The following is a 70,833-nucleotide window of genomic DNA, read 5'->3' on the forward strand; positions in this document are numbered from 1 at the left end:
CCCAAGGGTACGGTGGGAGGATGGTGGGCCAAGGCCTTCTCCCCCTCTTCCCCTCAGAAATGACACCTACCCCCAAAAAATTAGTCCCTGTCCCCTCCCCGGCATCACCCGGCTCCTCCTTCCTGACCATGATGATGATGATGAAATCAGAAATTGGAAATGGTGCTGGTGTTGGGGAGGACACGATGGGGCTGCGAGAGGGGCAGAATGTCCACCCCTCAGACATTTTGGGAAGAGGCCTGAGCACCCCCTGCGTCACAGCGATGCTCTTCTGAGGAGGTGTCTCCTTTCTGGTTCCAGTGGGGTTTCCTGGTTTTCCCTTTCCTGCTGGTTCCGAGCCTGACTCAAACCGAAACATCACAGTTCAGGGAAATCTCAGGGCCACAGAAGAGGAAGAGGACAAGGTCTCTGGCCAGGTGAGGCTGAAGGCTCAGGGCGGGCGGCCGCACGGGGCCATTTTACCCAGAGAGGTGGGAGATGCCCCATCCCCGGAGATGTTCCAGGCCAGGTTGGATGGGGCTTTGAGCAACCTGATCTGGCTGAAGACCTCCCTGCTCATGGCATGGGTGTTGGACTACATGGACCTTCAAAGGTCCCTTCCCACCCAAACCGTTCCATCAGCCTGACTGGAGGTGTTCAAGGTCAGGTTGGATGGGGCTGGAACCAACCTGGTCTACTGGAAGGTGGCCCTGCCGATGACGGCGGGGGACGTTGGACTACATGGACCTCTAAATGTCCCTTCCAACCCAAACCATTCCATGATTTTCTGACCCAGCAAGAGCCCATTCCCCAGCCCTGAACACTCCTTGGCCATCACCACCCAACAGTGGTGAAGGCAGCACCTGGAGGGGTGGGATGGGGCTGCTGGGAACACCCCCGTTTCACAGGGCTGGTTGTTCTCCAGCTCTTCAGGAGAGCCCCAGCGTGGTCTGGGGACATGGGGACAGCTGTGTGTCAGATGAGGGTCCCGGCACAGGGGGTTTCCTCAGCCGACCTGCTGGTGGCTATGTGAGGAGGCACATGGCTCATGGGGAGGGGCAGAAAGCGGCCCCAAACCCATTGCATCCTCAGGTAGACCTCTCCCTTTGTGTCCTTCCAGGTGGCGGTTGATGGTCCCAAGGGTCTCCTCCGCCATAAACCAGCCTGTGACCAGCCAACCCAAGGGCAAAGCCATGCCCAAAGGACAAGCACAGAAGCAGAGCCAAGAGCGGGCAGCAAAAACTCAGCACTACGGAGGAGGAAGAACAAGAGAAAGAGGAGGAGAAGGAGGAAGAGAAGGAGAAGGAGGAAGAGAAGGAGGAGAAAGAGGAGGACAAGGAAGAGGAGGAGGAGAAGGAGGAAGAGAAGGAGGAAGAGAAAGAGGAGAAAGAGGAGGAGAAGGAGAAGGAAGAGGAGAAGAAGGAAGAGAAGGAGAAAGAGGAAGAGAAGGAGAAGGAATAGTGGAGAAAAACCTCACCGAACGCGCAGCGCTGAAGGCGGTGAAGGCCAAGTCCTCCCATCCTCAGGAAGCCTCGGCCTTCATAACGCCTGTAATAGCTGTATTATCAGCAACGAGCTCCGAGTCAGCCTGCTCGAGGAGCCCACCTACGGGGCCCTCCAACAGCCACCACCGAGCCTGAGGCAGCAAAACCAGCAAAGCTGTCCCTCCATGGACACCCCTGGTTTGGTCCAGCCGGTGGGCGAGGGGACCACCTCCAGGCCATTGTCTGGCGCTGAAGACCACTTTGGTGCTCCCTTGGCCGTAGAGGCCACAGTTGGTCATCATGAAGGAGATGAATAAAGAGATGTTGTGAAAGAACATTGACCACCTCCCTCAACAAGCCTCCCCAACTCTTGGAGCACAGGGCAGAGGGCGGCTGCAACAAGGAGCTAGTGGTGGCGGTGATGCTGGCAGTTGGCAAAAACACCTTCCCTGATGACCCCGACAGCTTTGCCTGCTCCACCTCCTTTAACAAAGTCCAGGACTTCTTGGAGCCTAGGGTGGAGGGTGACTGCTCCAAGGACTGCCTGGTGCAAGCAATGCTTGGAGATAATGACCCTTTCTGGGGAGTGCCAGACACCCCCTTGCAGGACCCCAAGGGGAAGCAGGGTGGGGTGGCGGCAGACCTTCCCACCTGGCCGACACCGAGTCCTTTGGAGACTTCCAAGAGGAGCTCTGCGGAGAGTTCAGAGAAGACTTTAAAGGACAGTCCTGTGAAGAGTCCCTGGAAGGATCCCCTGAAGGGTCCTCCAGAGAGTCCCCTGCTGAGAACCCTCCGTCACCTGCTGCCAAGAACCCTGGCCAGACCCCCGGCTGTCCCCCAGCACTGGCCACCCCGCATGGCCCAACTGTTGAAGGAGCCGCTGAGGAGGCAGCCCCGTGAGGTTTTGACCTGCTCGCTGCTGCCACCAGCCATTGTCTCCTGCCAGGCTGTGCCTAGATCGGGAGAGGTGGGTGGCAAGCAGGCCAAGCGCCCCACGCCACACGGCACCCCCAGGACTCAAGAGACCTCCCCATGGGACAACATCCCACCCAAGAAGAGGAAGAAGATGGTGGTGTGCCAGGTAGAAAAACACTCCAAACCCCTGTGGGAGGGGACACCGGAGCAGGACGGTGCCGCAGTGGGCAGCAGCAGGCAGCACATGGGCAGCAACAAGCAGAGGGCATCTGATGGCAACACCATGGCCACCAAGCGACCCAGAACCCTGGGGGATGCAGGGGGGCAAAGTGCCCCACCCCCCCCCAGCCGCTCTTCATGGGCTGATAGAGAAGGCATGGAGCACGGATCCCCACCGCGTGTGACCCGCACCCACCCACTCCAGCCCCAGACCTCTCCCACATCTCTCTCTCTTTCTTAATTCATTAAAGGTTTGATGTTTGGTTCACAGTGTGTCTGCCTGCGGTCATTCCTGCAGTGGGAGGCGTGGGGGTGAACGCAGCCCATGCCACATGTGTTCATCTGACACTCCACTTCTTCGTCCTAGTATATGAGGAATCCCCCGAGATTGTGGGTGGAGCCTTTTAATCAGAAGCTTAATTCCCGGACTCAGGGCAAACAAGCTAGAAAGAGCTCTCAGAAATCTCTCCGCTACCATGGAAGGCACAGACAATGGCACAGCAGACGCCACTGTAGCCTTGCAACAGGAACACTCTTCTTTAGCTTTGAGAGCAGGAGAACATCATCTAGTACTCGATATGCTTACCCTGCAACAAGGAGGCAGATTTTCACTTTCTGAGCAGTTTCGTGCAAAAAATGTCAATGAGCATTTGCAAAAAATGTCAATGGAAACTCTTATTATTGTAATATTCTTGATCCTGTTACTAAGTTTTGTTTGGATTGTGATTAAGTGTTGCTTTGCCTTATGCCATAGAACCAAACGATCGAACACAGACAGTGATTAATCTCACGTTTGCCCCTCGCTTGGGAAAGTCCTCCTCCTCCTCCACCATCTCTCCCTTCACACCCAGCCATTTCGCATTTGTAGATGCCAGAGAGGCTCACAGCCTCTCCCTGCAGGGCTGTCACCCAACCACTGGATCACGCCATTACCCATGCCATCAGGCAGGGAGTGTGGCGACACGCACTTGGTACGACCTTGGGTATGGCATGGGACAGTGGAAAGCGCTTACATACCGTGCTTGCGCTGCTCACTGTAGCTGCACGGACCCACTCGCACACAGAAACTGGTGACCATCCCCGTAGAACTACTTGTGGATCACCAACCCTTTTGAGACACATCCAGCTGTGTACGTAAAGGACATGTCTTGGTCAACCAGTTGACCATAATAAGACTGAACAGAGAAGGGGCAATCCCATAAGAAAGGCACCCCAACGCTGACTCCGGGCAGCTCTTGTTGCCTGGTCCACAGCTACTGCCCAGCGAAGGAGATACCCTTACATTATGATGGAGAATATGAATAATCAACAGTTTCCCCGACTGTTGCTCAAAAGTGGGTAAGTTTAATTGTTAACACCGTTGTATGTTGCCTACATGGCAAGTGAGGTTCCCCCTTCTCACTTTCACTCATGCCTAGATTGTTTGAGCTCCGCTCAGTCTTAATTATATTGATTGTGAACTTATATTACTATAATAAGGTTATCAGACTTGGTCCGTAGACCATTGCTGTTTTATCGCCCGATACCCAAAGAACCCTTGCTGTGTGACAGGCATCCACCTCTCTTGGAAGTTGCAAGCAGTAGCTCCCAGTGTTTGGCAAAGAAAGCTGGCAATGCCAGGGCAATCCCAGAGCACAGTGACACCTGGTCATTCAGGTTAAGCTGATGGGGAGAAGGACCAGAAAGCAGACTTTGGCCTCTTCAGGGATCTGCTTGATGCAGCACAGTGGGATAAAGCCCTGGAAGGAAGAGGGACCCAAGACAGCTGGCTTATATGCAAGGACGACCTCCACCAAGCTCAGGAGCGATGCATCCTGACAAAGAGGGTGTCAGGCAAAAAACACCTGGAGGCCTGCGTGGATGAACAAGGAGCTCCTGGACAATCTCAAACAGGAAAAGGGAGCCTGCAGAGGGTGGAAACAAGGCCAGGTAGCCTGGGAGGTATACAGAGAAATTGTCTGAGCAGCCAGGGATCAGGTTAGGCAAGCTAAAGCCCAGATAGAGGTAAATCTGGCCCAGGGTGTCAGGGGCAACAAGAAAGCCTTCTATAGGTATATATGGGAGGCGAAAGGAAGACTGGGGAAAATGTGGGCCCACTCCAGAAGGGAACGGGAGACCTGGCCACCCGGGACATGGAGAAGGCTGAGATACTCAACAACTTTCTTGCCTCAGTCTTCACTGAGAGGGGCTCTGATCACACTGCCCAAGTTGCAGAAGGCAAAGGCAGGGACTGGGAGAATGAGGAACCACCCACTGCAGGAGAAGACCAGGTTCGAGACCAGCTGAGGAACCTGAAGGTGCACAAGTCCATGGGACCTGATGAAATTCATCCATGGATCCTGAGGAATTGGCAGATGGAGTTGCTAAGCCACTATCCATCATATTGGAGAAGTCGTGGCAGTGTGGTGAAGTTTCCATTGACTGGAAAAGGGGAAACATAACCCCTGTTTTTAAAAAGGGTAGAAAAGAAGACCCGGGGAACTACAGGCTGGTCAGTCTCACCTCTGTGCCTGGCAAGATCATGGAGCAGATCCTCCTGGAAACTCTGCTAAGGCACATGGAAAATAAGGAGGTGATTGGTGACAGCCAACACGGCTCCACTAAGGGAAAATCCTGCCTGACAAATTTGGTGGCTTTCTATGACAGCGTTACAGCATTGGTGGATCAGGGGAGAGCAATACGTCATCTACCTGGACTTGTGCAAAGCATTTGACACTGTCCCACATGACATCCTTGTTTCAAAACGGGACAGACATGGATTTGACCAATGGACAGAGGATAAGGAACTGGATGGACAGTCACAATTCAAAGAGTTGCAGTCCACAGCTCCATGTCCAAGTAGCGAGCAGTGATGAGTGCTGTTCCTCAGGGGTCAGTACTGGGACTAGTACAGTTTAACATCTTTGTCAGTGACATGGATGGTGGGATCACATGAACCTTCAGCAAGTTTTACGACCACAGCAAGTTGTGTGGAGTGGACAACACACTGGAGGGCAGAGATGCCATCCAGAGGGACCTGGACAGGCTGGAGAGGTGGGCCTGTGCAAACCTCATGAAGTTCAACAAGGCCAAGTGCAAGGACCCGCACGACGGTCAGGGCAATTCAAGCACAAAGAGACACTGGGCAGAGAACGGATTGAGAGCAGCCCTGAGGAGAAGTACTTGGGGGTGTTGGTGGATAAGAAGCTCAGCACAAGCCAGCAATGGGCACTTACAGCCCAGAAGGCCAACTGCATCCTGGGCTGCATCAAAAGAATCATGGCCAGCAGATCAAGGGAGGTGATTCTGCCCCTCTACTCTGCTCTCATGAGACCCCACATGGACTCTTTGGAGACTTCAGCTTTGGAGCCCTAAACATGGACATCGACCTCTTGGAGCAAGTCCAGAGGAGGGTGCGAAGATGATCCGAGGGCTGGAGCACCTCTCCTGTGAGGACACGCTGAGAGAGTTGGGCTTGTTCAACCTGGGGAAGAGAAGTCTCCGGGGAGACCTTATAGCAGCTTTCCAGTATCTGAAGGGCGCCTACAAGAAGGCTGGAAAAGGACTTTTGACAAGGGCATGTACTGACAGGATGAGGGGGAATGGCTTCAAACTAGAAGAGGGGAGATTTAGACTAGATATTAGGAAGAAATTTTGCACTCTGAGGGTGGTGAGGCACTGGCCCAGGTTGCCCAGAGAAGCTGTGGCTGCCCCATCCCTGGAGGTGTTCAATGCCAGGTTGGATGGGGCTTTGAGCAACCTGGTCTAGTAGAAGGTGTCCCGGCCCATGGTAGGGAGTAGGAAGTACATGATCTTTAAGGTTTCTCCAACCTAAACCGTTCTAAGATTCTCTGACGATAAGGAAGAGGCGAGACAAAAAGGAGGACGAGCCCCGGTGTGATAAACTCAGTATCGTTTGTTCACCAAACCTAAAAACTTACATTCCCACAAGAAGGCAACTGCTTAACAAGAGGTGGCAAGATGGCCAACATTTTACTGTGTAAACAGGATATGCATGATTGTGCAGGCAAGACTAAGCCGCAAGGTCAAGTTATGTAGACAAAGTATAATAAATTGTGAAAAGACTTGAAGGAAAGGAGCCTTCACCCCAAGACCACTGGCAATACTAGTGTTTAAGATATTAATTTGTGTAATTTTAAGGGTGTTTGTTTAGTACTGCCAGAGTTTTAGAGATACCTATAGCACTTGGATAAATACTTTGAGAAAATGTTAGATGAAGAATCCTTATAGAATTTACTAACTCTTTAGAAAAAGGGGGGGACTGAGTCAAAGATATAGTACTAATTAACTAGTAGTAATTCATGACCTAAAAGACAGGCCTGATAAAAAATGGACGAAGCAAGAAGTCTTGAGGCATTGCCAAGGACAGCTCCTGATAACGAATAAGAGAAGGCCTTGAAAGGCGGCTGAAACCAACCCTGCGGTCTGGACAGAGAAAAAAAAAAGGAAAAACTGAGTCTGCGTGGGGACGAAAGGTTACTTGAAGTGATGAAGAAGAATTTGCAGCCTTCATCCTCAAGACCCTCAGCGACCACCACCACAAAGCATTGCGCAAGCGCAGTTAGGAGGAGTTTATGAAAATGACTTCTTAAAGCTAATTTTAATACGAAGCGGGGATAGGTTATGCATATGTATAGCCGTATTAAGAGATCTTATGATTATGTAAAAAGTACCATATATATATTTGAGAAGGCCGCTGCATTGGGTGTGCGCCGTTGGTGGAGTGAGACTCCCGGGCCGCCCAGCGCTGTTTTGCTTGCTGCCGCTTGCTAATAAATACTCCAAATTTTAATTGACTCTGTCTCACGTCAATTTTGTGAGATCAACATATAACAACGGCCAAGCTGAGATTGGGGGGGGGGGTGGGGGGGGGAGTTTGCCCCATGGCTGTGATGAGGAGAGAAGGGGTGGGTGGGGAGTGGGGGGTGTGGTGTGGGGGTTTTTTGGGGGGTGGTGGTTTTTTGCCAGGCACAGCTTTACCCAGTGGCTCAGGGAGGCGTTGGCATCAGGAAGCCTGTGCTAAAGCGGGGTGGGGGCCTCGCCGCAGTTGGTTAGCAGAGCCAAAGTCGTTACTAATGGTTATTAACGGCACAGTAATTAGGCCCGTGTAATGGGGAAGCTCAGATGCCCCCTAAACAACCCCCTCCGGTGCTTCTCTAGCCAGGCAAGCGCTGGGCGTCCCCCCCGCAGGAGAGGAGCGCACCTCCGGGGTGGGTGGAAGGGCATCACCCAACGGGGAGAGGATCAAGATGGGGCTTGGGTGTCCCTTGGGGTGGCTGGGTGGCAGGGTAGGGCTGCTGGGGTCTGCCATGATGAGGGACACCCCCACGCCTTTCTCCATGGCTCCCACAGCTCTGCTCCCTCCCTCCCTCCCTCCCTCCCACCCATCCAGTGCCACCGGAGATGTGGTGTCCCCCCTCCCGGGGCGGGCAGGGGCTGTGCCACCCCATCTAACACCTCAACGCACCAAAGCACCTCACTGGGGGAGGGACCCTGTGCCTGGTAGCCCCGTGCGCCCCAGCACTGTAAGGATGGGGCTGAGCCCCCACCACGGCCACCCTGTGCAAACCAAAGACACCCACACAGAACCCCCCACCCCCATTCCCCACAGCGCTGTGAGGATGCACAGCCGAAGGGTATGGGGAGGGCTCTGTCCATCCCACAGCCTCCCCCTTCCTCCTCCCTCGTCTCCCGACGCTATCCCTTTTGTTGGACTAACAGAGGCAGAGAGAGAGAGAAAGAGAGGTTTTATTATTCTTTTTTTTTATTTATTTTTTATTTCCTAAAAGCCACCGGTTTTTCATCCCAGGCACGGCCAGAGGAGCTCGCCCAGCATTGAGGGGGGGAGGTTGGGCTGCGGCGCACAGCGCAGCGGCTCATCAGTTTTTAGAATTAATGTAACCCTAACGAAACTAACGGCGATTTTTAAGTTTTGTAAGGATTTTAATTCTTTCTTTATTTATTTCATTTCAGAGGGGCCCGGGGCGGGAGGGGGACATTTGTTTTTTAGCACAAGCCGGCTTTTCTAGAGGTTAAAGGAAAGGCTGTGCTCGGCTGTAAATGCTCCCCTCCAGCATCCTGGATGGGGGGGACGGATCTCCTCGGGGCCAGCTGTATCCTTGGAGGATTCCCCATTTGTCTCCCCAGACCCTGCGGTTTATATTTCCTGACTCGGTGAGGGTGCAGGATTATGCCCGAGTGGATTACACTGTCTGGGATATTTCCCTCTGGTGGTGCCATAGCGAAGTCTCTGTTGCCAATTTGTGATGTCCGGCGCTCAACATCACGGGAAGAGTGGTGGGATGGGACTCGGGGCATTTTGTTTGTTAAGGGCCATTTGATTTTGGTTGTTCTGTGCCATCTGGAGATAAGCCCGGGCTGAGCTGTTTTGCAGCTCCCCCCAAGTTCTCTCTGCACAGCCAAGGCACGGCGGAGATGGAGCTGAGTGGGATGGCAGCTCCCTGCCTCTCGCCTCTTGTGCTCTGAAACCGGCTTGGCTGGCTGCTCCCACACAGTGTGTTACTGGCTTGCCCAGCAGGTAAAGAACCCAGATTTGGGACGCCACTGGGGTGTGCGTAAGGGGTCCTGGGCGGCCCTTATGGGGTCCTGGGGGGGAGTCTTGCAGGCCAGAGGGAGTCTGGGGCAGTTTTTTAAGGAACTGGGGGTCCCCTCTGGTGCCTCTGGGGAGGCTTTTGTGGCTGGAGAGGGCCGAGCTGGTTGCAAGAGGTGCTTCCTCCCTTTCTCCAGCCCACCCAGCTCCCCCGACACCACCACCCCCCCAGGTTGGTGGGTGCCAGCAGTGCCAGCCTGTCCCACTGGGTCGGGCACTGAGGGGGGCACAGCCCCAGCCGCGGGATGGCAGGATGAACCACAGCACCAGGGATAGAGACCAACATTTTATTTCTTTAACATTTCCCACGGCGGGCACCCCAGGGTTGCGCGGCTGCACCCTGCAGCCTGTGCTCGCTGGCCAACTCGGAGGACTGCAGCAGCCTGTTGAGGAGCAGCTTCTCTTCTCAGAGCTCCCTCTACGACATCCTGGAGGCCTGGCCCAGTGCAGCAACAGAGCTAGTGGTGCTCACACACTCAGGACACCCCCGCTCTCCCATGGCTGCTGGTGGAGCAGTGGGGAAACCGGGGCCGGTCCTGGGCCAGGAGCCTCCACGGGAGCTGCCAGCAGGGACCGAGAAAGAGTGGGTTCCCAGGCAGGGGACGGGACTGAGTGTGGAAGCATACGCTGTGGGGCTCTGAGCTGCTGCGTGGTGCCAGGTCTATCCAACGTCAGGCAGTACGTTCCCAGGAGACGTCACCGCTGACAACTCTTCCGAGGAAGTCGGTCCGTTTCTGTAGTCGTAGCCTGCCTGGAGAAACAGCCCCACGGAGCTAATAGTCTGCTGAGCAGCAAGGGAGCAGAGTCGCTGACTCTCAAGCAAGGACTGAAGTACAGCAACACACTCTATTGCCTTCCCCCTTCTCCTGCTGCCTCCCACAGTTTGGAAGAAAAAAACCAGGGAGCTCCAAAGGAGGGGACCCCTCCCCCACTCCCCCAAATCTGCCCAACATCCCCAAAGCTCCCCAAAGACACGAGACTCCTCCCACACACCTCCACTCCCCGCACCGCCAACCCTTCCCCTCCCCCAACGCTCCAAAAAGCAGCAGTCCTTAGGGCAGACTCCTTAAGCTGACTCCACAGCTACGGCTCCCTGTGGGCTCTGGGGGAGACAAGGGGGCCCCGGGGGTCTCCGTGGGCTTTAAGGGGGTCCCAGGGCTGCCCACGGGCTCCCAGCAATGCCCGTGCCCACCACCCACCCCCGCTTCAGGGGGCCCAGCGCTGACACCCTCCGACCCATCTCGGGGGTACCTGGGGGGACTCGGCCGTGGGCTGGAGGCGGGCGAAGGGGGCACGGCCGGGCTGACCTGCCGGGGGGGGGCTGAGAGCGGAGCCCAGAGCGGAGCCAAGCGCCCGGCCAGGCCGGCCCCGGGCACCCTGCGCTGCGGCCGGGGCTGCCGCCACCTGCGGGGAGCGAGCGGGGGGGTGAGGGGGCGGCAGCGGGGGACGGGGGAGCCTGAATCGGCCCTGTTCTCCCCGAGGACCCCCCACTCGGCTCTGCCCCCGCCAAAAAGGCCCAGACCGCCCCCCGAGGCCCCCAGCCCGGTCCCGCCACCCTACAAACCCCCCCAACTGGCCCCGGAGACCTCCGTACCGCTGCTGCCGCTGCTGCCGCTGCTGCCGCTGCTGCCGCCGCCGCCGCCGCCACCCCACCCCGCTCCCGCTTCCGCCCCCCTCGGCCCCGGTCCCCCCATCTCTCTCGGTACCGAACGCCGCAGCTCCCGAGCACCGCCGCACACCGGAAACGTTCTCCTTCGCGTCCGCCCACCAGCGCATGCGCAGAGGGGCAGATCCGGGCCACGCCCCCCAACGTCGCCGCGGCAACGGCGGACGAGAGGGGCGGGGCCGCGCCGAGGAGGACGAGGCCCCCTCAGCTCCGCACCACCGCTTCTTTCCGCCCCGGGCACTGCGAGGCCGAAACCAGCCCAGCCCTCCCCCAAATGCGCCGGGACCCCCCTAAACCAGCCCAATCCTCCGCAAAATGAGCCGGGACTCCCTGAAATCAGCTCAGCCCTCACCAAAATGAGCCCCACATCCGCCTGCAGAGCTCCGCCAGCCCCCCCGACGGACATCACGGGGGTGGGGGGAAAGAAAACAACCAGAAAGGTACTGAAAATAACGTGGAGACGGTGCTTAGAGATCCTTCCGAGAGGCAAAACCCGGCCTTTATCCTCATTTTTGAACACGGGGTTTCGCAGTGCTTCGCGGGCAGTGGTTATCCAGGGGCATCAGCTATCCCGGGAAGCGAAAGTTCCCATCCCATGTGGCAAAAATCCACTCGCATGAATAACTTAGACAAAACCAGCCCACAAAAGGACAAGAGGCACCTTTGGTCACCTTTTCCTTGAAGTTTCGTGAAAACTGTATACTCAGATTAGCCCTGTCCTGCAGTTTCTTTCCCAGAGTTTTGCCCCAAACCCACGCTTCTAGCCCCGCTCCCCAAGCCCTCCCTCAGGGCCCACCACCTTTCCCCAGCCCAGCCTGTCCTTAAAGCTTTTCTTTCCACACACAGCCCTTTCCACTCACCTCCCTTCGGGGCCTCCTCTCTCACAGGCACCTCACAGCCCTGCAAACCTCCTCTCCTTCGCCTCTCCCGCTCACGAAAATCTATTCCCCCCTCACAAACACCCATTCCCCTCACATTAAGAGCAATTTCCCCCACTCCTTCCTCACACAAACACCCATTCCCCGCACTCCCCCCTCACACGCTCACTCCCACACCCCCAACCATTCCCCCCACCATTCTCCCCTCCCCCCTCGACCCACCTCTTCTCTTCTTCTCCTTTTTTCTTCTCCTACCCCTCTCTCTGCCCGTGGGCAGCCCTGGGACCCCCTTAAAGCCCACGGAGACCCCCGGGGCCCCCTTGTCTCCCCCAGAGCCCACGGGGAGCCGTAGCTGTGGAGTCAGCTTAAGGAGTCTGCACTAAGGAATGCTGCTTTTTGGAGCGTTGGGGGAGGGGGAGGGTTGGCGGTGTGGGGAGTGGAGGTGTGTGGGTCCCTTCTGCCAAAGTCCAGTGAGAACCACGTTCACTGAACCCCCATTCTACATGGACAGGGTCAGTTGGATGTATAGGACCAAGTTGTTGGAATAACCTCAGCTCTTTTATTAGCAATTCCAAGGCATTGGTATGTTGGTCAGTCCATTCCCAGGATTTTCCCTTCCTGAGCAAATCATCAAGGGGCGAGCAATGATGGAAAAGCCAGGGGTGTGTTTACGCCAACAGCTTAAAGTTCCTAGAACTTGCTGTAACTCCTTCACACTGGGTGGATTCTGCCCCTGTTCTGTTTTTTTTAGGGTATCTTGAGGGACCGAAGCAGCTCCTTCAATCCACCACAGCCCCAGGAATTGCACTTCCTGCGCCGGTCCTTGACACTTGGTGGGGAACGGCCCCAGTTTCAGATCTGACCTTGGGGGATGAAACCAGGCTTGGGTCTAGTGGGAGGTGTCCCTGCCCATGGCGGGGGGGTGGAACTCGATGATCTTCAAGGTCCCTTCCAACCCAAACCGTTCCGTGAGTCTATGATGGTGTCTGTCCAGCTGATGAGCTCCCACCCGAGTTTCACTCAGCGGAAAGCAGCAGCCGGTGCTTGGGTACCCAAAGGCTTCTTTTACATTTTTCCTCTTCTTTGTTTCTTAACTTTTTCAACTCAAACCAAAGGTGTTGGAAAGGGCGGCCCCGTGGGCAGAGAAATCATTCCTCCCTGCGAGATGGGCTGTGGCACCACGGGGCCATCTCACCTGAAAGGAGGAAACCCACAGGTCACTCCAAAGAGTGGAAAAAAATAGAAAAGAGGACCACCCCCCCCCTCCACACCCCACACACACCCTAAACCAGCCCCTCGCTGAAGGCGTAAGGTGGGAAATACTGCAACAACTGTATTTTTTGCAACAGCCCCACTTAAAAAACGATGTAATGATTCATAATGACCCATCTGACTAAAACCAGGAGTAGCGGTGACCTACCCGTCAGCTTTTAGCATCCTGCTAACCAGCTTAAAGGCACCGGTGAGGAGAAGAGTTTAGCCACAACCAGCTCGAAGGAGGAAAAGAGGATCTTGCTTTTAGGGGAACGGCTGTCTTTGCAGAAGGTAAGTGCCCCCACGGCTTGACCGCTCCTTCAAACCTCAATTTCTCTGGCTGTTTTCTCTGTAACTGCTCCCACAGCACCGCGGATCCTGCAGCTTTCCCTAAATCATAATAAAACCTGCCCTAAATCCGGCTGCCGGTTTCTGATGTCTCCAACGCCTCCGAGCATCGCGTGGGGATCCCGCACGCCACCAGTCCCCCGGGATTTCCAGGCTCTGACCCCTGGCTTGGCTCAGGTGCCCTCTTTTTTCATTCAATTCCTCAAGTTTTAGGTAAAAGGGCACTAGGGATGCACCTGCCTGACCCCACAGACCTGTGCCAGAGGGGGGTTTGAAAGAAATGAATAAAAAAAATACTATATGAAAGATAACTAGAATCTCTTTGGATTTAATGTAATGCTAATTAACTGTATTGCAGATGGGCAAAAATATACCCCCAAGAATGTAGGGAGGAACAAATGCTCAATTTCTGTTGTGTGCCGACCCCTCCCTCCCCCCAGTCCCCTTTCTGAGCTCCCTGAGCACCCCACGGTCTGGCAGAGGGGACACGTGTGACACTGGTGTCCCCTCCCTCCTGCAACACAGAGCTCATTGCAATTACTTGCATAGAGAAACAAACAAAATTTTAAAAAAAAATTTAAAAACCCAAATTAAAGAAAACACCAAAATTTAAAACCCCCAAATGTAATAACCCAAATTAAAAAAAAAAAACAAAACAACAAAATTTAAAAACCAAAACATAGTTAAGTCATTAAATTTTTCAAACCCCCAAACCCACTAATTTCAGCCCTTTCCCCAGTCAGCTGGTTCCCCACCCCCAGCCCCAGGCAAATGGGCTTTCCCCCAAAAATCAGTGCTGCCCACTCCCCCGTCCCCTCCAGCCCCCCCAAAAAAAGCTCCACACCCCCCTCTGCCTCCTCCCCGCCCTCCCAAAGACATGGCAGCGGCACAGTGAGATAAACGAGAGGTTTATTCCATTCTTTTTCCCATTACGTTCAATGGGCAACAAGAGAAAAAGGGCCGACAGTCTCGGCTCCGGCGGGGGAAACCCCTCAGTCCACAGTGATGCTCCACCGACGGGACCCACACGACAGTGACAGGGATTTGTGTCATTTGTGTTCCACAGAATGAACCCAAAATAAATTAAAAAATCCCAATGAAACAAAAAAACTAAAACCAAACACAAAACCACACAAAGATTCAAAGTTATAACTAACACAAATTTGCTTGAGGGATTCCCCCCCCCCCCCCGTTTTATTTACAACACGGAGCGTTTCCAAACTAGATCATCTCTTAAAATAAAATAAATATATTTCAGCATCTGCGCAAGAAAAAGAATTGCTGCATTTCTACATGTAGTGCACAGGGGGGGGTTAAAATAATTTAAAAACCCCACCCTTTTATATTACCTTTTTACATTACACCCCCCACCCCACCCCACCCCCCGCTTAAGGATCTCTATTATGCGCATCATTTTAGGAAACTTCTTTCAAGGGGCCCCCGGGGGACGTGAGGAGCTGTTTGAAGGCACCGAAGCGCACAGCAGCCCCCGTCCCGCCTCGCTGGGAAGGGGCTTTGCTGCCAACTAAAGCATTGCGGGTCACTGCAGGGATATCTCTTTTGATTCCTAAAGCGACTCCAGCAGCAGATTTGAGGGGGATTTTTCCTCCCGACTCCTCCCCATAAAATTCTCCTCTGCACGGGGAAATATTAAATCCTCCCAAAACACGGAGCCGGCCGTGGGATTACAGGGCACGAAGGGGGGGACAGGCGCAGCACTGTGTCCCACAGTCAGCCCGGGGGGTTACAGCCGCCTTTTAGGTGGCTCAGAGTCACGTTGTTAACCAAGACCTCAGCTTTCATGTAATTAAAAATAAATATGTAAATATATAAATAAATAAAAAATCTCACCCTGTAAGCAGCAAAACCCCCGAGCTTCGAATGCAGAAGAGGGCCGCGCCGGGGAAATCTGCTTTGCTTTTTAAGTAAGGAATTTTGGAGGCAGCCGCCAAGGTTTTGTGGCCCCTGGGGAGGGGGGAGATGCAGAGCTGGACTCAGCCCGCTCTGCCCCAAAACCGGTCGCGTTTTCCCTCCAGGGTGATTTTCTTCCTTTCTGTCTCTGCCGGAGTGATGCCCGGCACATGCCGAAAACAATCCCAGGCTCTGGCCCCGGTCCCGGCCAGGAGGGAGTGAAGCTCAGCCCCACTCCCTCCTTTTCCAGGGAGGAAAACAAAATGGAAAAAAAAAAACCAAATTGTCCTATATTAGAAGTGTATAATTCCATTTTAGAAGTGTATAATTCCATTTTAAGGGCAGGGCAGCAATAGGGCTGGTACCACAGCCCCACAGCCACTGTGGGTCACCAGCGTAACGATTAAGTTAAAGTTTCTTTTGGGAAGGGGGGAGAGACGGGGACTCTCCTGCTCTGGGACCTTTCCCCTCCGGGGAGGCAGAGCCGGAGCAGTGAGCAGCGAGCACGGTCCTGCCCGGAGGGCAGCGTGGAGGGGACGTGCATGGCCATCCCTGAGGAACAGCAGCAAGGAAACCCCGGTGCTGCACCTTTCCCTTCCTCCGAGCCTTTTTCTTTTCCTCTTTTTAAGGGCTCAACCAGTTTCTTCCCCCTCCGACCGTCACCGTGGGGCACTGGCACCAGCCGCTTTGCAAAACCCCATCCCGTAAAAGCCGCCTGATTTTGGCCCTGTTTGGGGATGCGCCGCTTCCATCCTTACAGAGCAAACTGATAGATGATTTGTTTTTCTCCCCCCTCCCCATTTAGCAAGAAGCACCAACGTGCCGTTGTCATTTTGGGTCGGTTTGCTGCAGAAAAAGGCTCCCACAGGGGACGGGATAAGCCGATGGCAGGAGGGTCCCTGCACCCATCCCACCGCTGCTGGTGGAGGGCAGCAAGGGGACCTTTTCTTCGGGGTTGTCCTCTCCTCCCGGGCTCCGCGGCCCCACGCCGCAGCCCAACGACCCCCCCGAGATGGGAAGAGAGCACAAGAACCATCTCTGCTCAACAGCTTCTTCCTGCAAAGGGGCAGGAAAAAGGAGGAGGAAAAGGCACCTTCCCACTTGCCTCCGGGCTCATCCCACCCTGCGAGAGGCTTTGTGAGGAGAGGGGAGGAGGAAAAAACACCACAGAGAGAGAGCCAGGGAGGGAAAAGGAAGGAAAGCGGAGGGACAGCGGAGGGGCAGCCCGGGGACACAGAGCCCCAGGTCTCGCCTGGCCGCTCCCGCCACCACCCGGCGGATTGGAGGGGTTTGATCTGAAGCGCTGCCTTATATTAATTTAACAGCCGGGGGAGGAGAAGGCGCCATTTCTGCCTTTTGCAGCTTCCAGGCTGACAGCAGAGCCGAAACAAGAAAAATAATCATCATAAAAACAAACAAACAAACCAACAAACAAAAATTCCAAAAACACTCCAGTGTAAAACTGGAGCGCAGGGAGCAAATGCTTTTCCTTCGCCTCGGCCCAACCGCTCGGGCGCTCCGCGCTGCCCCGCCACGGAGGGCATCCCTCTCCTGCCAGGGAGAGACAGAAGGGCGAACTGAAGGCAGGACCCCAAACCAGACCCGAGAACCTGGTCGTGATGAAGAAGAAAGTGGAGAATGCGTCACATACAACAGAAACATTCAGAGTTTATTTTTGGGGAACAAAAGAAAGATAAATAGAAAAGGAGTGAGATATTAAAAAAATAGCACCGAACGATGAAGCGGCAGCAGTCCCTCTACCGCTACAAAATGGCAACAACCCACACACGAACACACGGAGGCGGAACACCACCGAACTCCCACTGACTGTCATGTGCACCTCAGTTTGCTGCTCTGGAGAGAGGGAATGCCTGAAGCACACCAAGGACAGCTGAAACCATCGCCGTGGCTTAAAGGGGAATCCGCCAACTGGAAAACAAAATAAAAGCGGTTTCTGCCCATGTCTGCGTGGGCACATCCCCGAGTCACGTTCTCACGCCTCTCCTTCAAAGTCAAGATTCCTAAACATGAAAACTGGAGTTGGGGGGAGGGAGGAGAGAGAAAAGGAGGGAGGGTGTCATCAGTGGGGCTGCTGCCCCGCTCGTGGGACCGCGCCGGCAGAGAGGAGCTGGTTCGTGTGCCGCAGCCCTCGCCGCTTGCTCAGCATTGCCGGCAAAAAAAAAAAAAGCCGTAGGCACGTGCCACCGCTCACAAAGGAGCACGGCCACGTTCCCACGCGATCCTTTACCTCTTTCCTCCCCAGATTCAGACTGTTTCCGTGCTCATAGTGAGAGCCTTCCACATGGGTGTTTTCGACACCTCATCCGAGATATTAATCTCCAAAGGATCAGTCCTGCAATAAATATTTGAGACAGCAATCCGTGACTGCGGGAACTGACGCCACCCAGCGCATCAGCACCAGCAAGAGGAACAGGGGGGAGGAGAACCAAAGCTGCGCATAAGCACAGTGGGTTGGGTGGGATGAGGAGGTTTGGAAGGCGAGCCGGAGAGCCGCAGAGCTACAGCTCTGTGCAAAGGCTCTGCACAGAATCCCAGACTGGTCAGGGCTGGAAGGGCCCTCTGGAGCTCACCCAGTCCCACCCCCGCCAGAGCAGGGGCACCTACAGCAGTGGCACAGGACAGATCCAGGCGGGTTTGGAATGGCTCCCGAGTGGGAGACTCCCCCACCTCTCTGGGCAGCCTGTGCCAGCGCTCTGCCGCCCGCCCTGCCCATAAATTTGCTCTTTCCGCCGAGCTGAGTACATGGCGCTGGGATGCTCAGCAAAGATAAACGCAGTGAAAATTCTGCCAACCCCCTTCAGGCTAATCTTGCCGGGGGTCCTGCTGCTTGGTGGGGCTTTACCTGTCGCTGCTTGGCTTTGGGATATCCGCGCTGCTGGTCTTGCCCAGCTGCAGCCGAACGGAGTTTGCAGCAGCAGCTTCCATCATCTCCTGGGACTCCTGACATAAAAAGGGACAAATCAAAGTTCTCTGTCTATGATCGAAGTGGAGATAAACTAAACACCCAGCAAAACCCACGTGCTGCCCTCTCCTTCTGACCTTCTGTTAGCGCAGCCGGGGAAAGACCTTTCACTCCAAACATTTTGAGGGGGGAGGGGGTAAAAACCACCCTTATGAGCAAATCTTTCCATCATAATGTTTATTATAAATGGCACCTTTAAAAATTATACCGCTATTCAAGTGTTAAGCTCACTGCTAATTTAAAAACAAGGTTATGATGCGGGATCCAGGCTGTCAGGATCTCTTTCTATTGAGTTCGGATCTTCCCCCAACATTTCAAGAGAAGCTGTGACGGAAAGAGGCAATCTCAGAGCCCGAGGGAGACATCCAGCCCCGAGCACCCAGCAAGCATCACCTCTTCTTCTTTGGCTTCATTTTTGGCATCGGACAACTTCTTCCTGCTTTCTGGCATAAGGTCATCCAAAAAGCTGAGCTCCCGCTTTGAGAAGCAGAAGTCCATCACTTTCCGAACAAACACGAGAGCCAAAACCTTCACAAAATAAGAGGGAAGAGGGGGTTGAGGTGTGAGATGATGCTACGTCTCACTCCGACGCTGCAAACATCCCGCTGCTGAGCGGCACCGGCTCTTACCATCATGGGAAAGATGATGGCAGCACGGGACACCTTGATGGCCCAGAGCAGGACGAGGCAGATGAGCTGGATCACGGTGAAGAAATGCACCTTCCGCAAGGGAACGTGCCGCAGGTAGATGAAATCCGGCTGGTATTTTGCCGGCATCCAAAAGAGCTTCAAGCGGTCGAAGAACTGCAAAATAAAAGCGGAAAAGTTACCCCTTGGGGCTGCGGAAAGTTTCTGGCCCTGTTGGGACGTGGAAGGAGTTTTCAGGATCTCACGTGCAGTGAGAAATCCTGGATCCCACTTTGTTCCTCCCGGGAGCAGCACCCGTTTTCCCTTTGCTCCATCTATAAACCAGTGTGTCCATGAGAGCTGCCCACCAAATTGCAATTATTCCACATTCTTCTATTATAGAATCACAGAAGGGTTTCGGTTGGAAGGGACCTCGAAGATCATCCAGTCCCACCCCCTGCCCTGGGCAGGGACACCTCCCACCAGCCCAGGTTGCTCCAAGCCCCGTCCAACCAGGTCTTGAACACCTCCAGGGATGGGGCAGCCACAGATTCTCAGGGCAACCTGCACTGGTGCCTCACCACCCTCACAGGGAAAAATTTCTCCCTGATATCTCATCTCAATCTGCCCTCTGTCAGTGTCAAACCATCCACCCTCGTCCCATTGCTCCCCTCCCTCATCCAGAGTCCCTCCCCAACTCTCCTGGAGCCCCTTTAGGCACTGGAAGGGGCTCTGAGGGTTCCCTGGAGCCTTTTCTTCCCCGGGCTGAACACCCCCAACTCTCCCAGCCTGTCCTCCCAGCAGAGGGGCTCCAGCCCTCCCAGCAGCTCCGGGGCCTCCTCTGGCCCCGCTCCACCAGGTCCATGGCTCTCCTGTGCTGTGGTCCCCGAGCTGGAGGCAGCACTGCAGGGGGTCTCCCCAGAGCAGAGCACAGCAGAGGGCACAATCCCCCCTCGCCCTGCCGGCCACACTGCTGATGCAGCCCAGGATGCGGTCGGCCTTCTGGGCTGCGATCGCGCATTGCCGGCTCACGGTGAGCTTCTCATCAGTCCGCACCCCCAGGTCCTCCTCAGACCATCTCACCCCCCCTCCCTGTTCTTCTATGAAAATATATTTTTAATATATTCTATTCTTCTGTTTGTTATTTGGCATTTCTCAGCCCACTGAATCCCCCAGCGAGGATTCCCACCGGCAGTAGAAATCGCCTTTGCTTTGCACTGAATTCCCCCATTTTCACCACACCAAACACTGCCCTGTCCCAAATCGTGACGCAGAGCGTGCTGAACTTGCCTGGTCCTCCCGCCCTACGTACCTCCTGTGCCCCCACCAATCTTTTCCTTATACAAAATACTTTCACTGCCTGCTTTTGGGGAGGTTTTCTCCCACACCACTGCTTTTTTCCTGCTTCTCTGGAGATGACACAGCAGGGAGCTGCATGCTGTAAGAGTCCGTACCTGAATCCCTCTGAGCGACGACACACCCATGTAGAGAAAGACACCGTAAAGCACAGGCATGGGTATAAACTGGGAAATTAAAAAAAAAAAGAATGCAATAATTTATTTTTTTACTTGCTTTTTCAGTATTACTGCTCTCTTCTAGAGGCACTGCCTAAAATTGCCTAAAGCTTTCCAGTTTCCACAGGGTTGGAGATGTGTCACCTCTTAACCCGTAGAGGTTTTGTGCGTGCGAGTGAGTGAGTGAATGCTCTGCTTTAGGCTGAGCTTCTGAGTTACGTTTCATTAGAATAATCCTGTTTTCTGAAAGGTTGGAGGAAAATAGGTCATTTCACCCATGAAACTGTACGCCACGTTCTGTGATGGCTGAAGAACATTTCTACACATTTTTGTCGCAACATGCAAAAGCGAAGTGCCTCCTTTTAGCCTAGAGCTGCGGTGACTTTGTGGGAAGAACACACAAGGAAGCCCACGGGGATGATTTTGGTGTGTTTAGCTACTGGGAAAGGCTGTTGGGAGGCATTTGGGGGAGCAAATTGCATCCCATAAGGTGCTGCCTGCTTGAAAGAGAGCAGTGTACTGGTCTGAATCCGCTTCATCGTAACCCATAAACACAGGTGGGCCTGAGAGACACCTGGGAATTAAAGCAGTTGTCCTGCTCGCTTGCCTCGAGGACACCAAACTGGGGTGTGAAGGGCTGGAAAGCGTAACTGAGGCTGGTTCCCACCGTGGGCCAAGCCTCAAGGTTTGGGATCGCCTCCTCCTCTGCTCCACACCTACTCAGGCCTGGAGGGAGGGGATGGTTTTTGTCAAACCTCCAAAAAGCTCACGCTTGTTGGGCATTTTGCATTTTCCTCTTACCTTTAACACCGAAGTGAAGAAGACAGAGCAGCCCATGAGCACAAAGATCATCAAGCCGGTGACTCTCTGCTCTCGTATCCCCAGAAACTTGGGTTGTTCTCCTGGAGCTGAGCAGCCAGACTCCACTTTGAGGCTATTGACGTGGGTGATGGACAGGACAGTCGCAGCCACAAACCAGGGCAGCCCCATCACGGAGCACACCCCGAGCATCACGGCCACCATGAAAAGGTCCAGGTGGTACCCGCATCCTTTCTGTGGGCAGCAAAACAAGGAACAGAGCATCCCACAGCACAAGAGCGAGGACAACGTCGCGACTCAGACTCAAACCCTACTTGGGCACAAGTCACCCTCTTGAAAATTTAAGAGAAGAATTGGCAAAAATAAGGATGGATCCGGTCTTTGCGCAAACACCTTGCATGAAAATCTGGCAGGAGTTCAGACCAAGTGGATTTGGGAGGTTTGTGCAATAGCTACTTCTCAAACAAACAAACAGACTATTTTCATTCATAAAGAAATTTCTACTGCTTGTAAGCAAGATGTGACCCTGAGTTATCCCTGGCAGTGCGTCAAAACAGATCGTTCCCCCAGCTCCTGCTGGCATTCTGAAACAAAAACACGCTTCTATAGTGCTCGAAAATTAATTTGTTCCTCCAAAAGATTGCTCATCTGAACTGCCCTCGTTTGCTCCCTGTGACATCACTAATCCAGCAGAGCATCCTGCCACACAGCCTGACATTGTCCCAAACCAACACCTTCACAAAGCACTTGGCATAGGAGCTTCTCCCCACACCTGCAGCCCAGAGTGGGGTGGGGATGGGGTCAGCTCTTGCAGCCCCTTACCTTCAGCTTGTGCTCCTTCCTGTTGACAATGACAGACGTGATCTGCTGGTCCATGAATATCAAGATGGTGCAGAGCAGAGCTGGGATGGGCGCGGCCAACACTGTCCACCAAGGGTTGGGCCCTATGGGGTTGACCAACCACCCGCGGTCGTCTCTGGTAGGCTGCAACAAAGCCAAAACACACATCAGGATCAACTCCCAGCCCAGCCACTTCACTGGCTTTGATTTTCCTCTCCATCGCTGTGCCGCCTCATCTCCTGGCCCTGCCTTCCTGTCACCCTCTCCTACGGGGTTCAGCAGTGCCAGTGTCCTCGTCGCAAGCACCTATAGATACTTCTGTAGGTATCAAGTTTTGGGGCTGGCGTCTTCTTTCCAGAAGGAAACGATGCATTCGGAGGTGGAAGAGGAGATGATAACACCACCAGCATCCCCAGACTCAGCCCTGTCCTGTCCCAGCATCACCCTGTGGCATCCCCAAGGGCCGAAAGCGGCTCCACACCAAAACACCCCATTACCTTGAACATGTGGGGGACGTGGAGCTTCGGCGATGGGATCCCAACCAGGAAGTCAATGAGGACCATGATGACGATGGTGAGGAAGACACCAAAGTCACTTACTGTGGACCGTACCTGGGGCAAGAAAGCAGAGCTGAAAGGGACAGCACAAACGGGGCCATACCGTGAGATGGAAAAGTTAAAGACATCAACAGCATTAAGGCTGGTTAACAAATTCCCACCACTCTGAGAAGATGCAGCCAAATCCCTCGTTTGGATAGTGTTGCTGTGTTTGTACCTGCAAGATCTGGTGTCAGGCAATAAAAAAAGTTTAATTAGGTGGAAAAGGGTGGTTTAAATTCAAACTTAAAAAAAAAGCCAATAAATATTAAAAAATAACGAAACAGACGTCTGCCACTACAGCTGCACTCACAGCTACAATGGGAATAAGGCACTGAGGCATCATTTGCTCCTCAAAAGGAAGAAACAGTGTCTTTTGTGTCTTTTTCTATGGCAGTTCCTCATTTGAATCAACTTTCCCCTTGGGCACACAAGGTGAAAAAACCCACAAATGAAAATACAACAAACAACCAACTTTGGAAGACCGATTTCCCACTGCCTGGGGAAAAAACCACTCCGGGGCAGGTCGAGAGGCAGGTGGGAAACGCTACGATCGTTTTGCACTCCTGGAAATGAGTGAGAGACATCCAAGTTTGGCCTTCAAGGTCCAATATTTCCCAGTTTGACCAAGCGGTGGCAAACACTGCTTAGTGCTCCGGGAAAGCCATTTTGGGAAATGAGTGTGGAGACTGCTGCTGGCCACCGTCTTCTACCTACTCTGGTCGGGAAGTAGCGGCTGGTTTTAAACTTCTTCAATAAGCCCGACAGGACAAAGGTGGAGAAGAAGAGGATGCAGCACCAGAAGAGGACATCGGGCGTGTAGGGGCCATCGTGTCCACAGGCAGGTCCACGAAACTCTCCATGCAAATACCGACATTCCTGGGGAAACAGAGCATCAGGACACAAAGGTAGTGCACATGCGGCAAGGAAACCTCGGATAACTAGGGGGTTTGGAGGATCTTGCTCCAAGATCTGTGACCTCGGGACTGCTGCAGCTAGCGGAGATTTATATTTAATGATCAACAGCAGCTGAATAAGTGACACATGGAACTACACAGACAGCGGAGAGAGGAGATGTGATGGGACACTGTACCACAGACCTATGGCACATCCTCTGCTTGAACAGCAGGTAACCGTGGCTGAAGAAGACACCAGAGGGGAAGGAAACACTGGGAACTCTTGGGGAGAGTGAAAGAGGGAACGGGGAAGGAGGGCTAAGACAACAGTGACAGGAAAGGAGAAGAGACAAATTGTCCCTTCCCAGGGGCAGGCTCACAGGACACAGCCAAGGGGGGTGAAGATGTCCATAAGAGCGTCCCACCCTGTGCCTGAGCTCTGCTTCCAGCAACAACGGCCCAAGGAGCTGCTCAGACATGCAAGTTTATGCACGTACCTTCAGACAGCGCTGAGTAAGAAAGCAAGGCCTGGAGTTACTAGGAACCAATGAAGGAAGCTAATTACAGCCTTCAAGCATGAACTTAAGTCCTCCAACTTCTCCAATAACCAAAGCACCCACTGAACCTTGCTCCCAGACAGAAATGCTGTCCTGAGGATAACAGTTATTGCCCACCATGTCGGGGATGAGGTGGAGAGGTGGACTCTCCTTCCCAGGCCCAAGGAGGTTAAACACACTGAAGTAATGACTTTTCAGAGCAGCACTGGCACAAGTTGAAGCCCACCATCACCTGAAGGGCTCTGAGCTTTGCACCAGGCCAGTGCCCCTGGACCCCGCGGCCGCGGCATGAGGAAGAAGTGACTCGGGGCACTTACAGTCACCGTGAGGTTCTCCCAGGTGATGCCAGACACATTGATCTTGTTGCTCTCCCAGAACTGCAGGGTTCTGTTGCTGGGATGGGTCGGTGCCTCACACTTACAGCTGGGAGGAGAGAAGCCAAGACAGGGGTGAGGGGAAGGCGATGGAGGTGCAGCCCTGAGCTCCTGCCAAGGGGCAGCGGCACTTTAGGAGGAAGAAACCCACTAGGAGATGGTGAGGAAGTCCAGCTTGCTGTGCGTGTGCACAGGGTAGGTCTCTCGCAGGTGACTCAGCTTCTCCAGAGCCTCATAGATGAAGATGATGCAGATGAGGGAGGCGAAGGCTTCTTCGGTGAAGCGGGTGATGTAGCACACCAAAGAGCTAGCATCAGTGGCCACCAGCACTATGCAGAAGAAGGCGGTCCACAGACCAATGCATGCCCGGAGAGAGAGATAAGAGAGCGCGTAGTCCCTGGGAAAGCAAAAGAAAACGCAGGGTGGAGAGGGCAGCAAGAGGCTCCGAGCCCTGCCTTCCTTCGGGGAAAGTCGGCAGCAATTCAGGAGCGTGTCAAGGCTGCGGATGGTAAATGCAGTTTCCGGTCCTACTACAGACAGCCTCGGGGCTGCGGCACAGGGTGTGGGCCCGCAGGAGGAGAGGCTAATTAATCCTTATTTAACAATGACCTTGTGTTAATGCCTCGGAGGCTAATTGAGGTCAGGTCCCTGTTGTGGAAGGTGGTGTTCTCCCACATCACCCCAATGCCCTAACAGCGAAACCGGCTGGGTTTGCACCCAGTTACCTGCTGCCAGCAAGTTGGGGCTTCATAATAAATTTAATTGCAATAAGGGGGTTAATCTCCCATCACAGTTGCCACAACAAAAAGACTGTCATGGAAAATATCCATTTCGCCTGAAAAGCTCCTGCTTCCTCAAAAATCATCAAAACATTGGACCAGAAAACTCTTTGGATATGTGGGTAAAATATATTTCCACTTCCAGCAAAAATCATGCAAAAAAGTGCCTGAGTGTGTACTGAGAGGAAAGCAAATCTTCCCTCATTCCCAAACCAGAGTCATTTGTCTCATCTTCCCTGTGCAGCCAAGCTCAGGCATCCACATCCTTGTGGTTTCTCCTCCTGCTCTTTCACTTTAACTCTAAAAACCCCGAACCACCCATCCATCCTTCAGAGACCGAGGGCTCCTGCACCGTCACATACTAAAGCAGCAGCGCGTGATGTCTGTGACACAGAAGACAACTTAAATCTACCAACTACCACTAAGAAAAACATCTTTTCTCCATCCCTGCCTTCTTCTGAAGGCGCTCGCAGCACCTGGCCGCAGCAGCCAGCCTTACTTGCAGAATTTGTAGAGGATCTTCTCGAACACGAGGACGGGGCCGGTGCTGCCGAGGATGGTGAGAGGTTGGCCAGCAAAGAGGGAATACACCACGCCGGTCATGGATGCACCCAGCAGCGACTCCATGGCACTCTGTCCGGGGAAGAGAGGCAGCAGCGAGTAATTAAATCATTAGGGGGAAAAAAACAAGTGCAAATTCACTGCAGCAAGGACTTTTGCATGAGTTTTGTCCTCCCCCGTGCCACCCAGAGAGAGGTGCTCACTATGTGGCCGTTGGTCGCCTCCCCCAGCAGTCCCCCGAAGGTGATGATGGGGGACATGCAGGCACAGTAGAGGAAGAGGAAGGACGCCAGACACTGCAGGCTCAGACCATCCCGAAAGTCACTCCAGAACCAGGGGGCTTTTCGCTTCACATCCCGGATCAAACCGCCAAAGAGCCTGGAGGAAGGAAAAAAAAAAAAAAAAACCAACATTTTCGTGGAAGACAGCGTTAAATTTTCTTGGCTGAGGAAGGACAATCACAAGCACAGAGTAACTTCCATTGCTAAAAAGAAGTCTCCTTCTCCCATTTTAGCCCCAGTAGAAACTGAGGCATACAAAAAACCCCTCCAACAAAAAGAAAAGGAGACCAAACCTGAGAGCCCACCCCCTCTTATTGCAACAGTCCCTCACTTTGAGAAGCAGCAGAGCTCTACCTGGAGGTACTTACACATCTGCTTCCACCCCAAAGCAAGAAAACCTCTGTGCAACCACACTGCAGCTGAGCCCAGCTGCCCAAATCTCCCACCCACCCAGCCCAGGGGACCAAGCTGGGAACCTGGAGCCCCTTCACTGACCCAGTTAACCCCAAAACTCTGCTAGAAGGGAGGTGCGCACTCAGATTTTAGGGGCAAACAGAAAAACACCCCACCAAACTATTTCAGTTCACACCTTCCTGTCCGCTCCAGTTCAGGACCGCTGTGTTTCTCCGGCTTGCTGTGAGAAGCGCTGTCATCAAGAGCTTCTGGCACCTTCCTTTTTTCCTGTTAAAATGGAAATAAGATAAAGATATGTCTTTGCAGCCACTGGCTTGTTTTGCTTTTTGGGCTGGGTACGTGACCTGTGAATTTGGGCCCCTGAGCAGCACCCCCAGCCGTGCTGCCCTCCTGCCCGTCCCCATTGTGCCTCCTTCTGCCGCAGCACCCACCTGCGAAGGGACGTTTTTCGGGGGCTCAATTCGGATGGAGGGATCCCACTCTCCTGGTGGCAAAACCATGACCTGATCCAGAAACTCATCGATGCCAGCCACCAGGTCAGCCCGGTTCTTGGCTTTATAGGCAACGTCGTGGAAAACCTGCCGTAGGAGAGAGCCTGGTGAGAGGATGACCCATCTCGGATGTCCTAACCAGTGCAATAAGCTCTTGGCTAAATGCAAGGTCATTTCCCCCAAATCGCCTGTTGGAAGTGGCAGGAAATATTCCCCCAAAGGAAAAATCTGTGCATCACAGTATTTGTAACCATCTCCACCAGGCTCCCGTCCCCCATGGCACACCACAGCCTTCTGCTTCAAGAGGAGAAGTTTCACTGGCCCTGGCAATGCCACCACTGGGGACAGCATGCTGGGGACCCTGGGGAGAAGGATGAGGCGCGGGCTGCAGCCCAGGTGGGATTTTAGCCTCCTGCAGGCAGCTAACAGGGACAACAAACCCTCTTCCTCACTACTACAGAGACAGGAAGAGGTGAAGAAAGCCCCAAAAAAATGACCCGGAGATATCTCTTATCTCGTCACACCTCATCCGTCATGATAGTAGCTATGGACCTGCCGATCTCGTGGTACTGATGGGCTTTTCCTCCTGGTCCAAGCAAAACAAACAGGAACCTAGGCAAGAAAACCAAAATGAGAGAGAAGAACATGGCCTCACTCAAAGGGCGCCCAAGGAAATCCCTGGGAGCTCCCACCCCAGAGCGTGGCTCCAGGGGGGACGTGTAGGCTCACCGACTCCGGTGATGAATTTGAAACGCATCAAAACCAAACGCAAATTTGAGTTTTGGGCAAACTTTCATTAAAATTGGCCAATGGGTTTAAAAGCTCCAGCAGGGAAGGGAGAAATGAAAGCACGGAGATGTGGGTGGGAGAAACCTGCTTGCTCCCACTGGCCGTGTTCCCCTGGGATGCCCAACTGATACATGAATTTGGTGTTTTGTTGTGGTGGTTTTTTTTTTAAATAAAAACTTTGCACTTCTCATTCAGACCTCGTTGGGATGGGAACTTCCGTCATGCCCGAGAGGAGGACAGCTGGGGTCAGGCGGACAAATGCCACGATGGGCTGGCGAAGGAAATCCAGCTCTCCTACAAGCACGTTGCACGCTTCAGCCCCGGTGGGAATTTTCTTCATGAAGCGCAGCTCCGCCTGGGCACGACAAGGGATTTTCAGCCATTACCCCAAAAGCAAAGCCCACAGCACTCTGCAGAACACTCTGCAGCCAAGTTTGCAAGAGCAAATCTGGCCTAAAAGCGTAAGAAAGCTACGAGTGTCTCACCTTGCTTAGATCCACTGCATTGGTGTCACGGTTCACCCCATTTTTAGCTTCTGCAGTGGTGGGAGATGGATGAGGAGTGAGTGAGTGGGCTGGGAGGAGAAAGACACTCAGAAAGACAGGCAAGGAGCAATCGGGACACTTCTCCTTTGCCGGGAGAAGTCTAATGGGGCCAAAGCCCTGCAGAAACCTTCACCTGGTGCCAAAGCCTGGCAGAAACCCTCACCAGGTACCAAACCTTGCAGGAACCCTCACCTGGCTTGCCGAGGGGATGCACATCTAACTGCTTCTTGCTCGTGTCAGCAAATGAGCAGACGATGGAGAGAAGGTTGTTTCTTTTCTTCTCGTTCTGATGGTGATGCTTCTTCAAAAGCACTTCTCGAACTTTTGCCCGCATGCGCTCATCAAACTCCGTGGACTGCTCTTGCTGGCCCAGGATCATATCTGGAGATGGCAACGGGAAACGAAGCCATCAGAGCAGAAAGTCCCCAAGCCCCGACCCCTCAAGCCCCCGGCGAAGGCTGCGCCACGCAGGATACCCTAACGCAGGCTCAGCCTTGCTTAGCAAGACGTTTTAATGCAGTTCAGCCTTTGCAGCGAAAGGAAGAATTCTCTTTTGCTAAAAGCCATCATCAAAGTGCTTATTCATCACTCCGCTCAGATAATTATTCCCCATCCTAGATAATGCCATTTTTTTTCCTGATCTGGCGTTTCTAGACAGACTCTCTAGACTCGACACATTTCAACAAATTATAAGCAATCTCTAGCGCAGACTTTCCCAGAGTTTCCTTTGCCCATCCACTGCAATTTGCCAAGCCCAGGGAGAAACGTGCTAAGAACGGCTCCGACTTCTCCAGCTCTTGCAAGGGCTGAATGGAGACCTGCCAATCAAAGATAATTTCTCCAAAGCCGCTTTTTCAATTAACTTCAATTATCTTCCCCACAGAAATATGCTGCTTGGTCACCTGCCAGATAAACTCTGCCTTTAAAGCTCTTAAATCCTGGATGTTAAGGCAATAGGAAAAAAAAAACAAAACAAAGAACGGGAGGAAACAGCTTGTAGTAAGTAGCTTATTTAAGGAGGTTCAGCTCTTAGGCAGACTCCGTGTTCCTGAGAGCAGCCTGCCAAGCCCTGACACTCCTTTCTGGCCGGAGAATATTCTCTAATCGCCTCTCTGACCCCACAAATTGCTTTCAAAAGGCTCCCATACTGGGAGAAAAAGCTGATGTGACTGTTGTACACCCAGTCTACATCCAAAAAGCAACCCACGATTTAAAAACGCAGCACGACTTCTGGAAAAGGACGTGCCATTGGGGCAGGGCTTGATACGGGAGTGAAGGGCACTGCGGCAAATTGAGCTCGGCCATTCCCGGTGGGACGCAGCGTGCTCAGTACCTGCGATCTCTTCGATGCTGTTGGCACAAACATCCAGCAGCACCGTCCCGTTGCTGATGCAGCTCCGCAGCTCAAAGAGGCTGTGCAAGGACAGCGTGGCCACGTAGGGCTTGCTCCAGCGCTCGCCACCATCTTCCACGTCCTCCTCAAACTTCAGCCACCTGCGGACATCGGGCACGATCAGCCCCATTGCAAGAAAACGGCCTCAGCTCTGCAACCCCTTTGGTGCAGCTACGGGGTGGCAAGAGGAGAAGGCTCCGCGCATCGGCACCTGCAGCTGCAAAAGCTTCACATCCCAGAGAGCAGAAGGCAGAGCCCGCGGCCGCCACCGCAGCTGGCAGCAGGGATTTACCTTGCCGTTTCCTTCCACTCAGCATCTTCACCCTCCTTCAGGAAGATCTCATCCAGCTCGGTGAACAAGTGGTGGGGAACATGCTGCTCGTCCTCCTCCGTGCTGAGGATGAACTGCACCCGCTGGGATGGGGTGTCTGGGGGCAGAAGATAAATCCCGTTACCACACCTGCATTCGACCCGTCACGCTCACACGCAAAGTGGCCATCGATCAGCACCAGTTCAGCCCTAAATATTGGGCTGGCCCCTCTCCCCTGGATCTGGCCGGGCTTGCACAGAGCCATGGAGAAGGAGAACCATCTGTTCCACCTCTGCATAAGGATGGGCCACTTTCCTTCCCCACGTTTCCATTTTTAAAGGCAGGATCCCTCTAAGGAAGACCAGCCTCAATCCATTGTGCCTTCACCTGCCTCCCAAATAACGCCACTTTCCCTCAGAAGAACAGCAAACCACACAAATCAGCCACACAGACCTGCTTGCAGAGGACCCCGGCATCCATGCAGCCCCAAGGAGGCTCGTGAACGCTGCGGCGGGACTTACAGTGATAGCCCTGCTCCATCGGGGCACAGTCCTTCTCCCATTCCTTCTTCCGATGCTTCTGGCGGTGGGGTCGGTGGTGCCGGTGGCTTTGCCTCACCAGCGGCATCCGCACGCCCACGGACAGGGTGCGGTGGCCTGCAAAAAAAGCAGTGTTCGCATCACTCCCAATATTGCGGAGATGGTTGACACTGATGCCATGACTAAACCAGCACAGCCATCCCAGGAGGAAACACCAACTTCTCTTCATTTTAGTTTCACTGCATCCCTGAATGTCAGAGACCCCTCCCTTTTTCCAAGCCTGTTTTACTCTAACTTTGCAACAACAGAGCAACAACAAGCGATGGATCCGGGTCACCTAAAAGTGCCCTGAAAGTATCAACCCTTGTCTAAAATTTCAGCTTCGGCTGGACAACACTCAGACCTGCTCATTAAGCAGCGACAGAAGGTAATTATTTTTAAAATCTTTGTATGGCACAAGGCAACAAGAGGAGATCCAATCAGTCCCGTGATAATGAAGTCTGGAACAAAAAAAAAAGAAAATCACAGCCCTGTGTCTGCAGCCATCAACTTATTCTCCTGACCTCTCCAAGCCAAGAGCAGCCTCTGAGAAAACAAGCTGGGAACTACCAAGCTCTGTGGCCAACACTCATACCGCAGATGCCATGAGGGCTTTTCCCCCTCTGTCTAAAAGCCACAACATTAAAAAAATGTGAAAAAAACTGTGCTTGTTTATTTAGAAGCACGCCACGTTTCACTGCAGGTGATGCGTATGCTGAGCACAGGACGCGGCAGGGACTTTGCACGACGGGAAAACGCGTGGGGCTGGTGGCACCTCTCCCGACTCACCTTCCAGCTCCTCCTTCTCATAGTGAATAGTGACAGCGGTGCTCGTTCTTCCCTGGTCATTCACCGCCTCCTCGTCGTGTCTCTGTTTAGTGAGGAGAAGATACAAGTTGGGACCAGGTGAGGAGAGCTCCCTTACATCCTCCCAGCCATCACCCATCCCTGCGGCCATGCGAGCCCACGAGCATCACACCTCTGCATGTCTCCTCCTCCAGGCACAGCCCTAAAAACACGGACTTGGAGGAGGTTTTTATTCCCATACCCAAATAAAACCACCTGTAACGTCACCTGTATTGTATACACCGTGAGTCTGGAAGGATTTACTAAAAGGGGAGACAGTTGAGTGTTTCAAACCAAAACCAAACCTCCTGCTTCGTTCTTGTGGTTCCTTTCAAAAAACTAAAATAGGGATTTCCAAACTGGGGGTGGGGTGGGGTGGGGTGGGGTGGGGTGGGGTGGGGGAACCCAAACCCACACTTTTGAGCACAGCCAGTTTCATTCTCTAAACGTGATACCTGCAGGACTCACTAGATGGCACTTGGCCACAGGACATGACCACCACCAACCTCCAAAGGCCCTCAAGAACCTGCAAGGGTGAAGCTTCGACTTCAGCCCAACCAGGCTCGGGCTTCTCTTGCTGCAAGCCCGCTTTCCACACAAAACTGCATTTTTCTCCTCAAAAGAAAAGCCAAGGGCTGACAGCTAATGCCCTCCTTGGCTGAAATACCACTGCCAGTGCTGTACAAAGAGCATCTGTGCCTTAAAAGCTGAAGGAGAACTACAGGAGTTCTCTTCTCCCCTTGCCCCTGGGCTGGAGAAGGGCATCACCGGGATCACCACGCTCAAAGAAATAAAAACCCAACCACGCCTCACACTCAAGTCACAACTGCAGCTTTGAAAGGGCCTCCAAGAAACCCTTCTCTTTAGAGAAGATCAAAATACCGGAAATCTGCTTTTTATCCCCTGAATTCCTGCTTCGACCGAATGGCATCACCTGCCGCTGTGGAGCAGCGACGCTCGGGAAGCTCACACCTCCCGCTCACCAGCCAATTTAACGAGCAAAAGGAACAAACGTTCCCATCTGGGAATGAGCTTTTTCTGGCGCCCGAGTACTAATTTCAAAGCCGACTTGTTGTGACCTCCCCGCCACCTCCCGGCACTCGCCCGCGTCACCCGGCAGCCGGATTATGACGCGCCTGTGGCTTTCCCGTCCTCTCTCCCACGCCGACCTCCGCCACCCTCTGTCCCTTCTTAGCAATGTGTCTGCTCCCCTCCAGATTTACCAGAAAAAAAAAAAAACAAAAACCCAAACCCCAACCTCAGAAAAGGCACGGGACAAAAGGGGCTTAATCAAATCGCTTTAAATGGCAATTTTAGTAAAATCGTTACTTAAATAAAACACCAATTTGAATTAGATTGCAATGTAAGTAAAATTGCCACCGAAATAAAACCCCAATTTGAATTAAATCGCTATTTAAATTAAATCGCAACTTAGATACAATCACAATTGAAATAAAATTGCAATTTAAATACAACGGCGAGCTTGAGTGTGTTACAGGGGTGTCAGAGTGGGAATAAACGGAGCGATTTGGGCATCACAGCTCCCCAAATCCCCCCCGAGTGACGTGGGGAAAGTCTGCTTCTTTCTCAAAAACCATTTTGGCTCCGTGCTCCCACCCACGATGCTAAACCTGCCCCCGGCAGGGCACAAAGCATCGTCCCCCCGCATCCTTCCCTGCTCTGGCGACATGCCAGTGGGATTTTGGGAAGTCTCCCCCCCTTTTTGGGGGATGCACAGCCCCTCGGCACAGCCCTCCCACCTGTAACTCTTCCAGAAGTGTCATTTTGGGACCCTCGTCCTGCTTCATCCTCAAGTCGGTCACCGGTTTTGGGGGATAACTGAGCCTCCAGATCAATCAGAGGACCAAACCCTCCGACTGCAGACCAGTGACTCCCAGTCTGCACCATCTCCAGCACATAAACAGCGACCGTTGCTGGGATCGGAATGTTCAGGGTGACCCCGGCAGTTATTTAAAGCTATACACCCCAATACTGATCCCGCTTGGAAAACTTAGCGGATGGGGAGAAACCTGCTCTGTTTTGAGGAAAAACTCTCCAGAATAGAGAAAAGGGGTGGAAACGCTGCATCTCGGCAGGGCAAAAGGTGTTACACAGTGTTTGGGTGTATTTGAAAGCCCAAACTGCCAAAAGACCACGTGAGGCACAAACCCTTGGGGAAATGCCCGTTATGGGGCAGCCCTGATTTTCATCAACATTTCCTGCATCAAATCAGGGTGTTTCAGGGAGGTCTCCCTTCGGCACAGCCTCCGTCCCTTCGCGGCTTCCATAAACCCTCGTTAGCCAGACCAAGTCCTACGCCGTACGGAAATGGCCAGAGAAGCCCCATGTTTTACTCTCCTCGCTTCCGCCAGCTATCTCCAGCCCTACTTTATGTTCCGAGCGGAGCTAATCCCTCATTTCCAGCCTACAGATCCATTTGCTGTCATGAACTTCCTCCCCGGCGCTGCTCAGCACAAAGGTTAAGGGCCCCGGCTCGCCCTGAAAGGTGACACGGGGTGTAAAATAACACAGCGAAGGAGGGTGACACCGAGGTCTAATCCGTTAAAATCCCATCGGGATCCAAGCTCAGATCTCTGCTGCTTTTTTATTATTTAGTATTAAAGCTTCAGGCGCAAAGACAGGAGAAAGAAGCCAAGCGGGTCCGTGGCAAGACGCTCCGAGAATCCCATCGCCCTTCCCCGGTTGTTGCAGCAGAAATCGCGGCAAACCTCGCACAGAGATGCCACCGAAGGAACCGGTGCCACTCAAAACCCTCTTTTTCCTGATTAAGCCACTCAAATGGACTCAGAAAGGTTATTTCATTGAGGAAATCGCTGGAGGATTTAAGGATTTAATAAGTCTATGGGATCTGTGGACGCGTGGGCTTGGGATGGGATGGAGCAGGATGGAGAGATGCCTCCAGAAAGCAAATTATCCCATCCCAGGATGGGTACCAGCACTCACAGACGCTTCGCCTTCCCTCTTTGTCCTTCGCCGCCGCTGCCAGGCGCCTGGAAAACATCAAATCATCGAAACTGGGCTGGGAAAGGGGATGGCGAGCTCACTTTTGACTTTCGGAGCAGAGGGTGTTGTTCCCTCTCAAGAAAACTTCTCCAAATTATTATTTTGCTGCAGGGTTTTTTTTGTCCCAGCAGGAGAGAGAGGGACTTTTGACTGTCCTGCCTCAGTTTACCTGTCTCAGTGCAACTCCTCCGGTTAGAAAGAAAAATCTTTCCCTGGGGAAGCTTTGGTGTAATTGAGGATGAGGAAAAGCACAAAGCAGAGGTTCAGGTCCGGCTTTGAGTCCTCCCGGTGCCGGGGGAGGCCAAAAGCATAGCACGAGCAGGCAAACTTCCCACCTCGGCCCCCTCATCCCGTCACACGCAAGCTGGACTGGCCACTAGCAGCAGGAGGGAGGATTGATGGAATTAATCTCGCGCAAAGTGTAATTAATAACACTGATCCCAGTGTTATAAGGGGATGAGGGGCCAAACTGGGGGAGCTGCTTTGGTGGCGGAGCACGAGACTCCCCTCCTCGCCCCTCTCCATCTCCATCCTACCCAGACGAAGCCACCGGTCCTGTGGCTCCCTCCTTTGCTATCGTGGGGGTCAGCACCGTCCCCTGCGGGGACCCGTCCGGCTCCTGAGCCAGGATTTGGGCTGTGACGGGGACTGGACCCGGGAGAGGACACATCTCCAGAGCCCCAAAGTGGGGCTGTGAGGGGGGGACACACGCAGGTCACAGCTGAGCATCACCAGGACGTGACCGTCTTCCCTTGCTGGCAGAGACGCAAATTCCTCTCAGTCTTTCCCGTGAGCTGTAATTTCAGGGCAGATTAATTAATTCCCCACCTCTCGTTTGCCCCCAAGAGCAGCTCCTGCAGCCGGGTCCCATGGGTGCAGCGGGGAGGCGGACAGGCCCTCCCCCGGGCCAAGGAGATGCAGAAAGAGGGGGGGACCACCCAGCCACCTCCTGCCTGCACCCCAACACCGGGCGCATCCTTGCAAGCGCCCGGAGGGACAATAGCTGAGGTGACCGGGTGGCATGGGGCTCTGCGGGGACAGTGGCCTTTGTCCCCCTGCTCTGAAGGGCCGCAGCATCACCAGGGGGTCACATCGAGATGTGGAGGAGGGGGGGTCTGGTGGGGAGACCCCCAACAGGCATCGCCCAGGTGCCTTCCTCCCCTCCTCACATCCCTCCCGCACCCAACTTGGGTACCCCTCGCCTCCCCCTTTGCGCCCCCACCCCTCCGCCTTGCAGATGCCTTGCTGATGCCTTACACCCCCTTTCAGTGGCCTGCTGTCCCCTCTCCTTGCACACCCCCAGCACCCTATTTTAGACACCTACCACCCATCTTACCCCCTCCAACCTTGCAGATGCCCTTCACTCCCCTTTCCACGGCCCTCACAGCCTACCCCTTTGCAGATGCTTTGCCTCCCCCATTCACCCCCACCCCCTGCTCCCAACGTGTTTCCCCCCAGCCATGAGAAATGCCGCAGTGAGCAGCCATGGAGCATTCTCCAGCCACACCGTCGGCATGGCCCGCCCGGGGGTACCGGGCATCGCCCTCCCTGCCCTGGTGCCACTGCCCCCCACCTGACAGCTGAGGATCCCATCGGCCCGTTGCTGCCGGCGGGCATGACGGGGCTGGGGGGAGATAATTGCTTGATAACGATACTCTTAAGACATCCAAACAAAACACGAACAAAAATCACTACGATCACAAAAATGAGTAGGTTTCACAATAGGCTTTGCAGCCGTCAGCTCAGGGCAAACTCAAAGCCATGCAAGATTTTGTTCAACCATCTGACTTCTATTGCCTCTCGTAGATTTCTGCCATCCAAGTAGAAAACAAATTAATTTTTCTTATTTTCTCTTTTGACTGATTCCCTGTCCAATCAATACACCAAGGAGGAGATCACATGTAATGCCATTCTCCGTGTTCTGCCGTCTTCCAAACTGAAGGGAACTGCATTCGAGAAAGTGCTCGAAAGCCCAGCAGTTATCGCCTCTGTTTTGGACCCGCACTTCAAGGAGATGCAGTTTCTCAGCCCCAGCCTGAGAAGCGAGCTGCACCAGCCAGTGAGAACCACGCTGTTGCAGGTTTGCAACCACCAGTCCCCATCTGCCACCCAGTCTGGGGTGCCAAACTCAGATTCCAAAGCCACGGGCGCAGATGCCGGCAGCCAGCTGCCTGCTCGCAAGGACCCATGCGCCAGCGCCCCGTCTCAGAGCAGCTACGACATCCTTCTGGGGTAGGACCCGATGGAGAGCATGCCCGAGATCCATCAGCAACTGGAAAACTACATCCTGGAGCCCCTCTGCAAGCGCAGCACCAGCTGGTGGAAGAAGAACGAGCATCGCTTCCCGGCCGTGGGGCGGCTGAGCCGGCAGTACCTCGCCATCCCCGCCACCGCCCTCCTGCCAGACCAGGCCTTCGCTGCCGGGGAAAGCGCCCTGGAGCATCGGTGCACTGTCCTGGCGCCGGAGAATCTGGTCCAAATTCTGTTCTTGCATCCGCATTCTGATTTTTTAGAATCAATGTGAAACAGCAACAAGACTTGGAACAGGAACTGGCACGTGGAGCCCTTCCCTGGGTCAGTGGGGGGTTAAATCGACCCGCGGGGTTTTGGACACCACAGTTAGATAGGGTGCCGGGTATTTTTCCCAAACTCCCGCCTTTTTGGCATCGCTTGGGCAGCACCGGCAGTGAGGAGCAGGCTTAGGGAAGAGGTGTGAACATGCCGATGGCTCTTCTGACTTTTAGGGTAGTTTTTTTATAAATACAAGTGATGGGAAACAAAAGGAGAATGTTCGTACCCGCTCTGCAAAGCGGGTGCTTCGGGGAAAGAAGTTTACCATGGCCCAGACCTGAAGATCAATCCTTTAAAGACAAAACAGAACCAAAATACAGATTTGCTTCAACCAGGCGGGAATATTCAGCCACACAAAAAAAAAAAACAAAAAAAACAAAAAAAAAACCAAAGCCATGAAAATCGGGTGGCCTGGCAACGAAAAGTAAACCTTTTCTCCCTCCCGGTACACCGCCGGCAGAGACCAGCCCCCTTCTTTAGATGTCATTCCCTGAACTAACCCAACCACCATTGTCACTGCCAAACGCTGCGTTATTTGTGCAAACAAACACCGATGGGCGCTACAGCGCAGCACGAAAGGCCAACGCCGACTCTGGCAAATAACTAAGAGGCCTCGCAGACATCCAACGCCTTCACCCGCCCCAATCCTGCTGCCGGCTTTGTCATGGCAGTGCCGCTGCGCTCTCCGGTGGGAAAACCAACCGGGGAACAGCACTGTGCGGCGCAGGCCCAGGTTCTCCTTTGCTTCGCACCACCAACCGCACAGAACGGGTTTTGACGGCTTCGATTATTTCTGGCTCAAACCCAGCAAGAGCAGCCCCAGGACTTGAACGTTCAACAGCTCATTTTAATAAATTGAGGAGAACACATAAAAAAAAAAAAAACTTACTCCTCTCAGAAGAACAACAAACCTTATTCCTATCAGAACAACACTAAAGCCTAAAACTAAGAGCTAAAAGATGCCTAACTAAGACCGAAAATCTACACGTCACTATCACCTAAGGGGGAAACACTATTAAATACAATACCTTATTCTCTGCTGTTCTTATCTTCTGGGTCTTTCTGGAGCGGGGGCGACCTCATGGTGGTGGACCCTCCGCAGAGCTCAGGCGCTGCCGGAGGCGAGAGATGGTGGGTGGGGTTTTCTTAGTGGTGGAAAGGGACCTGGTTGCTGGGCTGAACCGGCAGTTGCCCAGTTGCCAAAGGGAGGAGGTCACCCTCTGGGCTTCTGCCGGCTTCGCTGCCCTTTGAAGACATCTCCAGGGCCTTCTGATCCTCCCATGGGCGATGGTATTTCACATGCGCGTTCCTCCCGTTGACTGTCCCAAACACCCTGGAAGGGAAAAAACAAACGGGGATTTTTAACTCCTTTTCTAAGAAAAAAAAATTCGTTAGACGACGTTTCATTACTTCTAATTTTGTGAGTTTCTTGTGCGTTTTGCTGCGTGGTGCCATACAGTCTCTGCCGGTACCCCCGGCTGGGTGGGACCTAGGTGGTTAAACACGGCAGATCATTGGGGATTAAAATAGGAGAATTAACATCACGATGGATTAAAATCGGGTCGGACTGAAACTCGAGTGGCTCTGCGTGGCACGAGCGATGTCGCTTGGCACGAGCGACTGCAGCGCGGGAGCCCTCGGGCCGCAAACCACAAGAAGGAACTTCAGTGGAACCTTTTTCTCAGCCAAACAAAGGAGAAACGCTGGGATTCTCACCCAAGGAGATGAACCACCCTGAGCCTGTAATGGGAGGAAAGGGCCTTCAAAGAGAGAGAGAGAAACCGTTGTGGCTGCAGTCAGCGGGAGACGGAGGAGCCCCGAGTGCAGGGGAGACGGGAGGAGGATGGAACTGAGCAGGAACAATCCCGACAGGTTCGTTGCTCCAACGGGCACAGAGGAAAAGCGGCTGTTAAACAAATGGTGGTGACAACATGTGGCAGAGTGCGGCGTGGGACAGGTGCCCCAACACCTCAGGGAAGAGACCGTGAAGCCTTCAAAGGCACAGGAAAACACAGCGGTTTCGGCTAAAAGTCCAACAAAAGCAGCAGGTGGCGGCGGGACAGGGGGAATCCTCCAGCTGCCCTTAGTTCTGCTCCCCCCAGCCATCTCGGAGAGTTCCCATCTGTTTGAGCCCAAAGCAGTGAGTTTCAAGAAGAAAAAGCGAGCAGCTCACCTTCCACACTGCCCGCAGGGAAACCCAGCTGCATCGCCTGCGCCTCCAGCCCCACGCGGAGCGTCCCCGGGATGGCGGGAGGGACTGCCTGTGCCACGGGGCGTCTTTTCGCTGCTCTTCCGCTTTCTTTGGGCATCCTCCTTCGGCCCGAGCCGGCACCTCTTCTTCAGGCTACAACCAGCCTGTAAAGCAGACAGCCTGTGCTCATTTCTCCTTCTCCTCAGCAAGGGGGACAGCTAAAGTGAAAAACTGGCTGGAAACATCCCCAAACGGCCCAGACACTGAGGGGTTTATTTGTGTGCTGGGTGGAATGCGTTCTATCAGCCCCAGCCTGCCCCGCTGAGCTCCTCCGAACACTAAAACAGCCAAAACAATGCCGAAATTCGACAGGGAGGATGGGGTGCAAAGACAGATGGTGAAAGAAAAACCGTATTATTTCTACTGTCCTCAGCAGAACAGTAGAATTACTGAGAACTGAAGTGACATGCTTACCCAGTGGCTGCCACCAAAAAAAAAACCCTAAATAATATATATTTCTGTGAGCCACATTTCTGCTTCCTGGCCAGGAACGTTGTGGCAACACCCACACAGAGGCGGGTCACCAACAGTTCCTCTTCCAGAGCACTGGGATGTTACAAAACATCCCTGAAAATCATCAGCAGCAAGTTTAATGCAAAGGGGATCGTTTCCCAGAGCCCAGGACAAGGCGTTCATGGAGGAGCGGCATCTCGCACCCACCCCGGCAGTTTTCCTACCTTCTCTTCAGCCTCCTCCACCTCATCCGTGCCTCGCTGGAGCCTTTTGGCTATCCGTCCAGGTCGGGTGGCGCCAAACCTGACGTGTTTTTTCCAGGTGTAGTAATATTCCACACACTGGGCCACGGTCTTCGACTGAATCTGTCGGGAGAAAACCAGAAGCGATCGATGAGGGAAATACCACAGGAAAACACTGAAGGCACAGACCCAGGACGGATCTATCCAGTGCTCTTTGTCTGTCCCCCCCTGCATCTGCAGTTCCCACAGGTGAGATCAGGCCGAAAACGAGCCCCCTTCTTCTGAAAGGGCTGTAAAGAAGGCTTGGGAGGGCAGAACTGTACATTAGACGCCAATGGTCAGCGGAATGTCATTATTCTTTTAATATTTCCCATATTTTGTACTGGAGAGATTAAATATTCTTTGGTAATTACACATTAGGGAAAATTATGTTTCGTACCAGTGTCTTTTTAGCATGAAGCTGCATCCCAAGGACAGGATTCCGACACGCTGTTCAAAAGATGACTTTTCTGGGTTAAAACTCCCCTCCACGCTACCAACCCGTGACCCGCCTCGGACTAACTGCTTTACCTTCTTCTGGATCAGGTGGAAATTCTTCTTATGCACATAAAAAGCCTCTTTAAACAACTGCTCCTCCAGGGGCGTCCAAGTGTCTGAGCCTGGGAAGAAACAGCCACGTGCAAATGATTAGACCTACTCGCAGCGTGGGGCATCACTGCACGGGACAGCAGCAGGCTAGAACACAGGGACGAGGCACTCCCTGTGTCAAAAGGCCCCCGGAACAGATTAAAAAGACTATTTTCCCTGCCCCGAAGAACATGAACCGCTGCTCACACGTTTCTAAAAATCACTTCTTTCAATCAGAACAAAGGGAACGGCAGTACCCGCTCGCATTCACGGAGAAGCAACAAGCTCTGCTTCCACTTTACCTGCGTAATGATAATCAGCCAGGGGATGGGATTCAGGTCGCTGGGGTGCCCCAGACTGCAGCATCTCCAGACCCTCCTGCGGGAGTTCAGAGAACAAGACTTAGATTCCCCCTCAGGAGGGACCTCAACTCTTCAGCCCACTGTGGGAACACGGTGCTCAGTCGATGCTCAGAAACAGCGCGTCGGGGTCACCTCCGCCCACGGCAGTCGATGGGAATATTTCCTCAATCCACACTGATGTGTTTTAAGAAACCAGAACCTGCGCAGATCTCCGGGGACCAAGCTGTGGCACCCCAACAGCCATTGCTTGCTGCTGGAGTCCTTCTGGGCTCGTCCCTGCTGCAGGCAGAGCTGCCTGCAGGAGTAGGAGGACTTCTATTCTCCAAATTGTCACAGAATTGACAAGAGACACAACAAGCTCTCATTGATACACAGGGTCTGTCATCCCACAAGACCTTAATGCAGAGGGCGGCCAACAGGCAGCATGCAAGAACTCTGCCCCTTTAGCAAAGGGACTGGAGCCTGTGGAACAGAAAACTCAGGAGCGACTCCCAGCTCACCCCAGTAACAAAGGCTGTCCTAGTCCGGTAGGAATTCGAAAATAGCTGCTTCTTACCAGAGCTTCATGCAGGCGGTGCAAGGCGTGCTCCAGGTTGCCTCTTCCCCCCGGCACCACATTGGAGCAGGTGAAATTGAGCAGATTTGTCACTAGAAATGCAACAAAAACCAACAGAAAGTCAGTTCCCATCAAGAAAGAGGAAAAGATACGATACAAGGCCGAGGGCAAACAGAGCAGACAGACTGGAGACCCAGAAAAGGCACTGAAAAAAAGGCAGGTTATCCGCTATCGCTCTCTCTCCCTTCAGAGCAGCTTTGGGACCAGAAGCTCCAGAGACAGATCTCCCCTCTACCAAGGTCGCTGCAGTTGAGGTGGGACAGCTACAAACACCCCTGACCGTCTCTCCCAGAGGACGCGACTCAGAGCACCACCGGTTATCTGTTCACTGTCCCATCAGATCTGAGCACCCTCGGGTGCTACCAGCCATGAAGGCAGTCAATGAAAGGAGGGAGAGGGTCCCAACGGACAAACAGCTGCTGTGAAAATGTGCAGTTTTCGACCCTTAGTATCTCGGGGGGGAACTGACAAGAAAAACGTTAAGAGAAACCTCTGTCCTGTGTTTCCGGGTTCATTGCGATGTCTCCCCAGGGCTTCCACACTAGCGACGCTCCCTCCTCCTCCTCTTCCAAACGGGATCTGTCCTGCAGGTCTGGGATCTCTGCCTGAAATTCGCTGCCAATGTTGACGTGTCTGAAATTGTTAAGGCAGAGGAGGTGAGGAAGGAGAGCTGGGAACAGCACGATAGCACGCACCCGCTTCGAAGGAGGGGATGTGTCAGGTACGGCAGTTATTTCCCAGCACAGCGTCACCAACTGCCCTCTAACAACTCCCACAGCCCCTTCTCACCACCAACAGCATTACCGTTCCACCACGTGAGCCCTTTTGCGCCCCATCGGGCAAGAAAATTGCCGCTTCCTTCCTCAAAACCCTGAGCAAACTGGCAAAGTTCACTCCAAGAGCCACAGCCAGCAGCAGAAGAGCTGCGACGGTGGGCCAAGACCACCGTCGGAATGTTGTGTAGAAGGCGGGAGGCCGGCAACCGGCATCATGAGGTCAGCCTGAGTGGCAAGCCCAGCCTGGGCTAGCACTGGCCATTTCTGGCCAGCACAGGGGTATACTCCAGCCAAAAATAACCCTCCATTACCCTCCGCAGTGCTGTGGGGCAGTGGGAAAAGTGGCCGAGCCACAGGGAGAAGGTCAACGGCAACAGTGAGGGCTGGCAGAGCCCCGGTGCCGAACCAACCACGCACCCACTCCTCAGCCCCCTTTCCCCAGGGTTTGCGGTTATTCTGATCGCTGGGCCGGAACTCACGGCCCAATGCGGATTTTAGAGTTAACCTTCATTGGCCAAAACACAAAGTCCCCGTCCATTCTGCCCGAAAGATATATGAAAAAACCCGCTCACGGTAAAAATCATTGAGACCATCCTTTAGCCTTCTTCGCCACCCTCATCATTGCACACCGCTCCCCATTCTCCCAGAATTTCCCTCCTTTCGGGGAAATCTCTCACTGGACACGGAAGGTGTGGAGATGGACCCTCCGGATCTCCTGGCACAGCTGCCCCTCACCTGGGTTACAGTCGGCCCCGCAGGGATCGAGCCATTCAGGGCTTTTTCCAATCCAAAGCCAGGAGCGGAGCAAAAGCCCGGTGGGCTGTTTCCATCCCCTCTGCCACAAAAGCAATCCCAAAGGAGAAAGGCACATCCTTTTTCACTTTTCCAGACTTTCTTTGCAAGGCACGAGTCTTTTAACAATATAGTTTAATCACCGTCAACATTAGATCCGCGCTTGCATTCACTCAGTAGAGCTCACTGCCTGTCTAGCTGGGAAATCTCTGCTGCTCAATTAGCGGCAAAAGATGGGAACTGGAGAAAAATCCCCAGCGGGACATCAATCCCTGGCGTTATCACGATACAGCCTGAAATAAGAGATGCGGTTAAGATCCATTCTCCTTCCAGCGACTACGTGAATTGCACCCATTGACAAATACGTATAAATATTTGTTTCAAAGTTACAGATGTCGCTTTTTAATTGCGACACCAAAAAGGAATAACCTGCATTAAAAATGCCAGGAGTGTTTTCTTCCCATACCGTGCTGGAATTTCTGAAAAATCCCGTTTCCTGCACAGAATAACACATCGTTTGTGGATAAGAAATAGCGAACTCAGCGTTTGGGGAAGGTGAGCTCCAAAGTGCTGAGGATTCATCTCTCCATTCGCAGGAGGAAGATAGCAAAGGCAGTCAAAGCTTCCCAGCGCAGCATCCTTACTGCCTGCCTGTTCCTATAGCCCGGGAGATCCTTGGAGACTTCCCACAGGGAAAGGGAGGAGGGGGCTGACCACCAAGGCCGGCTGGACCACGTAATGATTGTCACCACATTCGTTTCTTGCCAAAGAACGATGAAATTCATCCATCTGAACAAGACAGCAGGTCCCTTCCCTGCCATGGTTCCAGCGCTGGAGGAAAGGTGCCTCTCCCGAGGCTGCATTGGCATGGCACTGCTACACAGAAGGACAGAGATTTTTAAATCTCTTTATTTCTTCCAGGGAAAAACTTGCTTTCTCACTCAGTAAAGGACAAGCTCCCCAGGACGGGCAGGAAGGCGGCACAGCCACGATTTACTTACAGAGAAAGGACCAGAGGGGTGTGCGGTCCCTGCGCCCGAGGAAAGCGGCCATTGCCAAAGCAGAGGGCAGGACGTCTCTCATCTTCAGCAGAAAGAACCAAGTCACAGAGTCACTCTAAAAAAAAAAGAATTAACCACAAAATTAGCTAATGGTTTCCTAAACCTAAACTCAGGCCCTGTCTCCGTGATTATAATACAATAATGGTCTTAACAGGCAGGCAGCTCACCAGGAATGAGATGGAGAGTGACCCCCATATTCCCCTGGACACCCTTCGGCCAGGCAAGACCCTGAACGCCCTCCCAGATTGTCGGTTCTTTACCTCCACGAGGAACTCGTGGCCTTTTATTGTCATATTGGGTGACCAGAACAAGCCCCGCCATTCCTTATTCCAGCCTTAACAGCCTTCAGCGTTTCACTCCGGTCACCTCCCTGTCCCACTTCCATCCCTGCACAATTTTTAAGATGGCGACTCAGAAATTAGGTCTTCTGGTTCTCATTGAAACACGCATTAATTCATACAACCAAAAGCTAGGCAAATGAAAAGGCCATGTTAAACCTCAGCCCCCAGGGAAAAGAAATGTGCCCGACGAGGGGCTAAAAGGCACTCTGGCAAACCACCCCCCTCTCCAAACTGCAGTTTGCTCTAGGAAACTGACAAGTTTTCTTCCTCTGCGGCCTTAGCGAGGCTGTAGATTTTTCCACCCTGCAGGGAAAGAAACAATCCTCAAAAACAGATGTTATTCTGCCTGCAAGGAAAGCTTTAAAATAGGCATTCTGCCTTTAAAAAAAGAAAAATAAACGGAACATCTGAGCTGGTTTCTCCATGAAAATAACACTTTGCACTTGCACAGCAAAGCAACGCTCATTAACCAATCTCATAAAGCTTCGAAGGCATTAAGAAACACTCCCAGTAACACACGTGCGAAGAGGAATCCCCATTTACGCACCCCGGCTATATCAAACCGCACTATTTCCCTCACAAGCTGTGATGCAAATGGGCCACGCTCCCATTCCTTGGCTCCAGAGCTCCAGCAATGCCGGGATCATGCCGACACTCAGCTGCTGTGGGCATCAGCTCTGCTAACACCCCGCTGACGGGCCAGCAACAGGAATCTGGGAGCAGGAAGGGGATTGTACCACCCAGGCTCCCCAAAATCCCACGCAGGTAAGAGGAATGCTAATCTCAGGCTCCCCTAAGCCAATACATTTCTCACCGTGACCACCGCACTAACACCCAGAGCAGTTTTTAAGCAGCACGCACCGGGTTTAACCTCTGCACTTGAGAAATACCCTGCCCTGAGGGCTGCCGGTCCCCTCGGCCCATTGCAGGAGGCAGCAGCAAACCCCTCCAGACAGGGCAAGAGGTGCTTGTAAGAGTGACATCTAGCTAATAACCAAAAAGCACTTAAACCAACCCCAAACTGTGGAGACATTTAGTCTCGGGCCAGCCGCAGCACGTTGCTCAGTAAGGCACGCTTCCACGACTCCTCTCAATTAACCATCACCTCCAGAGCGCGACCTCTGAAGGTGAGAAGTTCCTTTAGGTTGACTCTTGACGTCCCTTTCCCTCCCACAGGCAACAAGACCCCAAGTATTTCCACTTGAGAGTGTGGTTCCCCTTCCATGGGCACCCAGCTCGCTCTGCAGTTTTGGATTATCACCGACCTTCAACGTAACAAATTTTACCATTTTTCCACCCCTCTTTCTTGGGAAAAGACAGAGGGAATGAGACAACTCCAAACTGCTCTCTTTTATTTGATCTGCAGCGATTTGACCTGGTATTTGATCTGCAGCAATCTGACAACCCCAGCACTTCCCGCTGGATTAGGCTTTGGGAAACAATTCAAGGGTCCCAACTACAAGTAAGGACCACGCGTAAGGAACGAGCCGTTACTAATTGGCGAATCAGTAAAAACACCAGCCCCAATCATGAGGAGAAAGTCTCATTTTTCAGTCATGGATTTTCATGTGTTTTGTTTTCAGGCCACCCAAAGAGCACGCGCTTTTATAGCCATCAGCAATTAAGTTCTCTGTCCCCTCCAGAAAAGCCTTTTCCTAAAGGCGCTCTCCTTCCAAGGGCAGACCCACAAAAAGAAGCCCTCTCTGCTTAATCTATTTCACAGAGAATTTCAAATGCAAAATAGAATTGAACAGGACATCTTTTCCCCGCTTCCGGGAAAGCCACTAATACAGACCTTGGCAACATATTTAGCAAATCTATCATTGTAATGCCTTTGCATTGCCCATTTCCACCTGGAGAGCAGGCTGAAAGGACTCTCATAAAAGAAAAAAAAAACAAACCATCCACAAAACATATTCCTGTCTAGGAGGTAATTTTATGAAAATAGGACAGAAGTGAAATTCCTGTGAAACAGAGGGGTTATGATTGTTACCGTCTTCTTCAGCCCTAACGATTTGAACGTCTTTTTACAGGTACAAGGCAACAAGAAACATTCTCAAGGTGCAAAAAAAAAATACAACTAGTCACCTCTTTACCGAAGATCTTTTCACCACACGGATTCCACCACCAATACACAGCTGCTAAATATCCCCAGCTGCTGCCGATCAGTAAGAAACCCTTCAAAATACAAGAGAACGCCGAGCCCGGCACGCTGACGGTGCTGCCAGGGCTGTGAGTCAGAGCTGGACGGAGTCGCAGCCCCTGAGGTTGAAATCAGCCCCATGTTTAGGCACAACCCGGGGTTTTAAGCCTCGCTACAAACCAGCCCCCCGCTTCTCAAGAAAAACAGGGAGATTCACCTTGAAATAAACCACTTTCTTGATGCCGCACGGGCGCTGGTCCATGGCCGCCGCCGCCCTTAGGGCCAGTTCCATGGGGCTTCGCTTGACCTGGAGCAGAACTCAAGGGTGTGAGGACAACGAGCCCCCTACACAAAATCTGAAAAAAGGAAAAGTTCAATAAGATTTGCTGTTACTCACCCACCAAAGCCTAACCACTACAACTGGCCCTTTCACAACCAGGCCTGATCGCAGAAGAAAACTGAAATATCCCAATTCCCGCTTCAAACACAAGGCGTGGAGCTGCCCAGACCCCACGTGTGGGCTGGGGAGACGGGGGGCTCTTCTTCTCAAAACCCGCAGGAAGAGAAAGGGCAGGAGTGTTTTCCCAGCCCTGGAAGAGGTGTGGGGAGAAGGTGGGAGAGAGGAAAAGGCTGCCCAGGAGTGGGGTAGGGGGAAGGAGGGGGCTCCATCCATGGGGGAAACGCCATTCCTGGCCACACAGGCGGCTGCGGGACCACCCTGGGGATGGATTTGGGGGCTCTCCCTGAGGGAAACACTGCTCCCAGCCATGCAGGAGGCTGTGAGACCACCCTGGGGATAGGTTGGGGGATGAGGGGGGATCTATCCCTGAGGGAATCAATGCTCCCAGCCATGCAGGAGGCTGTAGGGCAATGACAGAGATGGATTTGAGGGCTCTGCCTGAGGGAAACCCCATTCCCGGCCACGCAGGAGGCTGTGGGGCCGCCCGGGGGACAGATTTGGGGGCTCTCCCTGAGGAGAGCCTGTGGGGAGGAGGGAGACGGGGGCCGCCCCAGGGCCGGGGCCACTCCTGGAAGGGGAGGGGGGGATCTCCAGCCGCCCACGCGGGGCTGCCCGAAGCCTCAGGAGATGAAAAGAAGAGGAGATAAGCCGAAAATTCCCTCACCGCCAATGCCTCTCACAGCCCCGGCCCTCCCCGCCGCGCCTCATGGCGGCTGTATGCGGTGTCACCTGAGTGGGGGGCGGGGGCTGAGGCAGGAAAAGGCGGGAGGGGGAGGGAAGGGAAGGGCGGCGCCATTTTGAATGGGAGGAGAGGGGAAGGGGGGGGAGGGGAGGAGAGAGGAAGAGAGGACGGTGGGGGGTGTGGGAGCGAGTGTGTGAGGGGTGTGTGGTGTTGTATGAGGGGGGAGCGAGGGGGAATGGGTTTTCGGGAGAGGGAGGTTTGCAGGGCTGTGAGGTGTCTGTGAGAGAGGAGGCCCCGGAGGGAGGTGAGTGGAAAGGGCTGTGTGTGGAAAGAAAAGCTTTAAGGACAGGCTGGGCTGGTGAAAGGTGTTGGGCCCTGAGGGAGGGCTTGGGGAGCGGGGCTAGAAGCGTGGGTTTGGGGCAAAACTCTGGGAAAGAAACTGCAGGACAGGGCTAATCTGAGTATACAGTTTTAGCGAAGCTTCAAGCAAAGGGTGATCAAAGGTGCCTCTTGTCCTTTTGAGGGCTGGTTTTGTCTAAGTTTTTCATGCGAGTGGATTTTTGCCACATGGGATGGGAACTTTCGCTTCCCGGGATAGCTGATGCCCCTGGATAACCACTGCCCGCGAAGCACTGCGAAACCCCGTGTTCAAAAATGAGAACAAAGGCCGGGTTTTGCCTCTCGGAAGGATCTCTAAGTACCGTCTCCACGTAATTTCCAGTACCTTTCTGGTTGTTTTCTTTCCCCCCATCCCCGTGATGTCCGTCGGGGTGGTCTGGCGGAGCTCTGCAGGCGGATGTCCGGCTCATTTTGGAGAGAGCTGGGCTGGTTTCGGCCTCGCACTGCCCAGGGCGGAGGGAAGCGGTGCTGCGGAGCTAAGGGTGGGACCCCACCCCTCTCGCCCGCTTTTGCCGCGGCGACGGTGGGGGGCGTGGCCCGGGCTTGCCATTCGGCGCATGCGCGGTTGGGCGGCCGCGAAGGGGAGCACTTCCGTTGTGCGGCGGCGCGTGGGACTTGTGACAGTCGGTACCGGGGGAGACGGGGGGACTGGGGCCGAGGAGGGCGGGAGCGGGAGCGGGAGCAGGAGCGGGCGGGCGGTGTGGCGGCGACGGCGGCGGCAGGAGCGGTGCGGAGGTCTCCGGGACCAGTTCGGGGGGTTTGTGGGGTGGCGGGACCGGGCTGGGGGGCTCGGGGGGCGGCCTGGACCTGTTTCGGGGGGACAGAGCCGAGTGGGGGGTCCCCCGGGGGAACAGGGCCGATTCAGGCCCCCCCCCGGCTCCCGTCCCCCGCTGCCGCCCCCTCACCCCCCGCTCGCTCCCCGCAGGTGGCGGCAGCCCCGGCCGCAGCGCAGGGTGCCCGGGGCCGGCCTGGCCGGGCGCTTGGCTCCGCTCTGGGCTCCGCTCTCAGCCCCCCCGGCAGGTCAGCCCGGCCGTGCCCCCTTCGCCCGCCTCCAGCCCACGGCCGAGTCCCCCCAGGTACCCCCGAGATGGGTCGGAGGGTGTCAGCGCTGGGCCCCCTGAAGCGGGGGTGGGTGGTGGGCACGGGCATTGCTGGGAGCCCGTGGGCAGCCCTGGGACCCCCTTAAAGCCCACGGAGAGCCCCGGGGCCCCCTTGTCTCCCCCGGAGCCGACGGGGAGCCGTAGCTGTGGAGTCAGCTTAAGGTGTCTGCCCTAAGGACTGCTGCTTTTTGGAGCGTTGGGGGAGGGGGAGGGTTGGCGGTGTGGGGAGTGGAGGTGTGTGGGATGAGTCCCGTGTCGTGAGGGAGGTTTGGGGATGTTGGGCAGATTTGGGGGAGTGGGGGAGGGGTCCCCTCACTTGGAGCTCCCTGGTTCTTTTCTTCTAGACTGTGGGAGGCAGCGGGCGAAGGGGGAAGGCAATAGAGTGGGTTGCTGTACTTCAGTCCTGGGTTGAGAGTCAGCGACTCTGCTCCCTTGCTGCTCAGCAGACTATTAGCTCCGTGGGGCTGTTTCTCCAGGCAGGCTACGACTACAGAAACGGCCCCACTTCCTCGGAAGAGTTGTTAGCGGTGACGTCTCCTGGGAACGTACTGCCTGACGTTGGATAGACCTGGCACCACGCAGCAGCTCAGAGCCCCACAGCGTATGCTGCCGCTCTCAGTTGGCTCCATCAAATCCTCCGACCTGAGAATGCCAAAGGTACGGAGTTGAAACGGGCAGTTCCTCACCCACTGAGTCAGATGAACCTTTTTGTGCCCAAGTCGGCTGGGGACTGCTCCTGCCTCGCCGCCTTCAGGCGGAGCATGGCTGTGAGCAGGGGAGCTCAACACACAGTGCTTGCTGATTGCAGCCTGCTCCCTCGGGGGGGCACCCGCAGCCGTGGGATGGGAGGAGGAAGGACAGCACGAGGGCTGGAGACAAACATTTTATTTCTTTAATGTTTCACATAAGGGGTACCCCAGAGGGGTTCCCGGCCCCACACCCCACAGCCGCTCAGTATTCGGGGCACTGTTGGTCTTCTGGGCCTGGCACTGTCGCCACTTGCAGGGCTGGCAGAAGCAGACACGGCTAGTGGCATCTCCACCAGCCCTTCAGGTAGCCCCACAGCTGGGCGCAGCCCTGCCGCAGGCACCTTCCTGCCCTGCACAGCCCTGGGTCTGCCTGGCCACACTCCCTGCCCGTGGTCTTGCAGGACTCCTCCGTCTTTGCCTTCAAGGCCTGGAAAGCACAGGTGATCTCCCACACCCGCTCCACCTTGTCCATGTCCATGGCTGGGGGGCTTCCGAGGGACAGGTGCTCGTCCGTGGGCCTCTGTGCCCTGTCCATCCCCTCCCGGGGACCAACTCTTTCTCGGTCCCTGCTGGCAGCTCCTGTGGAGGCTCCTGGCTGAGGACCAGCCCCAGTTTCCCCACTGCCCCACCAGCAGCCATGGTAGAGTGGGGTTGTCCTGAGTGTGTGAGCACCACTGGCTCTGTTGCTGCACTGGGCCAGGGCTCCAGGAAGTGGTAGAGGGAGCTCTGGGAAGAGGAGCTGCTCCTCAACAGGCTGCTGCAGTCCTCCGAGTTGGCCAGCAAGCACAGGCTGCAGGGGTTCTTGCGGTGGCCCTCGGGGGGCCCAGGAGCCCGGGGGGTGCCTGGACCAGAAGGAGCTGTCCCCAGTGATAGGATCTATAGGCGGCAGAGGAGGGCAGTGGGACGTGGGGGGTTGGGGGGGGCAGGGGGTAGAGAGAGGTATCACTGCTCAGATGGTATATGGTTGGCAGGGAGCCCAGTGGGTCCTGTGGGGCCCGGTGCTCCCTCCTCGCTGCCTCCTCGGTTGGCCTGCAGAGGAGGAGAGAGAAGAGACCCGCTGCACCCTGTCTTCTCCGTCGGGGCCAGCGGGCAGCACCCCCTCCTCAGCAGGCGGGCAGGGCTGCCCAGTGCAAGCAGGGCACGGGCTGAGGGTCTGGGGCAGGATCTGGGGGTCTCCCCCACACTCCCTGCTTCTCCTGTGTCGACTTGAGCTCCCATCCTTCATCCGCTAGCCGAGAAGCTGCTGAGGGAGGGGACGGAGTGAGCGGCCGGCAGCCCCCGACACAGCCCCGGCTCAGGGCTGCCGTGGGGTGTGGGCTGTTTGCATGGTGCTCGGTGCCGGGGCCACTCACTGCTCTGCTCCTATGGCCATGCTCTCGTGTCCGTCGTCCCTTGCTTTGGCTTCTTCCAGTCCCTCTGCAGGACCCCGGGAGCTGGGTGAGACGGGAGCAGCTCCCAGCCCCGCGCCGCAGCCCCCCACCCCACCCCACGCTGTGGCACAGTGCGGTGCAGCAGTCGCCTACCTGGAGCCGCTTGGTCCGTAGCACAGAAGAGACCGCGCTGAGCCCCATCAAAAGCATCACGCGCGGAGCCAGGTGAGCTGTGGGGGGGACGTTGGAGTCCCTCCTGGCACCAGCTGCGGTGCAGCCGCGCAACCCTGGGGTGCCCCCCATGGGAAATGTGAAAGAAATAAAATGTTGGTCTCTATCCCTGGTGCTGTGGTTCATCCTCCCATCCCGTGGCTGGGGCTGTGCCCCCCTCAGTGCCCGACCCAGTGGGACAGGCTGGCACTGCTGGCACCCACCAACCTGGGGGGGTGGTGGTGTCGGGGGAGCTGGGTGGGCTGGAAAAAGGGAGGAAGCACCTCTTGAAACCAGCTCGGCCCTCTCCAGCCACAAAACCCTCCCCAGAGGCACCAGAGGGGACCCCCGGATCCTTGAAGGGCTGCCCCAGACACCCTCTGGCCTGCAAGAGTCCCCCCCAGGACCCCTTACGGACACCCCAGTGGCGTCCCAAATCTGGGTTCTTTACCTGCTGGGCAAGCCAGTAACACACTGTGTGGGAGCAGCCAGCCAAGCCGGTTTCAGAGCACAAGAGGTGAGAGGCAGGGAGCTGCCATCCCACTCAGCTCCATCCCCGCCGTGCCTTGGCTGTGCAGAGAGAACTTGGGGGCAGCTGCAAAACAGCTCAGCCCGGGCTTATCTCAAGATGGCACAGAACAACCAAAACCAAATGGCCCTTAACAATCAAAATGCCCCGAGTCCCATCCCACCACTATTCCTGTGACGTTGAGCGCTGGACATCACAAATTGGCGACAGAGACTTCGCTATGGCACCACCAGAGGGAAATATCCCAGACAGTGTAATCCACTCGGGCATAATCCTGCACCCTCACCGAGTCAGGAAATATAAACCGCAGGGTCTGGGGAGACAAATGGGGAATCCTCCAAGGATACAGCTGGCCCCTAGGAGATCCGTCCTCCCCATCCAGGACGCTGGAGGGAAGCATTTACAGCCGAGCACGGCCTTTCCTTTAACCTCTAGAAAAGCCGGCTTGTGCTAAAAAACAAATGTCCCCCTCCCGCCCCGGCCCCCTCTGAAATCAAATAAATAAATAAAGAATTAAAATCCTTGCAAAACTTAAAAATCGCTGTTAGTTTCGTTAGGGTTACATTAATTCTAAAAACTGATGAGCCGCTGCGCTGTGCGCCGCAGCCCAACCTCCCCCCCTCAATGCTGGGCGAGCTCCTCTGGCCATGCCTGGGATGAAAAACCGGTGGCTTTTAGGAAATAAAAAATAAAAAATTAAAAGAAAAAAAGAATAATAAAACCTCTCTTTCTCTCTCTGCCTGTGTTAGTCCAACAAAAGGGACAGCGTCGGGAGGCGAGGGAGGAGGAAGGGGGAGGCTGTGGGATGGAGAGAGCCCTCCCCGTACCCCTCGGCTGTGCATCCTCGCAGTGCTGCGGGGAATGGGGGTGGGGGGTTCTGTGGGGGGGTCTTTGGTTTGCACAGGGTGGCCGTGGTGGGGGCTCAGCCCCATCCTTACAGTGCTGGGGAGCACGGGGCTACCAGGCACAGGGTCCCTCACCCAGTGAGGATCTTTGGTGCGTTGAGGTGTTAGATGGGGTGGCACAGCCCCTGCCCGCCCCAGGAGGGGGGTCACCACATCTCTGGTGGCACTGGATGGGTGGGAGGGAGGGAGGGAGCAGAGCTGTGGGAGCCATGGAGAAAGGCGTGGGGGTGTCCCTCATCATGGCAGCCCCCAGCAGCCCTACCCCACCACCCGGCCACCCCAAGGGACACCCAAGCCCCATCTTGGTCCTCTCCCCGTTGGGTGACGCCCTTCCACCCACCCCGGAGGTGCGCTCCTCTCCTGCGGGGGGGACGCCCAGCGCTCGCCTGGCTAGAGAAGCACCGGGGGGGTGCTTAGGGGGCATCTGAGCTTCCCCATTACACGGGCCTAATTACTGTGCTGTTATTAACCATTAATAACCACTTTGGCTCTGCTAACCAACTGCGGCGAGGCCCCCACCCCGCTTTAGCACAGGCTTCCTGATGCCAACACCTCCCCGAGCCACTGGGTAAAGCGACACCTGGCAAGAAACCATCACCACCCCCAAAAAAACCCCACACCACATCCCCCACTCTCCACCCACCCCTTGTCCCCCTATCACAGCCATGGGGCAAACTCCCACCACCCCACCCCCCCCCCCAATCTCAGCTCAGCTGTGACCCCCCCCGAGACACTGGAAAGAGCGCAATGGAGAGTGAGCTCAGGCTCGTGTGAGCTGGAGAGATTTCTCTTTGGGTTTTGATGTTGTCGTTGGGTGGGGTTTGGTTGGTTGTTTTTCACAGAACACTTTGCAGTAGAGGACAAAAACGTGGTGTCGCAGCCCCCGGGGCCGGCGCTGGCACCGCCACCTCCCCCCACGGCCCCCCCCCTCCCCCGGCTCCTGTCCCTCCTCCTGCCCGGGGGATGTTCCCACTTTCCTTCCTTGGTTTGTTTGTTTGTTTTTTTTCCTTTCTACCTTTCTTTTTTAATATGTGAGGTTTTTTTCTTTTCCCCTTTTTCTTCTTACTCCCTTTTCTTTTCCCTTCCCCATCCTTTTTTGTCTTTTTCCCCTTTTTTCCTCTTTTTTCACTTTTTTCCCCTTTTCTCTCTTTTTCCCTTTTTTTTGCCCCCCCTTTTTTTTTTGTTTTTTTCCCCCTTTTTTGTTTCCCCTTTACCCCGTTTTTATTTTTCTCTTTTTTCACTTTTTCCTCCTTTTTCTCTTTATCCCCTTTTTTCTTTTTCCCTTTTTTTTCTTTTTCCCCCTTTTTTCTGTTTCCCCTTCCCCCCCCCCCCCGGTTTTCTTTTTCTCTTTTTTCACTTTTTTCCCCTTTTTTCTTTTCCCACTCCCCCCCCCCCCCCTTTTATTTTTTTTCTCTTTTTAAACAAGCTCTCTCCCGAAGGAGCGGCCCCTGGCTCTCCGCTGGCAGAAGGAGCCTACGGAAGAGCTCTGGCACTGACACGGGCAGGAACACCCACTCACACATCGCAACACAGCAGTTAGTTTGGCAACACCCCCACCCCCTGTCACAAGTGAGACCTGCACAGACAAAGGGCTCCTGAGTGAGGGCACTGGGGCAGCCCCACCTTAGAAGCAGCAGAGGAGCAGAGCCATCCGGGGCCATCAAGAGCACAGGAAGGGCTATTCAGGGCCTCATTGTCTGCGCCCAGTGACCGTCTGCTGAGAACCGCTCTGGCGGCTCAGAGCTCAGCCCCAGCAGCAGTCTGGAGCCAACGGGGAAAAGTACACTGGGAGTGTGATAAACTCAGTATCGTTTGTTCACCAAACCTAAAGGCTTGCATTTCCACAAGAAGGCAACTGCTTAACGGGAGGTGGCGAGATGGCCAGCATTTTACTGTGTAAACAGGATATGCATGATTGTGCAGGCAAGACTAAGCCGCAGGGTCAAGTTGTGTGGACAGAGTATAATAAATTGTGAAAGGACTTGAGGGAGGGGAACCTTCGCCCCAGGACCACTGGCAATACTAGTGTTTAAGATATTAATTTGTGTAATTTTAAAGATGTTTGTTTAGTACTGCCAGAGTTTTAGAGATACCTATAGCACTTAGATAAATACTTTGAGAAAATGTTAGATGAAGAATCCTTATAGAATTTACTAACTCTTTAGAAAAAGGGGGGGACTAAGTCAAAGATATAGTACTAATTAACTAGTAGTAATTCATAACCTAAAAGACAGGCCTGATAAAAAATGGACGAAGCAAGAAGTCTTGAGGCATTGCCAAGGACAGCTCCTGATAACGAATAAAAGAAGGCCTTGAAAAGCGGCTGAAACCAACCCTGCGGTCTGGACAGAGACCAAAAAGAAAAACTGAGTCTGCGCAGGGACAAAAGGTTACTTGAAGTGATGAAGAAGAATTTGCAGCCTTCATCCTCAAGACCCTCAGCGACCACCACCACAAAGCATTGCGCAAGCGCAGTTAGGAGGAGTTTATGAAAATGACTTCTTAAAGCTAATTTTAATACGAAGCGGGGATAGGTTATGCATATGTATAGCCGTATTAAGAGATCTTATGATTATGTAAAAAGTGCCATATATATTTGAGAAGGCCGCTGCATTGGGTGCGCGCCGTCGGTGGAGTGAGACTCCCGGGCCGCCCAGCGCTGTTTTGCTTGCTGCCGCTTGCTAATAAATACTCCAAATTTTAATTGACTCTGTCTCACGTCAATTTTGTGAGATCAACATATAACAGGAGGAAGACTGGCAGCCTTCCTCCACAACGCCCCGGAGAGAATGACCAGAGTGCTGCCTATCCCCATCGCTTTTCCAACTCGGTTCTTTTTTTATTAAAAAATAATAAAAAAAAAAAGCTCCAACTCTCAGGTTTCCAAGGCACACAGAATCTCTAAAAGGGAGACACAAGCGTGAGGTGCTGAGGTACCCAAACCTGCCCACGTTAGTCCAACTAAAGGGAGAGCGTCGGGAGGCGAGGGAGGAGGAAGGGGGAGGCTGTGGGATGGAGAGAGCCCTCCCCGTACCCCTCGGCTGTGCATCCTCGCAGCGCCGCGGGCAATGGGGGGCTGTGTGTTTGGGGGGGTCTTTGGTTTGCTCCCCTGACCTGCTGGGGGTGGGGGAGGAGGGTTTGGGAGGATGGGGTATGTCCAGCGGCGGGGTTACATTCATCGGGCGGTGCTGGGCGGCACGGCGGGAGCTTCCCTTGCTGTGCTGCGAGGCCGGGGCTCCCGGAGCGTGTTTCTGCTCCTGCTGCTTCACCTGCTGGAGCATTTCCCTCACCTTGCTCTGTGCAGTCCTGGGGAGGAGAGGAAAGCAAGAGGTGGGGGTCAGGGCACTGTTTCTCCCCCCACCAACCACTCCCGAGCCCCCACCGAGCATCTCGCTGCTCCCAACTTGTCACTCTGGACAAGCCGTAATTAATTTCGGGGGTGGTGGGGGGTGGTGTGTGTTTGGGGTTTTTTTTGTTTATTTTTTGTTTTGTTCTTTTTTTTTTAACTTGTGCTTCACTCCTCGAGAGAGCCTGAATTTTTTGGGGGGGCCGCCATCCCGCTGAAGTGGACAGGAGACAAGGTTATGGAAGATGCACCCAGGTGGGATGCGCGTGGCTTTGCCTGCACCGTGGAGTCCATTCACACCCTGGGTGCTGCTCTGCACAGCATTCAAACCACGCATTTTTAGCTCAATCAAGCCAATCTTCAATTTCAGCGCTTGCACAGCCGGGGGGAGCTACTGAAACACCTTCAGTGCATCTTGGGGACACAGGGACCACCCAAAAGAAGAACAGCAGGACACTCGGGTGGTGCTGGGCTCAGCCACCCTGCGCCTTTCCTCAGTGGATGAAAGCAGCCGGGGAAGATCGGGTAAAGCCACGGCCAAACCGTACCTGACTGGCAAAGAAATGCCCAATGATTTTAACGATGACCTCCTCGTTCTCGTCCGGGGTTTGGTCTCGTGGCACAAGGACTTCCGCGCTGGTTAAGTTTTGCAGTTCGTTCACCTGGAGCGAACCACAAGAGGCTTCTGTTGTGGAAGAGCCAAAATCCTCCACTGCTGGTGTCACCACGGCACCAGGCACCCTGTGTGTGTCCCCCTTCCTTGGGACCAACGAGAACCACCACCAGAACATGGGGGCTGAGGGTCAAGACGTCGTTGAAACCACTGAGCACCCGGGATTTGTCCCCCTGGGGTGGGCAGGGGTGATGGGTGATTCCCAACTCTGCGTCCCCGGGGCACCACCACCTACAATCTTGACACCTTTGCCTATCACACGGCTGGCAGCGAAGGAAGGTACCTTGATGTGGGCTTCCAGCTTCACTTCTTCTTTCGAGTTAAAGAAGTTTGCCTCTTTCAGCTTCCCAAATATTCACCCCTGGGCCTGGGGAGCAGACGGACGGAAGGAAAACCATCAGGCAGCGCCCGCTGTGCCTCTCCATCCCCAAAGGGGACGATGTCCCCATGTCCGGCAGCATGAAAACCACTGTACCCAGCAAAGAGCTCCCCTGGTGCTGAGGGAGGCCAAGCCAGGCTGGCAGCACAGTGGTGACCACAGGGACGCCCTCCACTTGTCCCTTACTGTCCCCCCCACCCAGTGCACCTTGAAATGAGCCTTGGGCAGCCCCGTGATGACCATCCGCTCAATGGCCTTGGGACCTTCTGCCGGAGCGATCTGGGGAGGGATGAGGAGAAGGAGCATGAGCGTGGCCCCCACTTCAGCAAGACCTTCCCTCGGTGGGATGTACCCCCCCAGCGCAGGACAATTCCCCCATGCAGGAGCATCCCCTCCCACCCGAGCCAGGGTGATAACTGGGGTGCTGCAGGCCTGGCCTTCTACTAACGACAGGCTGGAGAGGTGGACCCATGCCAACCTCCTGAAGTTCAACCAGGCCAAGTGCAAGGTCCTGCTCCTGGGTCGGGGCAACCCCAAGCACAAATCCAGGCTGGGCGGAGAATGGACTGAGAGCAGCCCTGAGGAGAAGGACCTGGGGGTGCTGATTGATGAGAAGCTCAACGTGAGCCGGCAACGAGTGATCACAGCCCAGAAAGCCATCCGTATCCCGGGCTGCATCAGAAGTGTGGCCAGCAGGCGAGGGATGTGGTTCTGCCCCTCTGCTGCGCTCTGGTGAGACCCCACCTGGAGTACTGCATCCAGCTCTGGAGCCCCCAACATAGGAAAGACATGGACCTGCTGGAGCGGGGCCAGAGGAGGCCATGGAGATGCTGTGAGGGCTGGAGCCCCTCTGCTGGGAGGACAGGCTGAGTGTTGGGGTTGTTCAGCCTGGAGCAGGCACCGGCCAGGTGGCTCCGTACAGACCCGAGAGGTACGCCCAGGAGCTCTATGGTGGGAGAGAAAACGAGGGTCAGTGACAGCCCCAGCGTGCCAGACCTTTCCCAGCCACCCCCAGCCAGATGCAGAGCAGCGTGCCACCACCGTGAGCCCGGCAGGGACACGGGGACAACCCTTCAGGCCCTGAAACCCCCCCTCACAGAGCGTGGGTGCACTCGAGGGTGCATTGGGGTGAGCTGCAGCCCCGACCCAGCACGACGGGGCTGGGAGGTGGACAGGGGCACCCAGGTACCCCCAGTTCCTCCCCGATGCCATGTTTCTGCCTGTGTCCTGCCTTTGTAGGGGAAAACCGGCCCCAACGGCCTTTCAGATCAGCCAAAACCCCACAAAGCTGAAACCGTGCTGTGACCACCATCGGTCCCCTGCGCAGAAAGTAGCGGGTTGGCGAGAACCGAGCACCATGTCTGGTTTGGCTCTGATTTCCACCACCGTTTCACTTTTCCAGGTCCAAGAGAAGAGAAAGCCAAGGCTGAGGAAGATGTTCCCCCAAGACCTGGGCTGGGGACAGGGGGGAAAGCAGCAAGGTGTGCGTGCCAGCACTCCAACTCAAGTCAACCCAACCCAAAGCCTCGTCAACTCTTCCATGTCTCAAATCCATCAGAAACTTCCCCTGGCAGTAGACACAACTCTCTCCTGCTCTGTGTTCCAGCAAGTGCAACCAGATGCTACCTGCAAACCACCATTTCTCATGTGGAGAAGGAGCAGACCCAGCTCCCCTGCCCATGCTGGACGCCACTCTTGCTCCCAGCCCTCTAGTTAAACCTGCTGCACCGAGGTTGTGCTCCCTCTCACATTGAGCCCATGCTCCCCGTGTCCACCCTCTGCTTCTGGCCACAGGCTGCTCCATGGCTCCTACACCAACATGTCCTCTCCTGCCCAGCCAGTCCTCAAGGCCAGCGTGGACACTGCACCTCCTCACTTCCCTCCCTTCACCAGGAGCCTCATTCCTTCTCCTCCATCCTTGCCAGGTCTCTAGAGCTCCACAGTTGAAGCTACAGCCACCAGCCCCAGGTCCTGCTGAGGATGCAGTCAGAAATGACCACTCCATGGTGTGAAACATAAAGTACTTGGGTGGAAGGAGCAGAGGCCTCACCAGGGTGGCTTCAAAAAGGTCCCACAAAGCTTTGGTCTGAAGGGGGTCCCACCAAACGCTGCCCTTTGGGACACCTGCCCTGCTCTTCTCCAGCACGCCAACAAACGCTCAACCAGACGCTACCCCAAGACTGCGCTTGCTCGGGCGGTCACCGTGGGCAGAACATCCTCCCGCACAGCCAGACCAACCGACCCTTCTCAGTGCCCTCCGGGGCCACCGCGCACATCACACTCACATGCCCCTCCGCACCACCAGCCTGGCACTCACCCTTCTCCTCCGACCGCTCTGCTGCTGGCGTTGCCAGGAGAAGAAAACAGCACAAGTAAATGAACCCGCGCGAAACTAGAAGTTAAAGAGGACCGGCCAGTAAGGATAAAACAATATCCTGTATCTTATGAGGGGAGGAAAGGTCTAAAACCAGTAATTGATTCATTGTTGAAGGATGGATTGTTGGAACCCTGGATGTCACCTTATGATAGTCCAATTCTACCGGTCAAGAAGGCTGAGGGGAGATAGAGATTAGTCGCAAACCTACAAGAAGTCAATAAACGAGTACAGACTCGGCAGCCTGTGGTTTCGAACCCATATACCCTCCTGAGTAAAATATCGCATAATCATAAATGGTTTAGTGTAATACACCTTAAAGATGCCTTTTGGACCTGTCCATTAGCAGAGGAGAGTAGAAACTTATTTGCCTTTGAATGGGAAGATCTATACACTGGGAGGAAGCAGCAACTCCGCTGGACCTCCCTGCCTCAAGGGTTCACAGAATCCCCAAATCTATTTGGACAGGTGCTAGAGAAAATTTTAGGGGAGTTCCAGGCAGAACCCCCAGTAAGAATCTTGCAGTATGTAAACGATCTGTTGGTATCGGGAGAGAAAGAGCAGAAAGTCAGAGAGACATCGATACGTTTGCTGAATTTTTTAGGAGAACAAGGATTAAGAGTGTCAAAGGCAAAACTGCAGTTTGTACAAAAGGAAGTAAGGTATTTAGAGTATTTAATTAGTGGAGGAAAAAGAGAAATCAATCCAGAACGAATTTCTGGGATTACAGCTTTAAGTGTCCCAAGAACAAAAAGAGAAATAAGGAAGATTTTAGGGTTACTAGGGTACTATAGACTATGCATTGAGGGCTACACACAATTAGTGTGTGTAGCATTGAGGGTCTCTCATCTCTGCACAGTGCTCCCGGCTGTGTGGAAGGGGGATGCTTTGGGATCTGGACCTATGGGCTGCCGGGAGCACGGGATGGGCTTTCTGGGCAGCGTCCCCGGGCTCTGGGACAAGGCGGGCACTGGGCAAGGACCTGCAGCTGGGGAAGGGGAGGTGAGCCCCAGCAGCAGTGGGGACCCAGCGGTGGCAGGGTGACTTGCCAGGCCAAGCACATGCCGGGCGATGTTTGGGCGTTGTGAGAGGGCTGCCGGTGCTTGACTTGCAGCACGTCCTACCTGGCAGGTGTCGATGCCACCCTGCGGATAGCCAGCACACAGGTTGTGGCTGTGGATGGCCCCTCTGTACCACCCGCTGCTGTTGCAGAGGTTGACATCAATGAGCTGGACCTTGGCCTCCTGCAGGACATCCGTTGACCCTGCAGCTGTGAGCACAGAAAGCAATGAAGCCCCAGCAGCTCCCCCCCTGGCTGGGTGAACCCCTTCCCTAGGGCTTGGCTTTGCGTCCTGAAGGCACTGTGCCCGTGTTTCCCCTCTGTCTGGCTTTGGGCGGTGGGTCAGCCCATTCTCTCCGGAGGCATACGTCCCCACAGCCTGACTGCGGCTTTCGCCTCCGCTCTCGGGAAGCCCAACCCCTCTCCCCAGTGTGCTGAGCTTGCACTCGGGACACCAGCACTTTTGGGGAACTCACATCTTGCAGTGGTGGCGCCCCAACCGCTGACGTAGCAGGTGCGCAGCTCTGACACTCTAAGTGAGGCGTCGGGCACACAGGCAAGCTGGGTGTAGTAGTTGCACTGGACCGGCTGGTCCAGCTCCAGCAGGGCGATGTCGTTCCTCTGCGTGATGTTCCTGTAGTGCTCATGAACCAGCAGCCGCTTAATATGGCGCACTTGGGCCTCGGGGCCCAGCCGAGTCAACTGGGTGGCCCCAATCACCACGCGCCACATGCTGATGTGCCTGGAAGGCAGATGGAGAGGGGGGTCAGAGGGAGCGGAGCCACGTGCTGCAGCAGCCCCGCCGTTCCCTGCCTTCTGCTTCCCAGGGCAGAGAGGAGAGCAGTGCCACGCAGGCTGCCACTGCCCTGGCATGCCTTAGGCACGAGCCATGTGGTGCTGGAGGCTGCTAGGAAGCAGTGGCCCGAGCCCAGCCTTCTCCTCAGCAGTCTCTGGGCTGGGCTCGGCAGTGCCCAGGCACTGGGCGTACTGGGAGGAACGGGGATGGGAGTAGCAGGCGGTGCTGCGCGCAGGGCACCCGCGAGGGTGGTGGGGACAGCCCCCTTCCCTGGCCCTCCTTACCTGGCCTCGATGAAGCAGTGTGCTGCCGTCAGCACCCACTGTGGGCTGATGAGGGACCCTCCGCAGATGTGCCCCGTGCCTGCTTCCCAGGGGTCCTGGATGCTGACGATCCAGGGCCAGGCTCCTGGACGGGCATCGGTGCCACCCACCACGCGCGACATGCCGTACTGGTAAGCCATGGGCCGGAGCCCGCAGGTCCCTCTGTAACCAGAAACTCATGACTGTCCTGCTCCACGGCGTGCTGCGGTTCAAGCTGAAGGTCAGCCCTCTTCCCTCCCCACAAGGCGCTGCACGGACAGCAGGGCCAGGGAACCCCCTGGGGCGGGCGTGCGTGCGCCCCTGTTTCTGCCTGAGCCCCGCAGAGGAGCTGTGCCAGCAGCCGGGGTGCTGGCCAGGATCTGAGGCTCCCAGGCGGGGTTGGGGAAGCTGTGGCCACGGGGGACAAGCGGGCTCCCTCCAGTGAACCCCATCAGGGTTGCCCAAGCTCCCCCCCAGAGCCTGGGGCCACTTACCCACAGCTGTCCCACGTGCCTTGCACAGGCCAGCACAGGGCCAGCAGGACGACGACGAGGAGCAGTTTCATTGCTGCCAGTGGCGGCACGTGGCACCTGCAAGAAGCGAACCGAGGGCCTGTCGCCACCAGTGCCGCAGCCGACGTAGTGCCCGCAGTGCTCACGCTGCCCACGGTGCTCTTGTTCCCGGGGCTGATGTCACAGAGTCGCTGGTTCCGGGCACTGGGCCCGGTGGCCTCTTGGCAGAAGGGGGGGCACCATGGGGGGTTCCCGGCAGGAGGGGAGGCAGAAGCCGGCATGGGACACCCCCGACAGACCCCCGCTGAACGCTCTGCCTGCGGGACGAGGCTGTGCAGGCCCCGTGGCAGGCAGCAGCGCCTGGCTGCGAGCGCTGCCTGCTGACAGCTGGCAGCAAAAAACCCCGTGTGGCATCGCGGCCTCTTGGGGAAGTTCACTGCCACCCCGCTCTCTGCAGCCCTTTGCCACCAGGGCCTTCCCAAAACACATACACCAGAGAACAGAACTGCTACAGGCAGCACGCACCTTTTTGGGTGTTGAGGGGCCCATCTGGCTACAGCCGCAGCAGGCAAGCGGTGATGTGCGAGCGGGACGAGTCCAGCACACCCACATGCTGCACTCCGTACCTATGCGCACGCCTGGGCACACACACAGAATCACAGAATGGTTTAGGTTGGAAGGGACCTTGAACACCATCAAGTTCCAACCCCCCTGCCCTGGGCAGGGACACCTCCCACCAGCCCAGGTTGCCCAGAGCCCCGTCCCCTGGCCTTGAACACTTCCCGGGATGGGGCAGCCACAGCTTCTCTGGGCAACCTGCGCCGGGGTCCAACAGCCTCACAGTCAAGAATTTCTTCCTAAGATCTATTCTAAACCTCCCCTCTTCCAGTTTGAAGCCCTTCCCCCTCATCCTGTCACTACACGCCCTTGTAGAAAGTCCCTCCCCAGCTCTCTCGTCAGCCCTTCAGGGACTGGGAAATGCCGGCACGTCAGTTTGTGTGCTGCACTCTGTGTGTGCACGCATCGTGTGTGCCCTGTGTGTGGGTGCACTCGGTGTCTGGGTGCACTCCGTGTCCCGGTACCCACACGGTGGGTGCACACTGTTTACGTGCAGTGTGGTGTAGATGAGCCTGTGAGCGTGCGCACTGCAGGTATGCGTTCACTGGGTCGAGCGCGTGCCGTGTGTGCGGGCATTTTGTGCGTATGCTGGCAGGCTGTGTGTGCCAGCACTGTGTGTGTGCGTGCGTGCTGCATGTGCATGCCTTCCACGCTCTGTGCATGACGTGCACGAGCACTGTGTGCATTACGTGGGGTGTTCCATGTGTGGTGGGGGCGTGTGTGGGGTGTTAGTGTGTGTTGGTCTGTAGTCAGTGTGTGTGTTCCTATGCAGTCGGGGGGTGTGTCAGTGTGTGTTGCTGTTGTAATAAGTAATTTAGCAAAAGAATTTTGCTTCAGCTAAAATAGATGTGTGCTCACTATGGCTTCAGCTAAGATGGGTCTGTGCTCGCTGTGCGTTTGGGAAAGGGATAGTGTTAGACAGGATATCAGACGAGAGCAATAGTTGGAAGGACAGAAACTTGCAGAGGAAAGGGTGGTGTCGTTAGCTAAGATAACCACAGGAGTGTAAAGAATGAAGAAGCCACAAGAAGGACATGGTGGTAAAGACTTCGAGCCTCCCGCCAATGACTGTCAGGAAGACCCCTGATGAAGCACAGCGCCTGCGCCGCTGGAAGGGAGGGGGCATGTTCGGGGGTGGGCTGCATTCCAAGAACTCATTGATTATGTATTTGGGGGTGGGTTGTGTTCCAAAAACTCATTGATTTTGTAAATTATGTTCCAAGAAAAAACATGAATAAATATAAGGAAAACAAAATAAAAACAAGTGTTTCTGAAAGAAAAAATGAGTCACAGGAGGGGAAATCCCCTGTTTAACTCCCAGCGCTGGAATAAATATTCTTTGCTCCACCGAATTTGCCCCGGACTAAAATTCAATACAGTGAGCGCGTTTCTCACAATCTGGGGGCTCGTCCAGGATAACTGAAGCCCACGTTCGGAGCCTTGGACGGGTGAGTAGACCGGGACAGCACGCCACTGCTGATTTCAGCAATCCTCGCGTTCTCCCCGCCCACAGTGACGGACCAGTGGCAACAACCCGGTGAAGGGGTTCGTGGACACAAGAGGGGTCCCAGGGATAACCGCGGCAGCCGATAATACTTGTGCACGAGACCCGGGTAAGAAAATTGACTGTAATGAGGTTCATGAGGTGGTGCGGGAACCAAAAGTTACCCTACGAAGACCTGACTGGAATCAAAATGACCCCGCAAGGAGAAGAAACATGTCTGATTATCAGACATTAATTCTAAGGGGAATTAAAGGGGCAGCCCCGAGGGGGTCAAATGTGAGCAAAGCCGTTGGCAGTAAACAAGGGAAAGAGGAATCTCCGACGGAATGGTTGCAGAGGCTCTGAAGGAATATTCAGCAGTTTCCAGGGATTGACCCAGAGACTGTGGCTGGCCAGGAATTATTAAAAGTAAATTTTGTCACCCATGCCTGGGCAGATATTAAGAAAAAAAAAAAAAAGGAAAAGATGGAAGACTGGCATGAGAGAGGAATCAATGAGCTGTTACGAGAAGCACAAAGAGTATATGTGAGGCGTGATGAGGAGAAGCAGAGGGCAAAAGCAAAACTAATGGTGGTGACTGTAAAAGAAATAACAAAGACTAAAGATAAAGCGCCCCAGAATCCAGGGCCGGGGATGAGAGCACACAAGATACAGGGAGCCCATCTGCTGCCGCTCAAAAAGGCCATGTGAATGAAATCAGGAGCCCCAGAGGGCGGAAAGTGTTACTATTGTGGGCAGGAAGAACATTTTAAGAGAGAGTGTCCCAGGCGAAAGAGAGATCAACGAGTGTTTAAAATCTGTCAACAGGAAGAATACGCTCCAGAGTAAGGGTGTCAAGGGCTCTGCCTGCTGGGGGAAGAAAGAATTAGTGAGCCCTTGATAAATTTAAAATCAGGCCCCCAGGAGGAAATTTACGCCTTTTTAGTAGACTCAGGAGCTGAGAAGTCTTGTATTGTGAAATTGCCTTTGAATGGGAAAATCCAGACACCCGGAAGAAGCAGCAACTCCGCTGGACCTCCCTGCCTCAAGGATTCACAAAATCCCCAAATATATTTGAACAGACGCTAGAGAAAATTTTAGGGGAGTTCCAGGCAGAACCTGCAGTAAGAATCTTGCAATATGGAAATGATCTGTTGGTATCAGGAGAGAGGGAGCAAAAAGTCAGAAAGAGACATCGATACGTTTGCTGAATGTTTCTTTTTTTTTGGAGAACAAGAGTTAAGAGTCTCAACGACACAACTGCAGTTTGTACAAAAAGAAGTAAAGTATTTAAGGCATCTAATTAGTGAAAGAAAAAGAAAACTCAATCCAGAATGAATTACAGCATTAAGTGTCCCAAGAACGAAATGAGAAATAAAGAAGATTTTAAGGTTACTAGAGTACTGTAAATTATGGGCTAAAGGATACACTCAATCAATAAAATTTCTGTATGACAAACTTGTAAAAGACAGTCCACTACAGAGGACAGAAGACAAACAAGAGCAATTTAATAATTAAAGCAGAAGTTAATAGAAGCCCCGGGTTTAGCCCTCCCCTCCCTAGAAAAAAAAAAATCTCCTTTTTATAAACACGGAAGAAGGGATAGTGCATGGAGTCGTAATGCAGGAATGGGGCGGAGAAAGGAAACCGGTGGCATACCTATCCAAAATTAATGGACCCGGTATGTTGGGGGTGGCCCGCATGCATACAGGCAGTAGTGGCCACAGCAATATTAGTAGAAAAAAGCCAAAAATTAACCTCTAGAAGAACCCTAATTGTACATACACCCCCCCCCCCCCACTGTAAGAACTATCTTATCTCAAAAGTCTGGCCGGTGGTTAACAGATTCCAGAACTTTGAAGTACGAAACCATTTTAATAGAAAAGAATGATTTGACCCTCATAGTAGACGGAAACCTGAATCCTTCACAACTCCTGTAGGGACAGGCAAGTGGGGAGCCGCATCATGATTGATTAGATTTTATAAATTACCAAACCAGGGTAAGAGAAGACCTAATAAACACACCAATGCCCTATGTAAAAAACAAACAAACAAACAAACAAAACCAAAAAACCAAACCCAAAAAACTATCCAACAACTTTTTATAGACGGTTCCTCCTGATGTATAGATAGAAAGAGAGCAAGTAGTTATGTCATCATTTTGGGGGAAGAAAAAGCAGTAATTGAAGAAGGAGGATTACCAGCAAATTAGTCAGCCCAGAGTTGTGAACTATACGCTCTGAAGAGAGCTTTAGATTATCTCCAGGGAAAAGAAGGCATTATCTATACAGATTCAAAGTACGCATATGGAAATTAACCATGAGAAGGAAGTCTCGTGTTTTTGCTTTGACAGGAAAAAGCCCTGGAGAGCCTTCAGAAGGCGCGTAAGAGTCAGTGCTGCTGCATGAGAGCAACAGACAGCAAAAGCCTCGAGAGTGCCTTCGGACTGGGGCAGCACCAAACCCCTCTGACCCTACTTTGCTGCGATTGTAATTGTTGCGTGTATCTACGGGTTAAGTGTAAGAATTGTAATAAGGTCATTTTAGGTCCCCGTGGCAGACAGGAGCAGTACCTCTCCCAAGTCCTCGATCTTTAGTGTATCCGATGTGAGTATACCCCAATAGATAAGTGTAAGTGGATTAGACATTATTGTCGCAGAACCCACAGAGAATTACGTAATGTGGACCGACCCAACCAGAATGTTCACATATCCTCGAAATATCAACTCCAATACGAGTTCCGGGACTGAAGAAAGGACCCTATTGTGCCACAAGAATCAGAGATACCGGACTAAAGAGGATGGAGGGCAAGACCAGGTTGGCCGCTGTACTCGCTGCCAAGAAGAACTATTTCTCGGCTGTTGGAGGCACCCCAATAGGCACGAGAGGTAGGAGTATAAGCCAGGCTGGACCTCCACTGCCAGTGGTATTATCACTAGTGGTATCTCTAGTGACGAACTTAAGAATAGGCAGAACAAGATTAAGAGCAACCAACTCAATCATTAGGAGAAAGTCTCATTTTTCAGTCATGGATTTTCACGTGTTTTCTTTTCAAGCCACCCAAACAGGGCACGCTTTTATAGCCATCAGCAATTAGGTTCTCCGTCCCCTCCAGAAAAGCCTTTTCTTAAAGGCGCTCTCCTTCCAAGGGCAGACCCACAAAAAGAAGCCCTCTCTGCTTAATCCATTTCACAGAGAATTTAAAATGCAAAATAGAATTAAACAGGACATCTTTTCCCCACTTCAGGGAAAGCCACTAATATAGACCTTGGCAACATATTTAGCAAATCTATCATTGTAATGCCTTTGCATTGCCCATTTCCACCTGGAGAGCAGGCTGAAAGGACTCTCATAAAAAAAAACAAAAACAAAACCAAAAAACCAAAAAACAGTCCAACCACAGAACATATTTCTGTCTAGAGGGTAATTTTATGAAGTTAGGACAGAAGTGAAATTCCAGTGAAACAGAGGGGTTATGATTGTTACCGTCTTCTTCAGCCTTATCGATCTGAATGTCTTTTTACAGGTACAAGGCAACAAGAAACATTTTCGAAGTGCAAAAAAACCCCACCTATTCACCTCTTTACCCCAAAGATCTTTTCACCACACGGATTCCACCACCAATACACAGCTGCTAAATATCCCCAGCTGCTGCCGATCCGTAAGAAACCCTTCAAAATACAAGAGAATGCTGAGCCCGGCGTGCTGACGGTGCTGCCAGGGCTGCGAGTCGGAGCTGGACGGAGTCGCAGCCCCTGAGGTTGAAATCAGCCCCACGTTTAGGCAAAACCCGGGGTTTTAAGCCTCAATACAAACCAGCCCCCCACTTTTGAAAAAAAAAATAAAACAGTGAGATTCACCTCGAAATAAACCACATTCTTGATGCCAAAGGGGCGCTGGTCCATGGCCGCCGCCGCCCTTAGGGCCAGTTCCATGGGGCTTCGCTTGACCTGGAGCAGAACTCGCGGGCGTGAGGACAACGAGCCCCCTACACAAAATCTGAAAAAAGGAAAAGTTCAATAAGATTTGCTGTTACTCACCCACCAAAGCCTAACCACTACAACTGGCCCTTTCACAACCAGGCCTGATCGCAGAAGAAAACTGAAATATCCCAATTCCCGCTTCAAACACAAGGCATGGAGCTGCCCAGACCCCACGTGTGGGCTGGGCAGACAGGGTCTCTTCTCAAAACACGCAGGAAGAGAAACGGTAGGAGTGTTTTGCCAGCCCTGGAAGAGGTGTGGGGCTGCCCCAGCGCTGAGGTGTGGGGAGAGGTGGGAGGGAGGAAAAGACTGCCCAGGAGTGGGGTTGGGGGAAGGAGGGGGCTCCATCCCTGAGGGAAACGCTGCTCCCAACCTCCTGTGGGACCACCCTGGGGATGGATTTGGGGGCTCGCCCTGAGGGAATTGCTGCTCCTGACAATGCAGGAGGCTGCGGGGCCACCCCAGAGATGGATCTGGGGGCTCTCCCTGAGGGAAACACCATTCCCAGCCACACAGGAGGCTGTGGGGACACGCTGGGAATGGGTTTGGGGGCTCTTCCTGAGGGAAACGCCATTCCCAGCCATGCAGGAAGCTGTGGGGCTGCCCCAGGGATGGATTTGGGGGAGTTTGGTAGCTCTTTCTGAGGGAAAAAGCTGCTCCTGGCCTCACAGGAGGCTGTGCCACTGCCGTAGGCATGGGTTTGGGGGCTCTCCCTGAGGGAAACGCAATTCCTGGCCACACAGGAGGCTGTGGGGACACCCAGACATGGACCTGGGGGCTCTCCCTGAGGGAATTGCTGCTCCCAGCCTTGCAGGAGTCTGTAGGGCAACTGCAGGAATGGATTTGGGGCTCTCCCTTGTTGTAAAATCACCAGATTGTGGTTATAGAAGTAGAACGTGAGAGCACTGTGTGTTCTGAAAGTTGTAACCATAGAGCCCTCACTAGGTAATCGTTGTTTTGTATCAAGGAACAAGTAGAACCCAGATGAAACAATGAAGAATAGAATAGAGAAGTTTTGTTTGAGGCTAGTAATTACAGAAACCTATTATGCACCAGTGACGCTGCTTAGAAACCCCCTTACCGTTCCCATCTTGATTTAAATATCTAGACCCATAATAATAGATATTAATAGAAATAACCATTGACTATTTGGATATGGGTATTGAGAGTAATGTATAGTCAAGGGACCAATCAATGAAAATCAAACCCATAATAGGCATTTGGGAACTAGGTATGACCTAAACTAACTGTTGAACAATGTAGCTTTGAAGTACCTGTCAAGAAAGCGATGAGTTGTAGGCCTGGTTAGTAAACCGATAAAATCTTCTGGAGGTTTCAAGATTAAAGGGGGGGTGGAACTCTGTGACCAAGCTGAGCATGTGCAAGGACCGGGTTCAACCAGCGGACACAGTGAGGAAGACTATGGATGACCACCAGAAGACTCTGGACGGCCACTGTTATAAGTTGATCCCACAAATTGATGCGAGACAGAGTCAATTAAAAATTTGTAATATTTATTTAGCAAGCGGCAGCAAGCAAAACAGCGCTGGGCGGCCCGGGAGTCTCACTCTGCCGACGGCTCGCGCCCGGTTCCTGAAGGTCCCTGGTTTTATACTCTTCTTTTTCCGGTAGAGAGGTACTCTGCATCTGCACGACACGACTTGTTGCTAGGGGGTCGTTTTCTGCTTTCCTTTTCCTCCTGGTTGTCGCAGGGATGAAAGATTCATGTCTTCCTCACATCATGTACTCTTCGTCTTCATGAGCCCCCCTCCCCTCCTCCAAGTCTTTTTCACATCCTACTTTGTTTGCATAACCTGACCTTTGCAGTTTTAGCCTTGCTCGCTCAACAGGATGCTGGCTATCTTGCAACAGCAGGTTCAGCAATTGCCTTTTTGTAAAATAATGTAACAATGTAAGTTTCTAGGTTTGGTGAACAAACGGTGCTGAGCTTATCACAGCCACCAGTGTACCTGAAGGTGCATGCGTCATGGACATTTACATACATTAATGAGTTCCCGGAAATCATATGAATATGTCAATTGTTTCTCGGAAATGTAATGAATATGTGTATTTTAATTTCTGTAGTGGAGCAACTCGGTACGCACACTGGGTGGAGTGATCCCCTGTGCGCCCGGCGCCTTAATAAAGCAGTGCCTGCTTTCTAAACTTAAGGCTGAGAAAGTTTGGTT

At 53.9% G+C, this 70,833-nt stretch overlaps 1 protein-coding gene across 1 annotated transcript; it reads right to left on the reverse strand.

The window, feature by feature from the left end:
- Positions 1-18,592: 18,592 nt before the first annotated feature.
- Positions 18,593-51,477, reverse strand: LOC309675614 (electroneutral sodium bicarbonate exchanger 1-like; the record flags this gene model as incomplete). Its single annotated transcript, XM_082487941.1, has 18 exons — positions 18,593-18,775; positions 18,877-19,050; positions 20,328-20,396; positions 21,189-21,440; positions 22,029-22,190; positions 22,544-22,657; positions 23,360-23,500; positions 24,644-24,866; positions 25,748-25,881; positions 26,013-26,187; positions 26,680-26,771; positions 26,936-27,082; positions 27,520-27,607; positions 27,982-28,121; positions 28,574-28,710; positions 29,663-29,823; positions 30,015-30,182; positions 51,458-51,477. The coding sequence occupies 18 exons, from the start codon at positions 51,475-51,477 to the stop codon at positions 18,593-18,595; spliced, it is 2,580 nt and encodes an 859-aa protein (XP_082344067.1).
- Between the last annotated feature and the right edge of the window lie 19,356 nt (positions 51,478-70,833).

Source organism: Vanellus vanellus (assembly GCF_965231255.1).
Source record: "Vanellus vanellus genome assembly, chromosome: 9".
NCBI classification, from domain to species: Eukaryota; Metazoa; Chordata; class Aves; order Charadriiformes; family Charadriidae; genus Vanellus; species Vanellus vanellus.